Raw genomic sequence first — 72,089 nt, 5'->3', positions numbered from 1 at the left:
TTATAATACAAATGTTATTTTTTAAAACCCTTGTCCCAACTACACGTTAAGTATTGCGCTGAGGAGCTAATTTGCATACGCAGTGAAGAATAAAACTGTGACCTGAAGACCCCGAGACTGATTGAAAGCACCAGGCTCTGCCGAGGGCAGCCAGACTGACAGGCCTGCGTACGAGAAACCAGTTCCCTCAGACAACAAGGCTAGCAATTATCTCCAAACGCAGGCCAATCAGACACACTGCGCCAAGGCAAGAACACCGCAATCAATTTCCAATGCCTGTAATGAGAAACATATTTTTCTCTGCCAGCGAAAAGATAATCGGCAGCTGAAAAGAAGGGTCAACAGGTCCTCCTCACAAGGATGTGGCGAAACAAATACCAGGAAGCACTATCAGCCTCCACAGCTCCATGACTGAACCCTCAAACAAGGTTACCTTCAAACCTGCTAGCTGCGATATCGATCAGCGAGTGTTTTGTGCTTGTGTGGGTGTATGCACAGAAATATTGTAACCTGTAGTACACTTACTTTAAACACTGAGAAAGGAACATCTGCTGTGTGCCTGTTGTGCCCCTACAATGTATCCTAATGTGACTAAGGAAGTGAATTAATGTTACAAAGTGATATTCAAATGTGTTGAAGGGTAGGCTACTAATACATTTTCATCTCATTAAGTACAATAATAAATGGAATGAATGAAATTCTAACAAAATCTCAACATTTTGGTGCAAAAAGCCTAGCTTTTTGGAGAAACCGGGAAACATTTTTGAAATATGATTTGAGAGAATACATTAGAGCCACGCGTTGTTAAAAAAATCTGTATTTTGGTTCACTCATTATTCATTTAAGCCTTTTGAAGTACATATGTGCACTGTCTACATAATTTAATACTGTGGGTCATTATACAGAGGGAATGTACTGTATTGAATACTATCAGACATGGTTGTATATAAATGGGGCCTAAATTAGATACAGTATTACCCTTTAAAACAGGTTTTCTAATATAATCTTACACACAATGCTTTGCAACAAGATACTGCCGTTTTGAAGAAATAGTTTGCCGTTTTAGGAAAATGTACTTCCTTTGATAAGATGAGCAGATGGACACTACTCTCATGTCTGTACGGTCAATATGAAGCTAAAGTTATGCAGCTGGTTAGCTTAGCACAATGACTTGAAATCACCAACTAGCACAACTTCACCAACATAACTGTTCAATTAGTGAGCTTGGTTAAATTGAACACATTGGAGGGGAATGTTCTTGTCTTTGAACCAAGACAGGCTGTTTCTAGTGGCCTACAGTGTTGAAATCAGCTGACCGCTTCACAAATAACATCCTAAAGAATACAGTAAGCCCACTGTACACCTCAGTTATCAGAACAGCAAAGGAAAATCCAGTCTTTTAGCTATGGGCTTAACTAATCGGCTGCTGGCTGTATTTTCTGCACAGCCACGCAGAGCGGTATCTAACTTGATGAGGGTCAACACGCTGTTTCTCATAAAACTTCAAACTATTTCTTGAACACAACAAGTTTATATTTTAATGACAACTGCAGATCTTCAATGGTTTTTGTGTAATTAACCTCCTCAGACACTGAAAAATATGCCCGACACTTGAAATCCTACTGTGATGTTTAATTGATGCAAGCATCTCATGATTTCAGACAAATTGCTTTGTATTCTTTAATATTTGTAATAATTACTTCATTTGTAAGGTTATATCATTCCTGTGGTGTGTCTGCATGTGTGTTATAACGAATGTGTAGGCCTATGTCTGTGTGTGGGTGTGTGCTGACTGGTGGAGATTAATGGAGTTTTTATTTTATTTTGTTGTTTGTGAGATGGAGGTGAAACCAATGTTGGTTAATGGGAATCACTAATTGATATTTATGATGCCACTTAAACTCCTTTCTACCGCTTTTATTTGGCCAATTAAAATGAATAAATGGAGGCTCTAAGTTTTTAAAGTAAAACACATTAAATCTTCTAAACTGAGGCAGAAAAACATGTTAAATAATAAATAAAACAAATCAATGTATTATATTCTTCAGTTTTTTTTTATTGGGGGAATTCAATATCTCATTTATCATACCCTGCTGTGTAGCCTTTTAAGCTTATGTGATTATTATCTTTTTAATTGCTAAATTCTACAGCTTTTCTTTAGTTTTTTTTAACACATACTGAACAGGTTTTCCTTATACACTACCAATTGTTTATTTGTTCAAGGTAAGAAATTCTTGTCTAAAGGAATAGTTCAACATTTTTAATTTGTCGCTTCTGACTTTCTTTTTATATAGAAATGGGCAATGGTTGCTCATCCAGTTTAGCTTACTTCAAGCACTGGTAGTCAAGGGGATCCGGCCAAAATATACACTTTACAACATCTAAAAGCTTCTGTGTGCTTGTTGGGACTTTTTTATTTTCTAGGTTATTTCGCGCTGTATAATTTTACACGTTATGTAATTTTGGGACCAAATACATACCAAAAAGAAACCAGGAAGTGCCTGTGACAGTTGCGTATGTAGACCATTTGATTCTACAATGTCATAACCTGTACAAATATAGAGCGAAACACAACGTGGTAAATATACAAGTCCCAACAAGCACACAGGAGCATTAAGTGATGTTGTAAAGTTGATGTTGTTAGCTTAGCGGTTGCAACCCAGTCTCCAGAGAAAAACGTCCTCAGAGAACTCTTCTGCAAACGACGACCACGCCCTCAGACAACGTTTCAGAGCAAAAATAAGTTTTAAATCAATGTTCCATTGTAAAGAGTGGACACTGTGCCCGCACCACGTGACTTTCAAGTTTTCACTTTCAGCATAGAAGAGAGATGGCGGCAGGCTGTGTAAAATGCTGAATTTTAGGGCCGTTTCTGTATCTTAAGGTTTTTTGATCAGATCATCATCAGAGTTGGGTTTTACACAATAGGGACTCACTGGTTGAGGGTTGTTATACAGCGATTCCACCTACATTGCTAAATGATGATGGGACGCATACAATATCTGAACAAGGTATGTATGTATGAAAAGTTTTAAAATGATTTTAGATCATAAAATATTGTTTGAGATGTACTCCTTATTTCTTTGCTTTGTATTTCATTATAGCACGTCTGTTACCAGTTGCTCGGCCCGGCAACATTTGCAGTTGTGATGCTGCAGACATCACTGTTTGTACTGGGCGAGACATTATCCTGGTCACCATGAACGGTAAGCATACCATCATTGAAGCATCGGGCTATGATTCTGCAACGTCTACACACAGTATATTGAGAGAACCAAATTGAATTGGTGGACATATTATATTACATATTATATTCCCTTGTTTCCACAGGACAATATGATCTGTCCTTGCCTACCTGCAGGTTCTGCTTAACATAATGGACTCCTGGACTGAAAGACCTATAGGCCAGTGGTTACTGGCCTTGTAATGTGGTTTTTCACACATTGTACACTATTGATGTCTTTGAGACATTCGAAGAGCTGAAAGTCACTGCACCAGGTTTATCCTGGTTTATTTGTTAAAATGATTGAGCAACGTTCTAGCACCTTGGGCGTGTAAGTCATATAGCATTTTCTTCAGAGAATGTAGTCACCTACACTGGCTGTGCTATTAATTGTTCACATAATTTAATATGTTGTCTCCTTTTTAATAATAGGCAGGGAGTATTTCTGGTGACAATCGTCGCGATGAGAAAGACAAACTACTCCACAAAAAACATTTCTCATGCCCAGCCTGCGCTGAGGATGTTGCAGCAATCTCTCTTGACGGAAACCGGAAGATGTATCGATTCAATCAATGTAGAAAATTGCGCTTCCAGGTTAAATATGTGCCTGTTAAAACACAAAGCTGAACAGTACTATTTTCAGAGAACCAAAAACATGCTGGATATTTCTCATTTGAGTTCTGTAAATGAGATGTGTTAGAAAGATGTTTAATAGTTAAGCATTATTTTCAAACTTGTTATGTGACATGTTTTCGAAGGTATCTGGAAAAGGTGTCTGTGGGAAGTCACAATGGACAGCTGCACGAGAGACTGCCAAAAAGTCTGGGTCCAAAGTGGATGAAGAGGGTGTGGAGGTGGCTGTCTGTCATCATGGCATTGTTTTTAAAGCCTTGAACATGTTTAGGGGAGAGATATTTACATATCCTCTTTTCCTACAGAAGGAGCTTGCCATGGCCTATAAAATACAGTTCATTTGCACTGACATCACGTGTTGAGCTAAGGCTAAGCTAACCTGGATAAGCAACCTTTGCCCATTTCTATATAAAAAAAATTAACGCACAATTTCAGGAACGGTTTCTGTTGCCTTTTCTTGAGCCAGAGAGTGAGGCAAAAAGCTAAAACAAAATGTTGAACTATTCCTTTAATGTATAGCAATAATTGTTGAGTCTTTTGCTGTGACATTTGCTTCTACCTATACAAGCAAATTGTTTTGGTAGTTACAGCTGTGGACACATAAGGACATTCAGATAACGACAAATACAAAAGGATGGACGGGACGTGTTTCAGGGTGACCTCGGCATTCATTTGACCTCTTGTGACACCCAGTTTATGACCTGTGAAAGGATACAAAGGCTCCTGACCATAGAGGCATAAATCCATATTAGGCACTGTGAAGGGGATAATTGGACCAACCCTATTATTTATTATTGAAGTTTTTTCTTGAGAGGCTATAATTTTCTGCTTGACAGTTGCTACATGTGCAGGACAAATTGCCTTTTGCATTGAAATACGTTAACAGATCTTACAGACCTACAAAACCTATTTCTTTCAATCAGCCCCTCATCATGAGCGATGGGCTCCTATAGATTTAACATGCAGTTTTCTGCCAAAGTTAGATCAGTTTAGATGTTTTGCCCACAAGAGATACCGGATTTTTCGCTGTACACTGGTTTTGAAGTGGGAAGGGTTCAGTTGGAAAAAGTGATGTAACGTACTTTCGTGTACCGACATTCGAGTATGATGACAATTGTAAGTTTTTTTTTACTTGTGGTGGCAGCTCTGTCTGTTAAAAATTATCGAATCAAACTATAATAATAAAATAAAACATGAAGTAAGGATGTTTTTTTCTTCCTAAAACGTGTTATTTGTGATTGTCATGATATACTGTAAACATTAATAGGGAACCTTTTAAGTTTTGATATGATTATTTCAGGAGCTTTAAAACCGGCACAGCATAAAGCAAAATAATCTCTGTAACATATTTCTCGCAGTATAACAGCTCTATAAATACAATTTCATGTCTGTTGGATATGAAGGGATAATATGCACAAGCCACATTACAGTCACTCTTAACACCAATTATCTGTGAATAACAAGCGATGTTGCTGGCCCAAAGCACTTGTTGACAGCCTAAGTTTGGTGCTACAACGCTGGCAGCGTTTCATTTCATGGAGCCTTGTTTTTTCTTTATTGTCCACGCAGTCTGGAGCAGGATAATTGTCATGCATTGGAAGCAAGGGAGCATGACAGGCACAAATAGACAGGGAGACACACCATATACTATATACTGTTCTAGATACTGTCAGAGCTGCGGCCATTTGTCTCAACCGAAGCGGGGCAAGCCAACCCTGTCTTTTGATCAATGTTGCTTTTCATCACTGTGTCTCTCTCACCCTTCACCCCCTCACGTTCTGTCCATCTCCGACCATCTTTCTTTCTCAATGTCTCTCTCATTTTTCCCTTTTTATAGACCCCCTTTTTTTTTAACGACGCCTTTTCTCATATCTCCTGTCTTTTTCTGCATTTCATACCAATATACAGTACTTTTACAGACACGGCAGGATTTATGCTGGCTTTAATATGAACCATAGTGGTCAGAATGTGAAGCATAGAGGTCTGTAAACTACATCTTATACCTTTCTAAATCAGGATTAAATTGGATCTTAGTAAACCTAGCTGTAGATTTTTTTTTTTACTTTGCTTTGCTTTGTTCGTTTCTGCAGCTTGAGTGGCATGGAAAATACTTAGTATTGCAGCTTAAAATAGGTGAGTACCTGCTCCTACTCCGGCTTGCCACATTTTTTGGTAAGATATGGTTGTGTTATATTAATCCAACAGTGACGGGATCACATTACTGCATGTTAAAATCATTATGATGTGGTTGCAGCTCTCATGCCTAGGTTGCAATGACAATGTCAAAGTATTTGACAAAAGGTAATGATAATCGCAGGCTTTCTTTTATTTTTTTCCTGACATCATATGACATGTCATGCCGAGGTTTTTATCAAGCAAATCACATATAAGCGTCCATTCACTGGTTTTTCATGAGAGTCCTATTTTGGGGCCATTCTTCCTCTCCCTCTTTGTATGTGTATGATAGAGCTGTGATAGATTACCGGAAAATGATGAAAGCAATACCTTGATGGATGGTTGCTCTGACGGGTACTAAAAAAGTGCGGGGAAAATTAGAGCTAGTGAAAATAGAGTAATGGTGGGTAAAAGCAGAGAGACCAAAGAAGTGGCCTGTTTAATGCACCTAATATTCTGCCATTAGGACCTATTAGCAAGCTATTACTATGTTTGGCATGATTGGACCTGGACGAGAGCTGTAGAGGTTTTTTTTTTTTTTTTTGTATCTCGCATGCTCTAAAAGCTTTGAGTGGTCTTCTTGGTTGCCACTGCAGCACTTGAAGACACTCGTGGAAGCTCCGAGCGCGGACAAAGCTGAAATTATTATAAAATCCAAACATGGCCTCTCAGGTCAAGCAATACCACGAATAGAATAGACACTCAGGTTTCACTCAGGGACAGGTCTATATGTTCTAATCTAGGCACTAAAACTTCCTATATATTATCTCTTTACTATTGTATTTTGCATGTGGTTTCATACAGATACAAACAAAATACGATGTCTTCCTGTATTTATGTGGAAACATCTGGAGTTAAAGAGGGAGGGATAAGTCAGATCTATGGTTAGAATATTCCTTAAGACACACAAACAAACACATACAGTACATACTTTGCTACGGCTGCACTGTGAAAATGCATAATGTGTCCAAATGTGTTAGCCGCACACTTGAAGGATACCTTTACCCAACTGATCTATAGAGAACACCTATTCAATAAAATACAGTACTACACCACTCATGCTCCAACACACAGTAGGGTTGTATGAAATGGAAAAAAACACAGCAATACATCCAAGAGTGATGGCTAAAGAGAGGTTTGAGTCTGTGGAGAGAGCTATGTAATCAGACCTGTGACCAGGAGCTATTAACCAGCTCTCAGCTTCACTCGTCCTCTGTGAAGACAACCTTAGGGCTTAACTCTAACTTTTCTTGATACTTTTTTTTTTGAAGAAACAGAAGTCCTATCTTCTAAAACACATTACCTGCGTATCCCGTCACAACAACAGATAAAAGAAAGCTACAAAGAAAAAAAGGAATGAATTGAACTCTTGACATTTGACTGAACTTGTGGCATCATGGTTCCACTAAACAAGCGTCCGTCTCATGAGATTAAGCCTCTTAATCATTTTGATCTTTTTGACCGAAGAGGACCCCCACTGGGACAAAGGGTGACCCCTACATGTGCCCTTGTGCTCAGTTCTGATGAATTGACCACTAAAACGTTAACAAAGGAGAAAGTGATCCCTGGTGGCAAGAGAGTCGAACATTTAACTGATAAATCTAAAAAACATTCACCGAACAAATGATCTGATGATGTGTGCCATTAACTCTTGTTTTAACTTAGAGGCTTTGGACTTTTTTTTTTGTATTTTATGAGGCACACCTTAACAATAAGATGACAATTGCAACCAGAGTAAGGAAATTAAGGTATATCACACCAAACCATTTTTTTTCAATGGTTTGGTGTATCTTTTCACCACAGTTCGATATACTTCTCTGATTAGAGTTAGAAAACATAAAGCTTAGCCTATCGACAAATCAGCAAGGCATGCAGATGGATCAGATTTGCCGTAGACCCCAACAGCTTGTTATGCTTGAATTGAGTAAAGCCGACAGATAATAACAGATCAAATAATATGTATGTGTATGTGAAATCATTCACCAGAGACATTTTTGTTAAAAAGGCATGAGTGCAAAGACATCAATACAGTCTTTTAAAAAGTGTCTATTGGAACCAAATACATCAAAACAGAAAAGTCTTATCCATTGTGTTTATGTGTGCGACCTTCCACCACCAAACACAACATCCTGCCAAGGCAACAAAATAAGTTATGGTGCTCCTCAAACATCGTTTGTCAGAAGTGTTTGATTGTTGCTCCTGCGGGTTACTTGTACTCCTGCGACCCCACATTTCAGTCAAGTACAACCAAGCAGAGAACCCTTATTGGTTTTTGTCCGCCATCAAACCACGACACACTGTCCAAACACACTTGACATGGCCTCTTTGTCATGTTCGCGCCGCGGTGAGAGGAGAACTACCAGATCAAATCAGACCAAAATGACTTTGCTTTTTCTGTGGACACAGCAGAAGAGGGGAAAAGTAATGGTACATCCACATGCGCGTCGATTCATCTGTGCAGCTCACACACACACACACACACACACACACACACACACACACACACACACACACACACACACACACACACACACACACACACACACACACACACACACACACACACACACACACACACACACACACACACACACATCATTATAGCATGGCTCCATGAGGCTATTTCAGTGACAGATCTTCACTTAGCGTTGCTCTGTTGTCAGCTCTGTCATATTGCAAGGTTGCTATGACAACCACTGCTTGATGTCAAATCAAGTGAGGGAGGTAAGGTCTCAGTGCTCGGCATCCTACTATTTCTAAATGAGATTGATTTGATTAAAATATGTGGCACTTACTGTACATGCAGGTGTGGCCATGTTAATACCTGAATATGAATCTATATTATTTTTATCATATCTGACAGGCTGATATGTCTTTAACATGCAGTCAAAGGGCTGTAAAATGCTTTTGACAGAATTATGACTTTCACCGTTGGTATGTTACAATAAAACAAACCTGCACTTTGACCTTCTGTGCCTTTTTCCAATCCTGGGTGGCTGTAAAATAAATGGCTTGATATTGGATCATAAACCACTGACAAGGCTGCTGCTGTATAAGAAAAAAAACAAGAGATTTTTATTAAGGTGAAGGGAGAGCTGTAAACATCAGCGCGTAAAGGTTTTTGTAGCTCTATCGTTGTGATAGCCAAAGCCTTAATACCTGGTCAAACCTTACATTTACAATTATTCATAAAAGGCTAAGTAAATGGAATGTTTTGCCAACTGTATTTCCCTTCATCAATTGTTATTTTTATTTGTAAAGTGGTAAAATGCTGAAAATGCAGCAAGTGGACAGAACGGGAGACATAGTGACTATCTTTAGCGGTCAGTTCACCAGCTACAGCTAACTAGCCGTGCGACCATAGCTTTGAGACCAAGCGCACAGTGTGACCATGAAATAACCGGCTTGGGTTCAGGTTTGCCGTAGGTTGGTGAAGGTCAGGGGTCAGGGAACAAATGTAGTCAATAAAAGATCCTCATTCAGCTACAAAATTACATTTGTGTGTCGCCATACCCAGTACTTGTGAAGAGAGGGGTCCTCCGCAATCTCTCATTAGCATTATAAGACTGAGGACATCTGATCCCCCCCTCACATCCCTTTAACCTCTGGGGTCATACCAGGGCTGATGTCAGAGCTTTGTGTGTGTGAACCAAACCGTCTGTCTTCGCTGGCTTCTCTGAACCATATAGCATCATTCTATAATCTATTGAATTACCTGTATGTCAATGCTAAACAGTTGGTTAACAATTTACTTAAAAAAAATAAACACAGACCTTGCTAATTTTCATCCTTCAATAAAACATTTAAAACTATCTATTCATCATTTACAAAATATATTTTACTAGACTATTATTTTTAAATAAATAACTGTATATTGCAGAATGAAATTAAACCATTCAGTTGGACTGGAATGAGTCATCTTTTCCTCATAAAGCCTTTATTCTCTCTGTTGTATGGCCATCGTGGGGACAGTAAATATTTTATTGGTCACTTTGGCGAAAGATTGGGACCAGCAGGGTGCTAAAGTGCACGCCCAGCCGATCAAGCAATCAATCACATTTATTTGTTTGTGGATCATTTTAAGAGACAAAACATTTTTTTTTGTTTTTAAAAAATCTGGCAATATTGTGAGCATTAAAAAGAAAGTGCAGCAACATAAGTAGAGCCAGCAGACACCCTGCGGGGGCTCCGGCAGATGCGACCGAATAACATAAAAATGTGGGATAGATCGGGAAGCCTGCTTAGATTTGTTTGTTTGAGGGTTTCATAACAGTCATCACAAAGCAACAACAACCTGAATTATTTGCATGGCTTTCTTTAAAAAGCTTCATTTAAAAATTATATCATCTTACCTTTTGAAAAAATGCAATTAATTGTACCTTGAGGAGCAACTGCATTAGATACATTACTCATAAAGTAAACATGTTTGTATGTCGGTGTATTCTTTTGCATTCAAAAATATATATTTTTTATGTCTCATTCTCAATGCATTTCACCGTTCACCATTGAAATAAAATATCTATTTAATATTTGCTGGGACACCTATCTTGACTTATGGGTTGTTGTGATGTAGATTAATTGATTTCCCAAGGGTTGAACAGCACACCATTGAGATGAGTAGGAAAAGCTTGACTATTAAGCTCTCAAGCTGTTGCTCACACAGTAGTTTGAGTTTCCATATGGAAGCAATAATCCTGAAAAGCCAGTGAAGCTAAACACGGCCATTCATTGACAGACATAACACATTTGGAGCATTTGGGTACACATAACGACATTGTGACAGAAAGGGAGAGCATAACATATACTTACTAATAATATTGTAACCCTCAGAGAAATAAAGGAAAAGAAAGGCTCCAGTCTTAATGACATTAGGTTGCAAGATTATCATGCTCTTTGCATGGTTAAAATGTGTATAGTCAAATGGGTGTGATGGCAGCTAGAACAATGCACATCATTGGGGATTTGACAACATGCGATTGAAGAACTCAACAAATGATAAAATGGCTTCTTTATAGACATTCATGTCGGTGTAACCGAAATCCCCTGCTGACTCGCTTTATAGATTCACCCAATATATGAATCTGTGTTCCTTGGGATTTGCCAAATTACTGTATGTTCTACACTCTTCCACTTTATTGAGCATATTGACTGTAAGGCCAACCGCTGCCAGTTAGCCAGCCACACCCTAAGCCACAGAGTCCTACCCAAATCAATACTGTGTGCGGATTCACTACATGCGCTAAGGGCCCCTGTTGTCATGGACGCAATGTAGGGCACACAAGGCATTCAAACATGCACTCAAAGTGGGCTCCTCCTGCCATGTAAAGGAATTGACTTCAAACGAATGAAAGCAGAGATTTTGTTTGCCTGTTCATGGCATTTGTCCAGCATCCACGAAAAACATGTTAATATCAAGTACGAAAAAATCTGGACACATCTCTACATGTGCTTTCTTTTCCCCCCAGATGGAGCCTATTGTTCCAAGTCCGTGTGCTGATTCTGCTCTGACCAGACCTCAGGTTGGCACATTGACATACAGTATCTCACAAAAGTGAGTACACCCCTAACATTTCTTCAAATATTTCATTATATCTTTCCATGCGACAACACTGAATAAATGACACTTTGATACAATGTCAAGTAGTCAGTGTACAGCTTGTATAACAGTGTAAATTTACTGTCCCCTCAAAATAACTCGTCACACAGCCATTAATGTCTAAACTGTTGGCAACAAAAGTGAGTACACCCCTAAGAAAAAATGTCCAAATTGGGCCCAAAGTGTCAATATTTTGTTTTGCCATCATTATTTCCTAGCACTGCCTTAACCCTCTTGGGCATGTAGTTCACTAGAGCTTCACAGGTTGCAACTGGAACCCTCTTCTACCCATTCATGACGACATCAAGGAGCTGGTGGATATTAGAGTCCTTGCGCTCCTCCATCTCCCGTTTTAGGATGCCCCAAAGATGCTCAATAGGGTTTAAGACTGGAGACATGCTTGGCCAGTCCATAACCTTTACCCTCAGCTTCTTTAGCAAGCCAGTGGTCGTTCGGAGGGGTGTTTGGGGTCGTTATCATGTTGCAGTACTGCCCTGCGGCCCAGTTTATGAAGGGAGGGGATCATGCTCTGCTTCAGTATGTCACAGTACATGTTAGAATTCAATGAACTGTAGATCCCCAGTGCTGGCAGCACTCATGCAGCCCCAGACCATGACACTCCAACCACCATGCTTGACTCTAGGCAAGACACACTTGTCTTTGTACTCCTCACCTGGTTGCCGCTCCACACTCTTAACACCATCTGAACCAAATAAATGTATTTTGGTCTCATCAGACCACAGGACATGGTTGCAGTAATCCATGTCCGTAGTCTGTTTGTCTTCAGCAAACTTTTTGTGGGGTTTCTTGTGCATCATTCTTTAGAATAGGCTTCCTTCTGGGATGACAGCCATGCAGACCAGTATGATGTAGAGTGCGGCGTATGGTCTGAGCACTGACAGGTTGACCCCCCACCCCTTCAAGCCCTTCAGCAATGCTGGCAGCACTCTTACGTCTATTTTCCAAAGCCAACCTCTGTGTACGACGCTGACCACGTGCATTCAACCTTTGTAAACTGGGCCGCAGGGTGGTATTGCAACATGATAACGACCCCAAACACACCTCCAAGACGACCAGTGGCTTGCTAAAAAAGCTGAGGGTAAAGGTTATGGACTGGCCAAGCCTGTCTCCAGACCTAAACCCTATTGAGCATCTTTGGGGCATCCTCAAACAGAAGGTGGAGGAGCGCAAGGTCTTTAATATCCACCAGCTCTGTGATGCTGTCATAAATGGGTGGAAGAGGGTTCCAGTTGCAACCTGTGAAGCTCTAGTGAACTACATGCCCAAGAGGGTTAAGGCAGTGCTGGAAAATAATGGTGGCCACACAAAATATTTACACTTTGGGCCCAATTTGTAAATTTTTTCTAAGGGGTGTACTCACTTTTGTTGCCAGCAGTTTAGACATTAATAGCTGTGTGTCGAGTTATTTTGAGGGGACAGTAAATTTACACTGTTATACAAGCTGTACACTGACTACTTGACATTGTATCAAAGTGTCATTTATTCAGTGTTGTCCCATGGAAAGATATAAAGAAAAACGTGAAGAAATGTGAGGGGTGTACTCACTTTTGTGAGATACTGTAAGAAGCACCGCATAAGGTAAAACAATGGACACTTCCTTATCTTCCTGGCAGACCTAAATTGTCGTCAGTCAGGATTAGACAGGCAGAAAGGGGTACCAGCAGCTGGAATCAGGAAGTCAGACGGTACGCGACATTGCGGGGCCCCACTTCGGGCTCAGTGGCGTATGGCTAATCCTGTGTCCTCTGACCGAACACGCTCCGTCTCTTACACCCCGCTTTAACACTGCGTGTGGGGGGCCAGATTAGGGTCACATTAATTCACACCGGGGAAGCCCTTTTAAACCCAGTCGCTGCAGTGATAAAAAAAATCGAAAGGGCAATGCTCCACGGAGGGAGGATTTGCAATGGGAAAGATGGAAGAGCAGAGGAGAGGATTCTTTTGCTTTCTAGTCATGAAAATTATTAAAAGTATTAAAACAATTATGGTATATCTTTTTGTTCAACTATTATAGCCTACTTTTGAGACACCCCCAGTGTTCAAGCCTCACAAAACTAGTGAGTGCTAAGGCTGTAAACTCACTGTCTTTTTTTTTAAAGTAAAATACCTTCTGCTGGTTTCATGCAACTTCCTTCAAATGGGACTTCATTATGTGCCACACCTATGCAGTTTGGTGGTGTGATTTGCTTCATCCAACAATGATGATTCAATAATGAAAGAAATGTCAAAGCTTGTGACTCCACCTTACTTTAAAGATGTAAATTGCTGATTATAATAGATATTGCATATGGGTTTATTTTTGTTTATTTCTATTACTTTTGTATCACTGAGCATCCCCATAATACAGTTTCTGCTTGCTTGGCCAAGCATGCCCCCATCCCTTATCCGTAAAGCCGCGGGATGATGTGTCCTTGTGCTTCGCTGCCCGCCTTTGAAGTGTTAGGTTAAGTTGGTGTATGAAAGTGTCTGTGTGTGTGAGTGAGAGTGAGTAAGAGAGAGAGAGAGAGAGGAAGGAAGAGGCTGGCCTTGTGCCCCCCTGTAATCCTGTTAAGCACCTGGACAATGGAGGAACAGCTGGCTTGGCCTTTCGTGCAGTGTCGAGTGGAGGAAAGGATGATGTGCACCGCATTCAAATGTAGACCCAAAAAGAGAGAAAAGATGGACATTGATTGATCTTTTTTTCAATCTTATGATTCTATCCACCCATCTGTTTTATCAATCCTTCCTCCCTCAGGTTGCTGGTGGGGCTCTTTGGTCCTGGTGCTACATCCATCCTCATGGTTAAATACTGGCACAGATGCCAGTGGAAAGATTGAGAGACTCTCTTGTGCCATTAGTCCAGCAGCAGGGCCTGGGAGCAGCAGGGGAAGACTTCTCTAATCAGTTTTATTGGAGCTATGCTATTGGGTTAACACAACAGGCACAGGCCCAGAGCCCTTTGAGCACAGCAACACACCAGTGTAAATGTGTGCATGTGTGTGTGTGTGTGTGTGTGTGTGTGTGTGTGCAGACAGGGGGTATCCGTGTATGTTTACACCCTAAGGCTATACCTCTCTGTCCCTCTTTTATGGACACATACACACACACGTTGGTCGAGGTTGGAACCTGAGACTCAGCTGTGTGGCAGATGAGCTCCAGTTGGTTCAGACGCTTTGATCAAATAACTGCATGGGATCACTCACAATTCAGTCATTTATTTGTGTTGGAATAGATGATAGCCATTCAATGAATGAAAAGCAATGAGGCTGAAGCCACACTTGCAGCTTTCTGTGAGACTGTAGCTTTAGTACATTGGGGCTTTGAGCTAAATGCTGATGGCAACATGCTAAAACTGAACTTGATTATGTCACAAGACTGTAATGACTGGGGGGGGGGGGCTTGGGACACAGGTGCGAACCCAGGGGTGTCTTAAAGTTATCCTCGGAGGGATAACCACTCCCTATAGCGAAGAAGGGGTAGGGGAGAAAACAAAAACACACAGAGCTGTAAAGGGCCACACAGGCTACCTTTAAGATGAAACACTAAACCACAAACTAAACCGCCGCTGCCAAGCAGTTGAACGCATACACAAATAACTCCACAGTTATCTTGGGAACTCTAAACACAGCGAGCACCAGGAGAGAACCTCTCACTATCCCAGAGGGCGAGACAGTGAGCAGCACAGAGCACTGGGGTCTCAGGGCATATATAACCTCTTCACACCTGGGCTCAATTAGCCAATCAGTGCCACACACACCTGATTGTAGTGAGTGAATCATTCGCCATTCTCACGGAGGCGAAAGATTCCGTGTCCTCACAAAGACCAATGATGAAGGTATCACCACAATTCATCTTGCACAGATGTTTGTACCAAATTGCAAGGCAATCCACCCCATAGATTAGGAGACATTGAACAACCCAAAATGTCAACCTTGTGGTAGATGATACGTCAGAGGATGACCCAAGTTGGAAAGATTTATCCTCTGGAGACAATGAATATGTACAAAAATTTTGAGGGAATCCATTAAATAGATGTTGACATTTGATTGAGTAAGGGAATACTTATAACAAAAGTAGAAAGGATTCGTACTCTGGTCACTATGTATATCTCTTCCTAATTTCATGGCATCATCTTTTGGGATAGATGTTGAGATATTTCGGTCTGGTCCTTAGTGGTGGACATTGTCATCCACAGGGCCACAACAAAAAAAACATTTGAAAGTAAGACCATCTTAGTTCAGATTTGATGTGGCCAGTCGTTAATGTCGTTTGTGACACTTCTTGTAAGAGGTAAATGTCGTTGAGAGGAACTCAAAGGCTGATTTTGTATGTATTCAAGCTACTACAACCTGGGTCCCTTTGCCTGAGGACATCTCCATGCTTACATCCTTATGGGCTACTTGACCCCGAATGGCCGACGTGGTGTGGGGTCAGCTGTTCAGACGCCAGTTTGGCTGCTGGCTTATTGAGTGAAGAGGCTGTTGGGTTCTCATATTCCCCCCTAGTCATGCTGCACTGCGGTGGTTAAGTTGCTGTATATATGAATAGTGAGCAAGGTGGGGTTTTACACACTGTAGCCTCTGGGATGTCTGGTCACAATGGTTCAAGAAAGAATCCTGAAACGTTGCCATTTGCTTTTCTAAATAGCCTTGTTCAGTGGAGCGATGAAAGAGAAAGTGTTGGCGACTGATTCAACAGTGATTTGACTTGGTTTTAATGGCCGCCTCGGCTCGTTTGACGCCGAGCTCCGGAGGGTTTCATTATCGCACGCTTTGTCCATTTGGGTATGTGTGTGAATTTGTGTTCACGTGTGTACCTCGCTCTGCCTGACTGCTCAAAGAAGACATAACTAAGATTGGACATTAAAACACACTGTTTCTACCTCAACTCATTAATGAAGGATTTTTTGCCAAACCGGCAGTCTGCAAAGTATGAACAAAGGGTCCCTGTATGTTTTGTTTAATGGATCCCCGTTTACTTCACTTTTGTGTGCTGACTGCCTTTTGTTTCTCTTAGAACTCTGCTCATAATTTGTTAATTAAATGATTTTTTAAAAATGTTACAGAGTCAGTCATTTTGCTCCAACAATTGGGATCAGGAGACAATGGGTGGAGGAGAGATAGTCACTATGAGGATTGGATCTGATTGTTGGCCTCCTGCACAGTGATTAGACAGTAATGAATAGTTACAATGTAATTACGAAGAACAAAAAAAAAACTGAAAAGGACGCTGCTTTTCAATTACTATCACGTACCATAATTTCCCACTCGGCCTTTAGCTCGGTGCTGTAAGTAGCACTCTAATCGTGTTTTTACCTAGATGAATGGTTAAGGGTGTTTAATAATGTATGGGTTATGGCTTTTGAGAGCCGAATGGGTCGCCCTCAGGCTCTTCTCACACCATTGGCTTTGAGACGCCAAGCAGTCTACGATTTCAGAAAATGCTGCCGTTTGGTATTGATCCCAGACACAAATGGCTAAAGTCACTTAAAAGACAAAACTTATATCAATCACCACAGGTGGTTGAGATTTGAATTCATCTTTTGAGAAAAAAAAGCTTAACTGGTAATTGAAGACTGAAATCAGAACCTATTGGCACATTTTCGGTCAAGAAAAAAAAAGTTATGTAAGCATCACAGCCATGTTTGCCACTTCTCTGAATCAACATCTTGTGCTGTTTTTGAACGCTTTATAAATGTCATCCTGAGGGGTCACAACAGACATTGTTTGAAGGACACACTCAGATGTTCATAACAACAAGATCTGTGAGTCCTGGTGGTGTGTTTCAGTCTGCCTGTGCGCGAACACCAAATACACGTCTTTCCGCCTCGTCCGTGTGATACTGCTACACTGATGTGATTCAAGTCAAACTTTAATGAGCGCAAGAGAGAGAGAAAAGTTTCCACCGGTAACTTATTCAACAGCAGTTTTGTTGGTATTCTGCAGGGCAAGCCTTTGAGCACAAACCCAATGCGTGATCACCGTTCCTGATTAGATCAGCTCTCTCTATGCCTGTGACGCGTCGTGCCGTCTGTCGTCAAGGATACTGTGGCCCTTTGAACATCTCGCTGAATGATTTCCGTAGCTTGTAATTACCTGCTATACCTAGAACTCTGAGACTTGTTTTATTTTTTTCAGCCGTTTCCAGTCAAAATTACAACGGAAACGGCTTGGAGCCTACCTGACAAGTTTCTATTTTCAGAGAGGAAACATGCGCATAGAGGCCAATTTTCTTTCAATCACAGACACATACGACTTTATGTTAATGTGGAAATTCTGGGCCTCCTTTGAAGTGCAACTCTTTCCCCCCCTGCAGCAAGCTATTTTTGGTTAACCTTTGACTGACTTATGGACTTTTTTTTTACCATAAAATATGAAATGACCAGTACAGCTGTTTGAACCCACCCCTATAGCCCTTCTCCATCCTAAAGTTAACTACTTGTCTGAGAATTGATTGAACATGCAAACACGTTAAAGGTATGGAACCACTATACTCAGACATCAGAGACCAAGACGCAGCCATTTTGTTTGTGCAATATTCCTCTGATAATTTCTGATCCACCGGGTTCAAGTCTCACGCCCCTTAAAGTTATACGAGTCTCGTCAATTTTATATGAGAACATGAGCCAGACATCTGCCCACTGTCTCACACGCGCGCCGCAGAGGCAATAGAACGCTATGATGAAAGGGAGGAGGGGAGAGGTTGTAGACATGATGAAAAGAGGGTGATATGAACAATAAAAAAAAGGAATGGTGATGGGCCATAAACGACCACAACGATGATGTCATCTTCAGTAGAAAAACGGCACGCGTGTCAGATATACTTTCCCTTTATTTAAATGAAAAGTGGAGGAAAAAGATGGTCCATTTCCCCCTTTTCATTGCCTATTATGTGGCTGAGCCTGTTTGTATTTAGCCCTCTGTATGTGTGGCCGTCAGCAAATCTGAGTTTATATGGATGATCACAGTGGCAGTTAAACCAGAGTCTAGTAATATTGCTAATCTGATGCTCGGACTGCCAACATCAGCACTGGAAAAAACAGAGTTGGCGAGACGGACACAGGAAAAGGAAAATAAGAAAAGGAAAAAAATGAAAGATATAGAAGGACACAGAAGTTCATTAGGTGGTGATTTCACCCCTGAAAATTCACCCTTTAGAGGTCAGCTGGGAAAGCGGTGACCTCATCAGAGAGGGACAGAGAGTGGTCGTCGGACAGAGAAGGGTTAAGTGTTATCTGGGGGGCCGTATCTGGATCTGCTCCGACGCCCTTGACTGAACCACTATGGTCCTTGTACCTGCATGACTGGTGATAAGAAAGGATGACGCATCTGTGCTCTCTGCTCATAGTCTTAGTGGTGACGGCCATTTGTCATGCAGAGACTCTCTCTCTCTCTCTCTCTCTCTCTCTGCCATAACAGATGTTATACTGTTAGTGAGTGCAAGTGTATGCATTGTAAAATAAAGTGTTGCTGCAGTATGAGCAGAACTGACCTCTTGCAAAGAAAGATTCACCCAAACGTATACACTTCAGCACTTTAAGTCAGTTCCTGCAGCTTCCCATTGTCACGCTGCAGGCTGTCCTTGCACACTGCAGAATGAACGACCCTCAGGGCAATACAATATGTTGTTTTGAAACGGTGGTTTCAAATTGGTATACTTTTTTTTTTTCTACTCGACCGGAGACAGAACACAAACAACAAGATATTTATAGGCATGTCCAGGGGGAGCACAGTAAAGGCTACTTTATATTAATTTATACTCTATCAGTGTATTCATATTCAACCCTGTCTCCTAGAAATGAGTTTTTTTAATTCATTAGCATTGCCTTTTACATTTTTAAGGGGAAATTTCTGCCTCGATTTATAATTTCCTGCAGCGTGTTTTTCCAGAAAAGGAAGTGTATAAGCTTTGTTGTAGTGGGCAGCGTACAGGGATACTGGACTTCACTATGTGCTAGGATGTGTGTGTTGAGGTTTAGACCAGAGTAAAGATCCCGGTTAAAGTTTTTTTTTATTTCTCATAGCATACTGTGTTGTTGTTTTTTTTAGCACTTGATAGCCTGTATTAAAACAACATTGACTCAGAGTGGCTTCTAGAATCAGTGCTTATATTTGTCACAGCTACCCACCTCTACGTGTGTGTGTGTGTGTGTGTGTGTGTGTGTGTGTGTGTGTGTGTGTGTGTGTGTGTGTGTGTGTGTGTGTGTGTGTGTGTGTGTGTGTGTGTGTGTGTGTGTGTGTGTGTGTGTGTGTGTGTGTGTGTGTGTGTGTGTGTGTGTATGCGTTTAGTGTTCATTGAAAACTTTTCCTCATTATGTTGATGAGAAATGTAATCGGAGCATCATTACATTCCTGTCAGAACATATTTGCAGTGTTAAATTAGCATAATATCCAGAGTGGCAGGTTTGAAATACCATCCTCTGCTCCCATCTCTCCATCGGCCCTCTCTATGCCCCCCCCCCCTCTGTCCCTCTCACCCCTGTGGCGAGGGGCCAGTTGGGCTGGAAGCTAATTTGAAGCCAATCAATACAAGTCTGTGTTCCTTCCTGTGTGTGTCAGCCCAGTCCGGTGCCCTTGCCTAACTACCGGCAGAGAGAGAGGGAGCATCTGTTTTGGTGACTCTCACTCTCTTGACTGTAAATCTATGGCGGCCACTAAACGCTACTCCTCCAGCCATTGTACTGACTGAATGCAAAGGGCTATCTGATTGAATTCAAATGAGATTGATTTCCATGCCAAATCCAGTTGTCGAATGTGTAGCACAGACAAATAGCCCTCTCAGTAACTTGATTAACTGTAGGCATGACATTTTAACTCCTGTTTGAGTTTCTCTGTATTGATTTGTTTTTGCAGCGAAATGTGCCGATTTTCAGGATTTTGCATGCTGATAACAAGAATAGACGCACCCTTGAGCACAGAAAATCCTGATGCAACCGCTAGCACACACACACACTCTCTCTCTCTCTCTCTCTCTCTCTCTCTCTCTCTCTCTCTCTCTCTCTCTCTCTCTCTCTCTCTCTCTCTCTCTCTCTCTCTCTCTCTCTCTCTCTCTCTCTCCCTCCATGTCTTTCACTTCGCCTGCGAGCAACAACACTGATGCTCAGATGCTGAATCTGCCCAAGATAAGAGCAGTCCCCTCCTTCTATACTCCCAGCCCCTTTTTTTCCTTAAACAGCCAATGAGGAGGACACGTGCTATTCATGAGCCCGGGTAGGAGCAGGCATGTGTAGGCAGCCCTGCCACAGGAGGAGGTGTGTCTCCCTGAACCAAAAGTGTGTGTGCGTACGAGTGAGCGCTCACACTGTGAAGAGGAGGTGGTGGAGTGGAGAGAGTGTATGTATGTAGGCATGTAAGTGAAGATCAGGGGGAAGGAGTAACAGTCAGATGCTTTTTTTTCACTGACACACTCCTCACAAACACACACACACACACACACACACACACACTGGAGGAACTACATCTACAACGTCTACTATAGCAGGGAAGTGAACTAGTGTGTATGTGTGTGTGTGTGTGTGTGTGTTTGTGTGCGCTCCAAGCAACATATGGGGGATCTCTGAGGATACACGGATGAGAAAGAGGTGTGGGGGAGCGCAAAGGAAGAGGAGCCCGAAGTGTGTTTCGCCCCTGGAGGGGGGGGGATAACACACACTTACACACACTCACCACACACACTCCATCGGGGCTCTTGGCACTGTTTCCCTGACAACTAGAATGGGCTGCAATTTGTGCACCTTGCAGAAACGGGAGGAACACTACAAACTGCTGTATGAGATTGCACAGGTAAGTGATCGAGGCTCACAGGATGCTTTGGTGTGGTGTGGTGGATGATGGTGGGAACCACCACTGTGGTAAACTTATAATGACAGCAAGAGGCAGTGATGAGAATGATTGCAAGAATGGTTTGGTGTTTGGTGAGAAGAACTGGATGTGTCTGAGTAAAAAGTAGGACAGGAATAACGAAAAGGAACTGATCAAAACCACATTGGAATAGGACAGCAGCCAGGTTGGAAACTGGGTGAAAAATGGGAAAGGGACAAGAGAGAAATGTGCAAAAAAAATGAGTTACTTCCAAGCAGCCAGGCAGAGAGCCAAAGTGTGTGTGTGTGTGTGTGCGCGTGTGTGTGTGTGTGTGTGTGTGTGTGTGTGTGTGTGCGTGTGTGTGCGTGTGTGTGTGTGTGCGCGTATTCCTCTCTCCATCAAAGTGAGCGCAGCTAGTTATTTCTTTCCTCAGCAGCGTGGAGATGTGAGAACAAGTTCAGCTCTTTTTTTTCCCGCGCTGACTCCAGGGGAATTCATCACACCCCTCCTCTCGCCTGCGACTGTCTAGAAGCAAAGCGGTTCAAAGAACAAGCGGCAAAGAAAATTGTGTTATGCTGGTTTTTTTTACCGTCTTTTGTCTGTCAGCACCGGACATGTTTATATTTTTACATTCTTCTGACCCCGTTTTGACGGATTTTCGCATTGCCACTGCTGCCATGCAAAAAAATACCTATCTAGCTCCCGCGACTTTCGAAGCTATTCCATTTAGAAGTGTATTCACATTACGCGATATGAGTTCATCAACTTTTTGCCTTTTTTCTTCGTAACATCAATATTTAGGCATACATATTAAACATGAGAAATAGGCTACTTACATCCCTAGTAGTCAGACAAAGCCATACACTCTTTACTACCTCCACAAAAGCGATCATATTACCATTATGGGCCGTAAAACACTGACAATGTATAAACTTGTCATCTTGCACTGGGCTCGGCTGGAATGTGTTGATTAGATAGGAAGTGTCAGCGAGTGTGAATCTACCGGGACATGTCTCCGAAAAGCTCTTTTATCTTGTAGAAACAGGAGATAACGATGTGTGTTTTTTTTCTTGTCTCTGATTGGTTCTTGGAAATCTGTCAGCAGTATTTTTTATTTTTTACAGGTTTCATCTGTTAACTTGCACTGTAAATCCAAGTACAGGGCAAGATAAAGATGTGAGGTGAAAGTATATGAAATTTTTTTTTTCAATGGTTGTACGTGTGGGGAGGGAGCAGTATACACGTGCTCTGGGTTGTCACTGTTGTGGAGTTGTACAGTACGGGCGAATACTATAGGCCGGTGGCAGCAGTGAGGCTTCATTCATGATTCATTGTCTTACACTGTTACACAAGAGAAGGGACACTGGATACGGTATAATGACGATGAGCAAGCTCTGTTGAATACGTGTGTGTTTTTAGTCTTCCATATACAGTATACCTTGGTGCACTACCATCCAAAGTGTGCAGTCGAGTCAGGAGAAGTGCCCATACATTTATATCACAGATACAAAATAACCTCTCACAATTACAATTACAGTAGGGTTGTTTTTGGATGTTGATGGTGACAACAATTTATCTCTTGTTTCAGGCTTTGTAAAATGCAATAAGTGCATTATCCCTATACCCTAAAAACACTCCATCGTTGCTTCGCACTTCTTTTATGAAAAGTTTTTCATAGCACCACATGCTCATTACGCCCCCTCTGACTAAATGCCCCCACGCTCTAATGAGATGGTGGATGTCTAGTGTCGTCTGCCTGGGTGTAAAGTGTCAGCAAAATTAGCCATGTCATAAGGAAACATTAGGAGGTGATTGTTATGGTTGGTGCGTTGAATAAGAACAAAGGCTATGTAACGAGTGGAACCACTGAGCAATTCTGCATGGATAAGGTTTTTTTGAAGACACATAAAAAGGCGATGGTTTATTTAAATGTAATGATAAATAATATTGTTTAAAAGGTACAGTTGGGACAGAAAGTTGGATGAGAAGGTTGATACCACTATCATGTCTGTACAGTAAATAGCTCGAGCCAAAACTCGTCTAACTTTTCCTTTTAAGTTTGGAGTCCACCCATATATCTTACTACATGTAGACGGCACACTAGTCTACTAACTGTAGGATTAAGCCAGTGATTATATGCCGTATTAAGCAGACTTCACACATGGTCACCAAAAAAAAGATCTATAGGCTATGCAACAGCTGTAGCTCAGGCAATTTCCATTTGGCATAACGTAGCAGCAGATGTATGATGGTATCATAAAGCCTGGTGTTCGCATGGAGATTAGCTGGAACTCACCATGAAAAGTGACCCTTGTGGTTTCCTCCTATTTCTGCATCGCACTGTAGGTGTCCAGGCACTGTGGCAGGTGTCCAAGAAATTAGTGTGTGTGTGTGTGTGTGTGTGTGTGTGTGTGTGTGTGTGTGTGAACGAGCGTACCCGCTTACTGCCAAGCGCTCTGAGGTGTGTATGTGACAGTCGGCGCGAACACATACAGTTCTCATTACCAGTGAGAAAGAGAGCAAGAAAGAAAAAGAACGTAGGAGAAGGAGAGAAAGAAAGAGCTCAGCAGGCAGTATGTGTGTCAGCGTGACTTTGTCCCGAAACTGCGAGGCTGTGGGGATTCTGCAAATCCACAGAGACGCCTCAACAATCCCTCTTTTTCTCTTTTATCACTCTCATTTCTCATTTCTTCTCCACTTTCCCTTTCCTTCTTTATACTTTCTCCTTCTCTATAACCTTCATTAGTCTCTCTCTCCCCCTCTGTCTTTCTGCCTCTCAGCAATCTGTTTCTCCCCTCTCTCGTTTTACCCTGACACACACACACACACACACACACACACACACACACACACACACACACACACACACACACACACACACACACACACACACACACACACACACACACACACACACACACACACACACACACACACACACACACACAGACACACACTACAAATTCTCAAAGTGTTTTTGTCCTGTTGCACTTCCAGCAGCGCCACACAATAGGACACCACCGGCTCATTATAACAGTGGAAAACCAAAGGATGCTGATACTACTGTAGCCTACCAGAGATATAGAGCAGGTGCACAATGGCACTGGACTGGGGCTCTGAGCTTATCTGTCCCTAGATACTTTGGTGATGTATTTTCTATTGTGTGTATGTGTCTCTCACTGCCTTGTGTCTTGGCCAGTGAGTCTTGACCAATGGGGTTTCTTTGTCCGAGCAGTGCCGATGCTGTTGGCATTCTTTTCACATAAAGCACAAAATGTGGTTCTCTGCTGATCAAGATGAGAAGAAAATCCATTAAAAAAACTCATCCACCATGACAACTGGTTCAGACTTGAGTTTTAATGCTATTTGCAACCTCAGGGAGATGGCGTGCCTGTGTATAAACTTTAGAGCAGCATTATATACATTTTGTTTTATGGCCTGGTCACACTTGCATTGAAAATGGAATAATCAATTGCTCCCAGTGGAATTATTTTCGATTAGACGATTCAGATTCACCACAAGGCTTCTTCGATGTGAAAGTTTGTCCTTTTTAGTTGTGCCGTCCTGTTTTACACCTGCTCTGTCGCAGTATCAACAGCTTCACAGAAGACCATAAGCTTCAGTTGTAAAATGAAAGTTGATAGCAAAGATACCCTTTTTTTTAGTAAACCGTGTAATGTTTTAGCGGCTAGTTTGCCTGCTACAGCATTTCACCATATAGCACTGCCAGTAGTCACTATGTCACCGAGCTTCAAGAAGCGAAATGAATCAATAACAATAAAGACATGCCATTGTGTTCTGTTGTGAACTGGCCAGTTTAGGTGATTTTTCATTTTTAAATTAGTAAAAGCCTTTTGTGGAGGGAACCATGACACTTCTACAAAATGGATTGCAGCTATTTTGGAGTCATGGTAATGATCCCCCCCAAATAGTGTTTGTAAAAGACCTGTTCTGGACTTTTCATTTTGAAAAGGTAACAGAGCATTTCAGAAGCCAATTCCAGGTTCCTGCCTGCAGGCAGTGTCTCCCACACCACCACAGTGGCTATCTCTGTTCGCACAGCTGCACTATTCTGACAGGACTGCTGTATGCCCTGGCCCAGCGGCCACTGAGAGATTTATGGCTCTCGTCAGACCATTTACATTGGACGTTTCATTTGCAATTTCATGTCTGTGGGTCAGTGTGTGTGTGTGTGTGTGTGTGTGTGTGTGTGTGTGTGTGTGTGTGTGTGTGTGTGTGTGTGTGTGTGTGTGTGTGTGTGTGTGTGTGTGTGTGTGTGTATCTCTGTACACTGGCACCGTGGGGCACAATTCTGACTGTTGCAATTGCCATTCCATGTTTATTCTGCTTGTGGCTATATGTTAAATTGTCCCATGGCCTTTGGCCTCCAGAGCCCATGGCATGTCTTGTCCTGTTAGTACTAAAGTCAGCATTATTTTATCACACAACAGCACTGTGCAGCCAAGATGTCCGGTATACAAAAGCCTCTAACTACCCTGGGTGTAATCCTCCACTCCATTTTCCATAAGTGATATTGTTTGTATTCAATGGCTAATTCCTGATTAATTAAACATTAAACCAAACAAAAGGGTGGATTTAGTGAGTGTTGAGAGCAGTTCAGTTGGGTCTTTGTTGAATTTCATCACGTGGCCTGTTAATTAGACCAGCTATTGGATAGTGCTTCAAATATTGCTATCATCTTTAAAGTCATAATCCTTGAGGTATTCATTATATAAAAAATAATTTGCCTATAACTGTTTATGTCAGCATTTATTTTCAGTAATACAATTTGATTTGTTTGTGTTATGCGGTTGTCTTAATTGTTACTGCCAGCCTAACCCACACAGGATTCAATGTGTGAACCCGTGTACAAGGGATTACACATAACTGGCCCTGATGATAAAGTCAAAGGCATTATTAGTATGCAAGTATTTTCATGTAATGCTGAATCCTATAATTAACCATGTGTTCTGCAATATTGTGTCAGATGACCTTTCAAACTGCCCTCTTTAGTCTTTTTAAACAATTACATTCTTACATTAAATACTTATACTGTCATAATTTCTCTGTTGTTTTTACATTCACACGGACTTTGCATTTGATGATACCTTTTTACGTGATATGCACCTTTTTTTCCTCCTTTGTGCATATGTGCGTGTGTACGGGTTGTGTGGGCCAATGTTTGGTGTGGGCCTGTCCTCTTGAGACAGATGCTGTGCCACATGTCCAGCCTGTTAGACAGCATGGAGGGGGCTAGACAGACACCCGTTCATCCCGCCACCGCCTATGGTGTCCACAGAGTGCCACACAGAGCAGGGGAAGCTGTGGTCAAAGCCACACAGCCGTCACCTCCATATGGCTGTGCACCTCAAACCTGGACCACGGCTTCAGCAAGATAGGTACAATGATGTGTACAATATGTAGGCGCTATTGGTAACCTGGGCCTGATATGTTGTAGTCTTTTGTGTGTGTGTTTTTCTCTTTCCTGGAGTGTCGAAAATGAAGTGGAAAATGGAAAAAAGCAACTAACTGCAGTTATCATGAAAGTACAGCAAAATATTACCCTAAACCAAGAGTGGACATGCACAGCGGAAAAAAGTGTGGGGTCCGGGGGAAGGGTGACAAATGCAATCTTCTGCTTCCAGACCCCATCTGTATGATGTGTTTGGGTCGTAAAATAGTGCGACAGATGACCAACGAGGGATGAAGGGAGGCGGTATCGCCTGATTCATCCTCTTGTCCACTTATCAGAGAGTCACAACAATGATCCTGGGCGCCTTGTTTACTGTCTCCTTCCTCCGTCTCTCTGATGGGATTTTTGAGCTTTTTCAAAAACTATTGAATGACGTGACCTTTCCATTTTTTTCAGAAGAACAAGTTGTCTCCCTGTCTGTGCGGGTCGGTAAGTTTGACCTTTCCACCTGTCAGTGTAATTCCACTTGACAAGTCTCTCTCTAGCACACACACACACACACACACACACACACACACACACACACACACACACACACACACACACACACACACACACACACACACACACACACACACACACACACACACAAACACGCACAAGTGTAAAAAGAATAAAACATGTCTGCAGAAAAGAAGAGAAGTTTAACAATTCCACTTTCAAGGCTTAGAGGCACTAACATTTTTTACTTAGGTAATGTCTTTTCGCTCCAAAAATGTTAATCTAGCGTTATGGAAATGAACTCCGCCGCTGAACACGGATAGTCTGGTGTCTTCCATCATGGTTATGGTTGCTCGTTGGAGCACAGCTTGGTGATAATACCACATGATTTAGGGGTGTGCATATGGCCCGTCACTGGCACTGTGGGAAGCATGTCTTCTGGTCGTCGGCCAAAAGTTGAAACAGGAAATGGGTTATTATTCAGCGTCAGGTTAAGGCCAGGTTAGTACGAGGAAGGGCTTCCTGTGGCTGTTGAGTATGTTGGCCATTAAAAATATGGATGCAATACTTTTAATGAGGTATTTTAAAAAAAATCTTCCTTTAAATTTGTCTAGATTTGTCTTTCTGAGTGTCTCCTCACAGTGTGTATTTGGGGTGGGGGTCACAAAGTCAGGGGTGGACTGGGTAAGAGGGGTGGGGGGGACGGCAACAGTCGCCGTTTCGCTCCACCAGCCAACGATCCCCCCCTGCGTTGGCTCTGATAAGCCCAGGATGAAAGCCCTTTCTGTGGGCAGAGGGACACTCCTCACTCCCCCCACCTCCACACAAGGCAAAAAGGATGCACACATGATGCGTGTACACACTCAACTCGTGTGGCAGTGTTACGAGGCAGATATGCCTATTTACACATGCTGTGTGTACATTCAAAATCCATCCATTCATCAGCTTTACGGCGTGTTTTTCCTTCTTTCTGTTGTTTTACGACTGTGTAAAAGTGTCATTCAAGCTCTTAGCGCCCCACAAGAGGACTTATCAGCCGTTATCAGCCCCCCTGGCTGATTACCATACTCGCCGATCGGCCAAGTGGCCTGGCCAAGATGATAGGAGGTAAAGGGAGATGGAGGAGGAGGAGGAATGGAAGAATGGAAAGGTAGAGGAGAAAAAGAAGGTGTGACAAAGAATGAAAATGAAGGGAAGATAGTTCAGTAAGCGTGAGGTGAGAGAACCGGAGCGGGGAAATGAGTCGTGTGCCAACAATAAGTCCTCTAAATCCCCCTCATTCTTAGGATCTTCTGTATCCAAAACAGAAAGTCTCGCCCTCCTCCTCTTCCCATCACTTATCAGTCACCTCACAGTGTTTCAAGTCCGTTCCATTCCACTGCCCCTGTCTGTCTTTCTGCCTGTTTGTCACTCACTGTCTATCCAACTCATTAATACACTTTGGCATGACCCCGCCCTCTGAGGTGCCACAGATTTTTCTTGGCTTTTTAGAAAAACCTTGGGAATAGAATTATAGTGACTGTCTGTCTGTCTGTCTGTCTGTCTATTTGTCTTATGTGTTGGAGGGAGACACACATTTTGTCTAGTCTCAGTGTGTGTGTGTGTGTGCTGTCAGCCAGTGAGTGTTACACAGTTTGAAGCCAACCACACTAACCCAATAATACACCTTATGGCCATATGCTGCTGCAGGCTATGTTTTGTCAGGTGAGACAGATGTTACGTCCAACCATCTGGAGCCGGTATAGATATGTGTTGCGGGCATTTGCTGCAACACGCCGCGAGAAAAATGGAATATGCACGCACACCAAAAAAAATAAAAAATCCTCCTAGATTTTAAGCTGTTGCAGACAAAAAGGAAAAAGAAAATCTATGTTACTGTCATATTAGCATAAAATGTCTCTCAGTCAGATCTTTGGATGAGTCCTTTGGCAGTGAACGTGCAATTCTCATCTGAGACCCAATGCCAGTTAATCTATGAAAAAGGGAAAAGGCTCCACTTTTCCCCCCTGCTATTTTTTCCCCATGCCAAGAATTTCTCCATCAGGCATAATTATTTGGGGAATAAAAGCTGTGTCTGTTGATACTGTTTCCAAAGAACGGTCGACACTTACAGCTGCTTGCTTGTAATGTCAGCAATGATGTTTTTCCACCAAGTTGTCAAAAGCTAAATAATTCTGCATACAGTATATGCAGGCTTAAGGGCTTACAAAATGCAAATGCTCTGTTGTCCTGCCATTGCCAAGTGTATTTTGAACCCACAAGGGTGCAGGATCCTTGGTCCAGGTGGTCCAATGGGAGATTAGGTTACAGTAGGGCGCTGGTGTTGGATTCCCACTTAACCAACTTGGGTTTAGCAGTCATTAGGCTTCACTCAGAGGCTGAATCGAGTCCAGTTACAGATAGAATAACACTAAACCATCTGCATAGTAAGGGGGGGTGGGGGGGATGATTACATTTGGAGCGGAGTGTAACCATAAGCCTTGTGTTGATTTGGGAAATGCCCTCAGGATGGAGAGTGGCCCAGGCAGCACTGTAGATGGGTCTTTGTTGTTGTTGGTGGTTTGAAGAAATGTATCAGAGTCTCTTCCGTGGTACAGTTTCATTAAATAGGTTAGGCTTGGGGAAATGTTGGGATTGACACTGGAAAGGCAGGTAGTGTGAACACACATTAATGCATTCTTGCTCCGAAATAAAAATAATGAGTAATTCCAGTTGTGTGATTGAATTAGTTTTTTTGAGATTTACGAGGCATGTAAAATCAATTAAACTATTACATGCGTCACTGTTTATTGAGAACATCCTACAAGGTCAAGCGGTATCATCTTCTTACCCCCCTGCATGCCAGCACCAGACTTGGGCGGGGTAGGGTGTTTTCTGGAGAAAAAAAATAATGAATTAGCATTTGCTCATTATCATGGAACTGTATATGTTTCAATCTTCCCATGATGCCTTGAGCGTATTCAACATCTCATCTATATTGGCTTAAAAGCTTAGCTGACAATAGAGTGTTGATTTTTTTGTTTTCAGCAACTGTTCCCAAAGTCAGGATAAACTGTCGTACTGGGCTAAAATAAGTTAACAATTTAGGTCATAAAAAACCAAAAGAAATTCCTCTGTAGTTGTGAAATGAAATACTATCCTCCCAATGTCAAAGTCACATATTTTGCCAACCCAACCACCCACCCACCATCAACAGGTGTTGCTGTACTAAAACAATGGCATGCTTCCCACTGCCTTTGAGTCTGATACACAAAAAAGACTGCAGTTTTCATTCTGTTTTATTAACCTTAACTCTAGCCTTCATCTGAGCCCTTTACAACATCTTAACTATCCATTGAACATGTTGGCATTGGATGTCAAATACATTATCATTGAACACAATCCGGGATTTTGCAGAACTGTGTAATATCAACATTCTTGCCTTGGCTCTACGATTGGATATTTCCCTTCAAAAAAATCAGATAAGGGCCCACAGTAAGTTAAAAGTCAGTGCTGAATGTGAACATTGTTATTCGCTGTCAGTACAAACATTCTACACAATCTTGTAACGTGGAGAATCACACAAATTGGGCCTATGACCCATTTTGAGAAACAATGGTTTGATTAAAAGAGTCAATCTGTGGTACAGTCTGGAAATCACCCAAACGTAGTCGCTCATCAACATGTGAGTGATAATACGTCGGTAGCAGATGTGATTAGCCATTCACTCAGTAATATTGTAGACTTACTCCTCAGCTGCCTGAAGCTGCGAATGCGAAGGCAGTCAAAGTCTTGATTGAGGCAGGATTGAATTAGGGGTAAATTGCACCGCAGTGTATCTTTCACTTAACTAACCAACCAGCGCTTTTGGATAACGGTATTTTTCATCGCAGGGAGAGCTCTTTTTTTCACTCCGCTCACAGTTACTGGAGAGTGAAGTCGTTTTTCTTCTCCACCAAAGGGCGGACCTAGAAAGCGTCATGTTATGAATAATGCTAATGGGTTAGGTGCTTCCAGTGAGCATAAACATGCATCACTTTAAAATGGAAAAAAGGCAAAGGTTTGGTGGCTGGGGGGAAAAATGGTAGGTTTCGCACTCCAGGCTTTTTTTTTTAAAGAAAAAAAGAACTTAATTTTATGCAAAAAGCAGCACATAAATCTTTTATTTCTGCTCCCCAGTAAAGTGTTTTCACTTTCCAAGCTTTAGCGTGTTTTGCTAATTATGCCCCTGCTTCCGGAGCTGGCTCTTTTTCGCCTTCAACCAAATCTGTGCTCATGTGAACTACAAAGGCTTATATAGCAGGGCTGGCTTCACCCAATTTCCAACTGAGATGATCATCATTCCACTGATTTATGGGGAAACTACTCTAACTTTAATTCCTTCCTTAAGGATTTTGGTTCCAGTGTCCTACAGTTTTTTTCTTCTAGATTTCAAAATTAAGAAAAAAATATAAACACTTGAATTTTTTCTAATCCAAAAATGCCTAAAGCAATGACAGGCTAGGCTCATTTTGTGCTGATGTATGCAATCAGTGTTTGTTCAGTCTCAGAGTCAACCTTCCATCTCTGTCCATGTCTTCACTGGAATTTGCATGAGGTGTCACTTTCTTGACACTGTTAAACGCATGCTAGCATGTCCGTATCTAGATAGTACTGTGGTTGCTTGGACGCAGAACAAAGAAAAACAAGGGCAGTAGAATCTTGAATAGATAGATCTTGAAAGAGCCATTGATTCATCCAAAGGTCAGCATCAACTACTTTGCTAAATTGAGCAAATATGAACAAAGCCTTCATTTCGTATCCTAAAAACAACTTAAATTTTTTGGTAAGTGCCAATTTCAAAAACACTACACAATCACATTAAGTAATGTTAAAAAAAAAATCTAAAATGTCCCGATTATGTAAGCTTAGCTATCCACCGGACCTTTCTATATAATATGCTTTTAAAAGAACAAGGCTTTAATTATTCTAGGCTATATATATTTTTTGCTTTCTTACAAACCCTTTGAAAAGACTAAAAACCAATTGGTCAATATCCCAGTACTTTCTCTATCCCATCTGTGGTACCAGAAATAATGCCCATTGGTTCCCTACTGCCGAAAATCAATAAACTAGGTCAGAAATATATCTTTTAATATTTCTCAAACACCTCATAATTTGCTAAGGCAGCTGGGAAATGCAGTCATTAGAAAGAAAGTAGTATTTTATTTTGCTGATGGACTAATTTCAGCAGCGAAACAATACACATGTGTTGCACTGGCTTGTACTTATGGCAGCATAATGGTGTTTGTGGAAGGGACTGACTGAAAATAAAACACAGTGCCCAGGTTTTTGGCAATGAAAGAACGACGTGTCATCCATCAGCTCAGTGATGTGTTTTTGACTCTTCTTTTGTACGACAATGGAGGTCCATGGCACAGAATTATAAGCTTTACCAGGTCTGCTTCACATTTGAGTTGGATCGGTTCATTGTCTTTTAATGGGATTTTGTTTTCACCATGTGTCCAAACACAGTACGAGAAACAGAGCCCATGCTCGGATGGAGAATCTATGATGTTCAGCTTTCCCACACATAACCTCTTTGTGAACTCGCTCGTCTGGATGAATGATGTGGGTCTAATCGGTGACCCCAGAGAGCCTAATTCAAACTCATTGCGAGTATGTGTCGAGGGGCCCGCAGGAAGGGCCACTGGGTTGTTCAGCCCTGCCTCACTGCCTGTTGTTTTAATGGCAGATGAGAGATTAATGGCGATGTAATGACTGTGGGGAGGACACCGAGCAACAATAGAGTCCTGCTACGGCGTGGGCCAAGTACATTAGTCAGTCAAGACAAGTATGTGCATGGACGCACACACAAACTAACACACACACACACAGATACAAGCACAAATTTGTAAAAAGGTATGCACAAAAATATTAGGTTAAATCCCCAGACACTTAAACACATTCATATGTACAGAGGCACGCAGAGTGACAATGAAAGAGACTTCTATTGAGTTGTCAGTAAAGAAGTTTTTGCAGTCATCTGCCCCCCCCTGTCTCGTCACGAGCAAAACAAACCAAGCTAATTCTCAACCTGTCAACCCCCCCAGTGTGACAAAAGAAGGCTAATTTATGCATTGGCGACGTGGCGTGCGAGGGAACAAGAGTGTGTGTCTGTCAGCGGGGTTGGATGCTCACTCGCGGTTTGTGCGGTAATTGTGATTTGGTTGCTATGGATGTTGAGGGTAATGAATGTCTTGTTGATGCAGTTTGTCATAACCCGTGCCATCCGTGGCTGCTTGTGGACACCGAGCCTATTAGTTAAACACAGACACATTGGCCACGCCATGATGTATGGGCCCAGCAGGCAGACGGCATTAGTCATTTTATGAGAGAAAATTAAGAAAAGTGCCAGCCAGGGCTACAGTACATGTTGAATAAGATTGTGGATTTAACTATATGTGTGAAGCAAACCTCTCCACTCTTGCCATTGGGTTTTTATTAATTTTTTTCTGGGGTACAAATGAGAGGAAATAATGTTTTTGATTACATCCATAATGATACAGTAGGAGGTTTCCCTTGAAAGCATTGCAGTTGTATTCGTAATAAAAGGAATTACTTGTATTGTTATTCCAAAAAAGCAGCATAGGACAAATCATGCTTCATTCCAAGGTTTTTCTCAATTGGGGGGGAGTATCTGTATTCATGAAGCCTAATTGGAAGAAAGCCCACCATGCATATGGAAGTGGGACAAAGAGCAGGAAATGAGGTGGTTCCTAATGCGTTCGCTGGCAGATGATAACCTTTTGATTTCCCCCCACTTACATCAGCAATGGCTGCTTGGAATGACAGTCACAAGTCAACAGTCTGTGATGTGTGCGTGCGGGTTGCTACCGCTGCTGTTGTTAAGCTGAGGTGAGGGGAAGATAGACATGTGAAGAGCGAGAAAGGTGAAAACCCTTGAGAGAGAGAAACACACACACACACACACACACACACACACACACACACACACACACACACACACACACACACACACACACACACACACACACACACACACACACACACACACACACACACACACACACACACACACACACACACACACACACACACACACACACACACACACACACACACACACACACACACAGGTAGAAATCGAAAGTGACATACTGTCTGTTTTTCAGAGTGCTTTGGCGGCACAGAGCCTTTTTACCCACTGAGTCTAAATTAAATGGACTGACTTGCAGTGACAGATAAAAAATGGGGGAAGAATTGCCCAGACAGCAAGACAAAGAGAAAAAGACTCCACAGACAGGAAGAGTGGGAGGAATAAAAGTAGAAGTTTGGATTAAAACAAATCCATGAGTCATTTGAAGGAAAATGGAGCCATTCACATGCTGCCATGAATGATCAACAGTGAACAAATCAACAACAACGTACATTTTCTTAACCATTAATATTGTTCATCTTCTGTAGCCTACACACCTTGTCTTCCCAGCAGACATCTTGCAAAAAGGGGGGAAACAAAAATGGAGATATTTTCTATTTCTAACTCTAGTGAAGTTTGGGCCAGGGATTTCTGTAAGGAGGTCAAATTGGGCAATTAGTTCTCCACTTAAGGGTGACTGTTGGGAGTGAATATACACAATCATTTTCAAACTGCATCCACAGAGCGCAACATAACATTAATACATACAAGAATATGTATAATGCTAATCATATAACACCTTTTGTTTTTTATGTATATTTAATATATGTACGTATATGTAATATGTAATATTTTCATGTATGGACAACCAGACCAATTTACTATATTTCCCATTAAGTGATGATGACAACATTACTGAGTTGCCTACAATTATTTTTGCATTATTATAATGATTACATTCAAACGAGACATGGATATTCAGTTTTCCACTTATATTGATAATGACAAACTGCTGATGAATCCACTCCGACAATTATAGCAGAAGACATCTTGTTTCATCTAAATTAATGCTTAAACCAGCTCTCAGTCTCCACTTTAGCTGCTGAGCTACTGATAGCTAAATTACAGTTGCACAGATTCAGAGAACAAGCTGCTGCTTAGTCTTGAATGTCTATGTGATGTACTTGATGTAACTGAGGGTATATGACTGTTGTTTACTGCTGGGATAGTGTTCGACTGCTACCTTGCTTGCAGCACTGGAAAATGATGTGCACAGGTAGCTGCTATACCGTTGGACTCTTATGCTCACTTCTAATGATAAAACAAGCAATTCTTAGTAATTTTTTTTTATATATATATATTTCACTCCCTTGAACTTATTTGGCAAAGTGTTCTGATACTGGCTTTCAATGTTTTTTTTTACAAACAAAAAGGAACAATTTAATTTTTTGATTTACAAAATAACTGTTGACAGAGACCTGCCGTATTGATCTTACCCTTGAATTTACAGGGGAAAGGTGGATTTTGCAGGGAGATTGATTATGGGACATTCAAACAATACAACAATTACAAAATAATCTTTTGTTTAAGCCCACATCAGCTGCAGAGAACCAAAGTCAAACTTGGTAAAATACACTCTGGCAGTGCAGATTCCTCATAAAGGGGCTTGGATGCAGGATAAGCAGTTGAAGGAGAGTACACAGCTGTTACTTTTAGCTGATACTATTGAACTGGGACATGTGAGAAGCACTCGTCTCTGCTGTTGCTACGAGACTGTGAAACCCCATTTTAAGCACACTGTTCCTTTGCCTAAAAGTTCATGCATTTTACTGTTACCGCTCTCTCTGAATCTAAGATCTAAAAGCTAAAACATCAAGCCCTGTGAAGAGCGACTCCTAGAGAAAACACTGTCTAATCTACTGCACACAGATACAGTGTGTCGCGGTAGGGATTAACCTGGACAGGCTAGTTAACATCCGTCCAGACAGCATGCTATTTAAATCGCGTTTCATGTTGTCATGTGGTCTTCTTCATGCTGAACTAATTGGTTGTTTTCAGCCTGTTGTGCAGATCCCCATGTCTGTGCAAAGCTGTGAAGGACACTCATTACAACCTGTACACAAGGCGTGGACACATAAGATGCAATCATTGGGTGCAGACGTACACACACAAACACTGGGCAGACGGAGCTGAACTATTTTCGGCGAACAGTGTCCATAATGAGAGCACTACGCGAAATCTCCTTGAACCCATTCCAAAGCTTGTAACAAAAAGCACACACAGACGAACACCCAGAGCCGTCAACACTACAACCATCACACACACACACAGTTCCTGCATCCCCCCGCCCCCCTTCCACACTCTCCATCTGATTTGCATTTTGGTTAACACTCTAATTGCCTCTCATTAAATACCTTGTCACTTTGATTAATTGGCGAGATGCAGAAATGTAAAACAGCACAGCGTTACAATGCATAGTGAGCAGTCGCTGATTGGGAAAGACGATCAAGCCTGGCTAAAAAAATGCCGAACAGAGGTGAAATCTTACCAACTCCTCGTGCAGTTTTCAAGTTGAGTCAGGGTTTTTTGTCCATTCAGGAAGGGATATTTTAAAAATCAGAAGAAAATGTCACCGTTATTTTGACTTTCTCCCAAAGGTTACCATTACAATACATTTCGTTTTAGCGGACGCTTTTATCCAAAGCGACTTACAACTGGAGCACACAGCATTCATACACCGATAGCAGCAGCTACCACGCAGAGTGCTGGCTAACTATCAGGAGACATTTACGGTTCAGTGTCTCGCTCAGGGACACTTGGACATGAGGCGGGGAGACAGGGGATCGAACCACCGACCCTATAGTTGTGGGTCCACCAACCTATCCACTTCGCCACAGCCTCCCCTGAAAGTGAGATTCAAGGCAATCTGCATCAAATTGATATAATGACAGGGAATAATTTAAATCTATTCTAGGCCCTTTTCCTCAAGTTTCGCTGAGGAGGAGGACGTGTCAACGTGCTTTAACTACAATAGCGCTGAATGAGCGGGTTGCTGCTAAGATATGACTCACATGCTCAGAAAATCTTACCATACTACTAAACATATTCTAAAATGAATCAGATCCCAGCATAACAGCTGTCATTTACTCCGGAGAGTCATCATGCTCAGCTTGAAATTGGCCGTACTTGTAGTAAATTATATATTATAGCCTTTCTCAGCCACATCTTGCACTAAGGTCTGGAGTTCTCGATTGCCATTTCCTTTGAAATGACAGATGCTGTAATTGCAAGAGGTAATTTCAGATTTCTTTTTTTCAGAGCTTCTTAGACTTTAAAAATTATAAGTAAGCTAAACTTCTCTGATATCTTCCATTTGAAAAGGTAGCATGTAATCTTATAAAAAGTGACATAGCTACAAAAGCTTTTCAACTTAAAAACAAAACGAAAAGTCAGACTTCCCTAGGCTATATGCTTATCTATGGGAAATGCTTTCAATGGGTTAGATTCTGATGTTGCACTCTACGTTGAGAAAAGTCAGGGAAACTCCAGTGAGACAACGTATCACAGACAGGAAGCAGTGCAGGACTGTAGCTAACTTCATAGGGAACTGCTCACTGGAAAGCTTGCTAACCAAATTAGCTGCCTTAAAGGTGCTGTAAGCGGAATGGTTCTTTTAGCTAACTTCCTGTCAGTTACTGCAGTTAGCAGTCCCCTCGCTCGTCCCTACGTCACCACATTAATGCACTGCGGTCTTCAAGCTGCGAGTTATCTAGCATCATCTCAGATCCATAAGTGTGATAAAACATGATAAAAAACATCAAAACAGACATTGGGAAGGATTTTTACCTGCTCCGCCATCGTAGGCGAATACACATTCACCCATCTGTTGCTCTGCGGGTGCACCGGCAGTGACACGGGTGCCGGTTTGTAGCATTCTTTCTTCTGATTGGATACCACTTTCGAGATCCCCGAACAATTTAATTTGCCGATTACATGCAGAGCGGGTGACTGAGAGATCGCAGGTATGAAACGTGCACACTATATAAGTGATCACTTTATGATTATAGAGCGATTTAATACTTATATTAACCTAAATATATCGCTCACTTCACCTTTAATTTGCATCTAAATCATCAATTGACATGCAAGTTTAGTTTATAGCTATTGTGAATGGTTTAGTTTTAACTGTTGTGGAGTAGACTGTTATGAAAATATACAGTTTGAAAAAAAAACAATGTAAAAAAAATAAAGGGTTTATTTTAACCATGTCCAATCTGTCTTGCTAGCTCATCTTGGGTACTTGTCACGATTGCATCAAAAGCATCAGGGTATTCTCATTCCGCTCAAGGCAAGGGTCAATGTGATTCAGTTGACCGAGCATGGTCCACCAGTTGCACAGCCTGCCACTCAAATGTATGAAACCATCATCTTCTTTGCCTCCGCTGCACTATAGGTGATATCGCGTGTCTGGGACTTTTTATTATTGAAATGAGACATTTATGAGACAGGGAGCCCTTGTCGCAAGACAGTGACCTTCTGAATCATCTCAATACAGCCAAAGGAGGACGAGAAATGAGATTTGGCAGATTATTCGAGTGTGCCAGCTGCGCTATCTCACCCTCACAATATGCCAATTTCAATTTCTTACTTGTATTGAGCCGAGTGTTCACAAAAAAAATCATGATCTGTTTGATTGTGGAAAAGGAAAGCCTGCTGGTGCTTTGTTTCCCTTAAGGGCAGACGAGGTCAGTGTTGAAATGGCAGGGGGGGTCTTTCCTTTGAAACGTATTGTTTCGTGGTCCATTGTAAGCCTATTCAGTCAGAGATACATGGCATTATACAGCCAAACATGGTTAATGCAAACAGCCGCATTGTGGAGCTGTTTTAAAGCTGTCGGTGGCTGATGCGATACTGTGTGTGTGTGTGTGTGTGTGTGTGTGTGTGTGTGTGTGTGTGTGTGTGTGTGTGTGTGTGTGTGTGTGTGTGTGTGTGTGTGTGTGTGTGTGTGTGTGTGTGTGTGTGTGTGTGTGTGTGTGTGTGTGTGTGTGTGTGTGTGTGTGTGTGTGTGTGTGTGTGTGTGTGTGTGTGTGTGTGGCAGTTCCGTGCGTCTACTTCCATTTGCTCACAATGACACCGTATCTGTCAGATTTCACTGTGAGGTTGAGTGGTTTCCATCATGCTCTTATCTCTGCGCAGCAAACACATCCATTCGCATGTCGTCCACACAAATACACACACACGCACACGCACACACACACACACACACACTTACTTATCTCTGGGGCTTTCCTTATCGCTCCTGTTTGTATTCAAAAGTGGAAACAACATTTAGCCGTCCTAGTTGCCAACTGATTACATCCCATGACACATTTAAAAGGTTGACATGAGCCCTCTTTTTGAGCATATTGAAAGCCTCGGGCCTGACACTGATTGGCTTTCATAGCTACTTTCAACCAACGCATGTAACAGCCATTTCCCCGCCACGGTCAGCCACTAGCCACTCATGGTCAACGGTGTGTGTAATTGGTGCATCACAGGCAGCAAAATAGTACTACATGACCAGCTGAATACTGAGACGTGCTATCTGTTTGCCCGACCTTCAGAGCCTGTGTCAGGATGGGGAAATATCAAAGCTTTTTTCAAACCGTCTCCTGGACTTTTTCAGAGCAGCAGAGAGTGAATGATGTGAACTATTGTCGTCAACTACATTATGCTGCACCGCAAAGCCAAAATGAATGTCGAAAAAATGTGTAGCTTCAAAACAAGACTAAAATTCATTCATTCATGTGATTTGACTTAGGTTAAACTATACGCTTAATCATACATTTACATGTATTCAATTGTAGGTTAAGGTTGAGACTGTCCAATGTCCTAAGTATAGATTAAGATATTTGATAAAATCAAGCTATTTGGCTCACTAGCCCAACTGGGTTATCTTTCTTTTCACACAATTTCATCTGCCTCTGTGCTTTTTTGCCTTTGTAGGTCAGTATAGAAAGATAGAAAGGACAAAGAGCATACAACAAGTATCTCAAGAAGTAATAACAAGCATACAGAGTGGACCGATAGAGCAAGCCAATTACATCTTTCAGTAAAGTCTGTGGATCAATGATGAAACACATAAGCTACAGATTCTGTCTTCCAAACTCTAGCACACCACGTTGAACCTCGACCTTTAGGAAGTGCGTTTGGACGGACAAGAAGCGTTGGTTCCAGGGCTATTGGGAACCATTTTATATTGTCAATGGTAACCTTTAACTTGAGAGGTATATGATGGCTGCGCTAGATGGTTAGTTCATTACTGCCGTCCCCGCGGACCGCCGTGAACTCCGGACTATTTTTAGTGTGTTCTCTGAGAGCTTTCACGGGGTTCTATCGGATGATGCAATGAGTTGATATTGTTTTTATCTGTCAGGAGGCACAGTTGAGTAATGACACAGGGAACTTGTAATCAAAATGGAATTACTGTCTGATATTGATGGAACCCGCACACCGACACGTTTTCAGCCGAGGTATCACTCTATTGCACTTATAGCTCCCATGCATTTTTGCCCCCTCACACACATACAGAGCAGAAGATCCCATGCTTTACACAGCAATCCATATGGGAAAACAGTCTTTGGTTGAGTAAACATTAATATAGCAATAGTCGAAAAAATATATACAAAGCAGGAAATGAGTATATTTCAATAAGAAATGGAGCGTGTTTCGTTATGGGTCGCAGCTTTTTACTGAAGCTTCAATGCAGACTATATAAAGATACAATACAATGCAACTTAGAAATATGCAGCCAAAGAGATAATCATTTTAACTGTCTATGGAAGTGAAGGTAACAGATGTGTGAATGATCTTCTTGAATCGTTTTGCCTACTCCACCTCTCAATTGTCTTTGAAACCCTTGTCTAATTTGCCTGCTCCTCTTTTATCTCCTCTTTGGTGCTTTAATCATCCCTGATGCTTTGCAAATTCAGCGTTTACGATGTACAAAACGTGTATTGCACACAAACACACGTACACGAAGATGCGCAAAAAAAAAAGACCTGCACGTTCTGAGCCATTATCCCCGGGTCTTTGTCACATCTGCTGGCTATTAATCAGCTCCCAGTTAGCTCATCACCCGGCCGTTTGAATTGAGGAACAACAGCAGGTAAACACACTGGCAGGTGTGAACGAGCACAATCACTTCCTGCCTTCCGGAGCATTCCCTCTGATTGGAGATTAACGGGTCCATCTGGACCTCATTACAACTTTAGAAGGGCTGTGGAACTTTCTCTGTGCCTTCTTTCTGCGATGCACAGAGGTCCGAACGGGTCGATACAATAAAGTTAATGTGTGTGTGGAGGACTTTTATGTACCCAAAACACAAGACAGGTCACAGGTTGGATGCAGCCGTACGTTAATTGCCATCATAGCTGCAGATGGCAGTGAGATGTCTGACCTTGCAGCACTTTTACAACTCGTTTTACAACAAGAACATTTGTCATGAGTGCTGTCCAACCAACATAATGGTTTATTTGTTTACACAGCCCTTGCAAGGTCTAGCAGGTTTTACTAAGAGAAAGCCAGTTTAATGCTACAAAGCCTTTTTTTACGCCGGGCTAACATGTACAGGATATTGGCTGTTCACATGTCTAAGTTGTTCTCCTAATAATGATGCTGACATATCACATATGGCATATGCTTCCACATGTTAAGCCCTTGAAAAAACAGGCATCTAGAATCAATGCAAACAATCAATTGCAGGATACTGACAATGAACTTGTGCACGGCCTTGGTACACCGAGGTTAAACTAATTGGGTTCAACGTGTCAGAGAGTAAATGCATATAGGTGTGTGTTTTCACATTGACAGCTGTCAGTATGACATCTCTTCTTCGACCATTCCCTTGTGGTGTAACCTTTTCTTATTTTGCAAATTGAGTAAGTGCTGCTTGCCTGAAATGGTGTTCCCAAAGGAGCAAGGGCTGCTTCCCCCCACTTGGCCAAATGCGTATTGTTATTTTTGTACGTCTAATTAACTGTATGGATGCAGTGCAAATGCTTTTGAGTTAGACGAATAATGTTGTGAATATAAAATTTGTTTAATAATGAGTTTTTCTCCTTCAGCAAATGTTGCAAATCCAGGACATTATACAGTCCCTGTACATTTGGCAGTATAGCCTAAAGGTTAGAGTAGCATAATTGCGAATGGCTGGTCAGCATGGTAAAACATATGAACCTGCTGGGAAAGTGTACCATATAGGTGAAAACAAGGGAGAATACGTAATGGGCTCCCTCCATCAAGAATTACCGCCAAAGTGCCCTTTATAAAAGCACTTAACTTGCAGTTGCTTTACCGAAAGCTCTTCGGTGTGGCGCTGTGTAAAGGTAATTTGAGGCTCCCAGGTGTGAATGTGAATCAGGTTGTTGCTGAGAAGAGCAAGAATGTAGGGCTATGTCAGATCAGCCTTGGATATACTGTATGAGGGGAAAAAAGAGAATCTTTAAATGAGCAAGGTATCCTTCCACTTTCTATTGACTACTAAAAAGTGCATGTTGTATATTGTAATCAAGCGGATTCAGATACAGGTGCCGAAAATAATTTGCATTTTTTTTTTACCATACAACATCAAGGATGACATGTTATCCTAACGATTTTGTCTTGTCTACCCCCTCCAGGTAAATGCGCGAGACTTCTCCAAGGTGGACCATGAGGAGGCAGTGGTGGAGGCCATCAGGCGAGACCCCATCGTTGTCCAGGTTCTGCGGAGAACCCCCACCAGAGGCCCGGCCGCTGTCTCGCTCAGCCATGGCGGCGGCGGCGCACCTCAGGATGTGTGCGTGACGGACGTCTGCACGCAAACAGACATCACCTTCGAGCACATCATGGCTCTGGCAAAGCTACGGCCCGCCACTCCGCCCGTCCCCGACATCTGTCCCTTCCTTTTGTCTGACAGGTGAGGGCAAACACTATAGAGGGATAGTTGTAGGCAACTTTTTTTTTTTGCCTTTTGCATTCTGTCTACTGACATGGCAGGTTGATAATTATTTCCCCATATTTTCTTATCTGTAACCAAGAAATAGTTAAATCCACCCCAAATAAAACCTGAAACTTTTCCCCAGGCTCCTTCCGTCGTTCCATTTCATTTCCAGGTAGTTATAAAGCAGTTGTATCACAGTGTGGAAACCCAACCAGCACAGCTAAGTACTTTGCCCATGTGATATCATTATGCGGGAGCCAAAACCCGTTTGCAATAATTGCTTCGGTGTGCTACATCCATTTTCTTTAATGGGAGCTTTTGCTGGGCGATTAAAAGCCAATGGGCTGATAGAGCAGGCATTCTGGCACTACATCCATTCTCTGGCTATTTATAGGGCTTTGCCGGGCAGCAGATTAAATCAATTTGTCCTATAAAACTACAAATCTGCCAGTCTTGGTCAATGATTATGGAGAGGCAGTTTTCATGGTGACAATTTGCAGAGGTCATGTGTTTTTGTGGTGTGAATGGTTGTCTACATTGCTTTTCTTGTTCGCGCTTGAGTTTTGTTGCATACTTGAATAGATAGTACCAAGCTAAATATCTACTATACTTACTTTTTAAGGGGGTATACTGTGTGACATGATAACTATAAGGATACGTTATGTTATTTTTGACTAACATCATTCTGTCACTGCCAAATCCATGCAATTCATTTTCACCTTATTTCAAATTTATACAGGAGTACAATATCATGATCTTAAGCAAAACTGTCTTTTTTTTCTCTCCCTAGTTGTCATTCCATTCACACCATGGAACATGAGTTTTATGAATGTCCAGAGTACCTGTCCAATACCCCAGCAGAGGTGGAGAGGACTGAAGAGTACGAGTATGAGGTACAGTTTTGCATCTTTCTGCTTTGTGAGTACACATAATAACTGAATTGGATATAGCATTACATACTCCCGCCCCCCCACCCTTTTTGCCTGTCAATCGATCCGTCAACAGCTAGAGTCCAAAACAAAATAACATGTTGGGATTGGTTTGAAATGTTGTCTACATTTCCGTAGGCCACAGAAAATTAATATTAATGTACCTGGGGACACCCTAACCTTTACTCCTGCGCTGTCATCAGCTTACCATTTCTAGAAATATCAAAATCTGCAGAAACCTGGCTGCCAAGAGGTTTGGGTGTTCACAGTTCACGTCCTTAGTTCCACCTTGTTCCCCATCACTCTCTCTCTCTCTCTCTCTCTCTCTCTCTCTCTCTCTCTCTCTCTCTCTCTCTCTCTCTCTCTCTCTCTCTCTCTCTCTCTCTCTCTCTCTCTCTCTCTCTCTCTCTCTCTCTCTCTCTCTCTCTCTCTCTCTCTCTCTCTCTCTCTCTCTCTCTCTCTCTCTCTCTTATTTTATAAGTATACTGCTGGCTATCCACTAAAGGCATAAAGCACACCAAATATAATCAAGAAAGAAGTAAACATATAAACATAATGGGCAAGTTAACAGTTTATTTACTCATCACATTTAGCCAGAGGATGATCCTTATTCTATTTTGGACACTTCATTAGCCTTCCTCCGATGCTTTTATATTACCATCTTTTGATGGGTAATGAAAAGGCTGTCTTCAACAGACTGGTAGCTTGACAATGACATTCAGTTTTTTTCTGTTGAAAGAGGAAATGGTGTTAATGCTGTATTACACTCATATGAAGCCCCAGGATGTGCACACAAAAATACTTGCAATAGAAAGGCTCTTTTGGGAAGCTTTTTGTTACTTTGAGAAAATTCACAAAATTAGACAAGCTGTCACTGCATCAATACCAAGTTCAACATATGTGTTCCCTCTTAAAATCAATTCAAATACAATGACAGAATTTTATCTTATAAACCACAAATACCTGGAGGACATTATACAACACCTGAACTCCTCATCTTGCTGCCTTGACATTCTGCCCACAGGCTTCTTTAAAACAGTTTTTAGCTGTATGGCCTCAGATGTTCTACAAATTGTCAACATGTCCCTTCAGACAGGTGTATTCCCACAGGCCCTGAAAACAGCAGTCATCAAGCCACTCCTAAAAAAGAACAATCTAGATACATCACTCATGAAAAATTATAGGCCCATATCTAACCTACCATTTTTAAGTAAAATCATTGAAAAAGCTGTTTATCAACAGCTAAATAACTACTTAGCAAAGAACAACTGCTTTGATGTTTTCCAGTCAGGATTTCGACAACACCACAGTACTGAGACTGCACTGGTTAAGGTCCTCAATGACATCCATTTAAACACAGACAGTGGCAAAAGTTCTGTCTTAGTTTTACTGGATCTCAGTGCCGCTTTTGACACAGTTGACCACAGCATATTACTAGATCGACTAGCAAACTGGGTTGGACTTTCTGGAACTGTACTAAGCTGGTTTGAATCCTACTTAAAGGATAGAGACTACTATGTGTCAATAGGCAATTTCACATCTGAGCGGACAAATATTGAATGCGGAGTCCCCCAAGGTTCCATTCTTGGGCCTCTTCTGTTTAACATCTACATGCTCCCACTAGCTCAGATTATGAATAAGAACAAATTATGCTACCATAATTATGCAGACGACACACAAATTTACATAACCATATCACCAGGAGACTACAGTCCGATACAGGCACTGAGTAAGTGCATTGAACAAATCAATGATTGGATGTGCCAAAATTTCCTTCAATTAAACAACGACAAAACTGAAGTAATTGTCTTTGGTGCCAAAGATGAACAATTAAAAGTCAGCGCACAGCTTACATCCGTTATGTTAGAAACCACACCCCAAGCAAGAAATCTTGGTGTAATCGTAGACTCTGACTTGAATTTCAAGAAACACATTAAATCAATTAATAAATCAGCCTACTACCACCTAAAAAACATATCAAGAATTAAAGGGCTTATGTCTCAGCAAGATTTAGAAAAACTTATCCATGCATTTATCTTTAGTAGACTTGACTACTGTAACAGTGTCCTTGCTGGCCTTCCAAAAAAATCTATCAGACAGCTTCAGCTAATTCAGAACGCTGCTGCTCGAGTCCTCACTAGGACCAAAAAAGTGGATCACATTACCCCAGTTCTGAGGTCTTTACACTGGCTTCCTGTCACTCAAAGAATTGATTTCAAAATACTGATGTTGGTTTATAAAGCACTAAATGGTTTAGGGCCAAAATACATTACTGATATGCTGATAGGTTATGAACCATCCAGAGCCCTTAGGTCGTCTGAGACAGGTCTACTTACAGTACCTAGAGTTAGGACTAAACAAGGAGAAGCAGCTTTTAGTTATTATGCACCAAAAATCAGGAACAAACTCCCAGAAAACTTGAGGTCTGCTACAACTCTCAGTTCTTTTAAATCGAGTCTGAAGACTTTTTTGTTTCCATTTTAACCTGCAATTTTTATTTTATTTGCTTCTTTTATTCGCTTTTAAATGTTTTATAATGTGTTTTATGTATTCTAATCTTGCCCCTGTAAAGCACTTTGAGTGGCCTTGTGCTATATAAATAAACTTGCCTTGCCTTGCCTTGCCTTACTCTAGATTTCCAAGCTATTGTACCTGGATTGAATAGACTTATTTTCTTCCATTGATGTAGTAGGACATGAGGCCACTTCGTTCCCTGGAGATAATCCAAGGCTGAGCTATGATGCGATACAAGAAAAACAGTCTCCCACAATAATACATGAAAATTGGCTACCCCTTGTGAAAGCTGCATCTTGTCTCTAAATTGATCTGTGTATGAAAGCATAAACTGGAAGGCCATTCTTCATAAGGTCATACCAAAATAAAACCTTTTCTCTGAAAAGGCCTCCTTTGAAGTACCTATGTGTTTCATGGACAGGCCATTTCCTTTTTTTATCTAGCACTGTCCTTCAGAAATATTTGTGCCCCTTTTCATACGGGCACTTCAAGCTGAATTGAAATTGCAAGTGTGTTATGAGGTAAAATGCAAGCATTCATTTGTATGAGAAAGGGATTAGGTGGAAGTTCAGGTTATGGTCAATGGGACTCGAACTCATATCACTATTTAAACTAAACATTCTAATTAGTAGGCTTCTACAGCGTATTGTGATTGAAATACTGCTAGTTAAGAACGGAATTATTTGTGCTTCTTTACAACATTTTGAAACTGCATTTCTTAAATTAATAGAACATAGGCCTATGTCCTGGGCCGCTTTTGAGGTTTAATGATTAATACAGGACACATATGTACGGCCTTGCTAGCAGTTCTTATGCACGACTATTCTTTAAGCTAAATGCTAATGAAAGCATGCTCACAATCACAAAACTAGCGTGCTGATGTTCAGCTGGTGTTAACCCTGTTTAACATATTGGTAAAGCATGTAAACAAGCCACAATTGTCTAAATAGCTCTAAACACAGTTTTTAGCTAAAACTAATTTAAGTTTCCAAATTTGTAGGTCCAAAGTATTCTGCTGTGCACATATACAACATACCTCATTAAGAGATTATCAATTGTTTAAGGTATTGTTACTAAAACCTTGCTATCAAAAGAGTTCATTATTTGTGTGTGTTCCATACAGTCAATGGTATGTACCCACAATTGTCTCAATTGTTACAGATGCATCATGCCACTCACAAAGTGGACCTTCAGGGTCATGACAGGTGTCAGTGATGGGTGACGTTTGCTGTACTGTCAGTGGTTCCCCCATGGTTTAATAGGCACTTCCTGGTTGATTGAACTGCATTGTGGGTCATTAGGATTCCTCTGCTGCCAGCTGGGGCCTTACCTTACAACGTCATCTGGATGAAAGAGTCTCCGGTGTGTGAGGGGTGGAGGGTGGAGGGTGCGGTAATAGCAGTAGGCTAGTAACAAGGTCGACTTTACAACACACACACACACACACACACACACACACACACACACACACACACACACACACACACACACACACACACACACACACACACACACACACACACACACACACACACACACAGAGAGACCATTTCAGCCAGCCTCACTACCTCTGTCCACCCATGTGTATCTAACTGAAACATGAATGGCTTTCCTCTTGATGAAACAGAATGGGTCTGCCGTTCCCAGGAACATTACTTCTGACAGGTTTAGCTTCACCTCCACCTGATCGTCCACATGGGTACTCCTGCTGTCATAACACTCCTGCTACTTCTGCCAAATCTACCAAAACTTCCATTTTCCCAAGTGCAAGGGGAGAATTTGTTTCAAAACTAACACTTTTATATGTGAATGCTTTGATTGTTGGGATGAAAAAATTAAGTCCACAGTGGAATAGCAAGCCACTTTAATTGTACTTCTCAGAGTTACTAAAATATTGGAAGTGAATATCTGAGTTATCATGTTCTCAACAGTTGCAGCTCTTCTTGGGTACTAATATATACTTCCCTGGCAAAGCAATGTTGAATAATGGTCGATGTCAACGAATGCTCTGTTTGGTCAACAGGTTATAACACAGTACAGTTAATGAAGGGGCATCAGTCTGCCAGGAGGCAACCACATAGACTAGATGTTTGTCAAATTAGTAAAAATAAACATGTCCTCATTATGGATCATAAACGAGTGCTTTAATGGCAGCCTTTTTTTCGTCCTCCAAAAACAATGTGTACGCAAGGGGTGCTGCAGGAGTAAAGAGTATTATCAAGCTTTGTCAGTGCAAGTATAAAAACAGAGACAATATAGCAGAAACCATCATCAGTTTGTATGGATCAAGCAGTGACAACATCAAAATAAGAAAGTGGTACATAAATGAAAAATGGCCAAAATCAATACACATCAAGCAAGTATATCCAGGGTTTTACTGGTATGAGCCAAACATCAAAAGTGCTGGATCATTCAATTACCATGATGCAAGTCAATACCATGTTTTGCTACATCCTGAAAAAACTCTACTGTAGAGCTTTCAAAATCCACAAACCGCTGTTCACAACACAGGTAATCTGCTAAAAATCAACAGTCTTCAAAACAATACAAGATTATATTTTCACACGTTCATAAAAAGCTAACACCAAATGCTTTGTGTTGGGTTGACAGTGGCCATGATTTCCTGATGTACAACCACAATGGTTTGCATAGATCAATTCAAGTAGCAACATAGCAGATGATACATTTGCAAAAAACAAAAGCAGCATCAATGGGACACTTGTCATTAAAATTCATTCATAAGCTTTCCATTTCTGTTTGATGTTGCTATTAAAAATAGTGTCGGCTGAAAGGATATTATCACCTCAAAGAGCCAATGTACATTAGGCATGGCGGTAATTTTTTTTCAATGAAACACGAAGTAACAGTAAAGTGCACATTGCACTGAAATGTTACTAACAGATGCTTAATGTCCCTCTGAAAGACAGGGCACCACCTATTGTCATATGTTGTTTTCTCATTTGTGGTAAATGTGATCTCTCCCGTTTTTTTTTAAATGGGAAAACCACATACTTTGAATTAAGCAGGCAAATTCCCCTCAACTGCCAAGATGCATTTGTAAGCCATGTGAAATCCTGTGCCAACGTCCACTGCTGTGCCATTACTCAAACTCCACAGTGGCACAGATTAGGATCCAATCATCACTAATCAAGCCTCTCCGCAAGTTTCAGCCCCAACAGGCTCCACTCATCTGGAGACCGTCACACTGCAGTGACTGATCCTGTAAAAAAAAAAATGCAGCCAACCACCCAATGTGCACCGACATTAAGGGCATTAGAGCGGTCTGATCTCACTTTAAGCAGACGTTATTTCACTTGTCAGGGATCTTTACAAATCAGCCAGTGAGTGTACTAAACCCGCGAGGAGTGTGGGTATAGTCAAGACCAACGCACGGTGTTACTATATTATAAACTCCTAACACACCCCAACCTTTGAAGGTCAGGGCTGTCTGCACAGAGGGTTAAATGCCACAGAAATTAATTACTTCCCCTGTCAATCTCTGCTATCGTGGTTTCCCATGACAAAAAAAAGGGTAGGTGCATGGGGCTTAATCCTTGCCCCCTACCCTCGTTCCATTCCCCCCCCCCCCACTCCCCTTTCTCTCACAACTTCACCGTGCTGAAATTAATTTGCCAGTGTTGGTGGTTGATAAAGATTACCCTCTGGATTCATCTTTATTTGATTATGTGTACACACCGCAGGGGTCTAAAGGGGCCAGTAGCCAGTTTGGGGCTTACATTTTAAGACATTTCCTGTGGGAGGGAGAATGCCATTGCAATACCATCGCGGCAGCCATCAAAGTCCAACCCCTGGATGATGACACCATGCTGGTTTCGATTTGATACTGACAGGCTTTTTATTTCATTGATGTGCGGAACACATGCTGGTGCCATGTGTATGTGTCTTTTCTGTATTTAATGTGCATTGCATCATTGTACATTACATTCCAGTCACAGGTCTTTATCTGGGTGGGGTTGGGGCAGATCATGAGTCTATATTATATATGTGAACTAGTACAGGCCAAGAATCCAAGCGACTAAGCCCTTTAGAAACGGAAGGCTCCTCTGACAATTCAACCCAAGCCAGCTGGTGAACATAGTGGGGCACTTAGCATATAAAGGGCTAGATATTTCCCTGTGGAATTGGCGGAGAGCAAAGAAAAGCTCAAAGGAGAGTGTAGTATTTGACTCCAAATGAATGCCAAATTAACTTATAAAGGGGCTAATTTTTCAGTGTTGTGTTCACTGACTGAGCTGCCCCCTAGTGGCCAAAATAAAAACACAGGTCATGCATGGTAAAAGCTTGGACATGGACGAAACAAAGACAATATTAAAAAGTATTATAAAGATAAGAAAATTATGAGAATAGAAAGGCAGGTAAGGGTCAGAGGATTGGGAATATGCTGTGCAACTCATACGTATAGGATCCCAAATAATAATTTATAATTTGAGGTTGTCTGGATATTTTAAATCATTGGAACATTGAAATAGATTATCTCTGCGTGAAAGCAATTTCACTACTTGTGACTGCGGAACAACAAAACAGTCGCAAAGTGATTAGTAACGGTAATGGAGAGCATACAAATCAAGTTGGCCCCCTCATCTCCCTATAGGGTGGCATAATTTCAGCTGCTCTGTGAAACTGATGAAAGAGCTTCATGTTTGAGAAGATATGCTTTTGGAATCCATTTAATTCACTGGGGCAAATAAAGGAAAGAAAAAAAAAGTAAGCTCTAGATAGGTCCACCATGTATAGGTTCAACACATTAACACATTATTGTTTTGTGTGTGTGTGTGTGTGTGTGTGTGTGTGTGTGTGTGTGTGTGTGTGTGTGTGTGTGTGTGTGTGTCAGGAGGTGGAACTGTGTCGGCAAAACAGCCAGGAGAAGCTCGGCCTGACGCTGTGCTACAGGACGGACGATGAGGAGGACACGGGCATCTATGTCAGCCTGGTAGGTAGTGGTACAGGGGTTGCCGTTATTTGGTCCTCCTACACTGACTTTTAATTGACAAATAGTGTTAAGCCTTGTTACTACATTGCTTTCTTTTAAAGGTAATTCACAGTAATAGCATCTTCTTGTCACACAATTCCCTTCTATACCGTTCTGTCAAATGAAGTGCTATGGCCCAGAAAAGCACACTATTGGGAGAATAAACAAACGCTCCCTGATGAGGTCTGATCGAGAAACGGCTGCGTGTTTGTTAAATCAAAACTTAGCGTCTCGCTATCAGTTTCTTTCAGAGCGGGGAAGTTATTTAAAGATGGAAATGAAATCCCATTTGAATTGCCACCTTTACATCTCGAAGCAGAGATCAAGTGGGACTGCAGTGGAAAGGGAAATGTTTGCCAGTCAAATATTAACTACTCCACGCATGGCCAAAGAGGAAGTCGGGTTTGAAATGTGATTCCGGTCCTTTCCACTCTCATTCCTCCTCCTCCTCCTCTAACGTCTTTTAATTGAAGGTTTTAATTAGCTCTGAGCGTCAACCTTCTCCCATTCACCGTACCTCCTTGGAATACTAAATAAACGAAAACAAAAAGGGGACGTGTGGACGAGATTCCTTTTTTAAAATTCAAATGATTTGTAGCTCAGAAGAAAAAAAAGCGTTGATAAGAAAAATGAAAACAAATTCTTAGGCCTTCTGATACAAACCTAAGGGAATTATGGGGGTTCCATGCACTCCAAAACTGAAATGAAAAACATGCGAAGCCTGACTGCAGGTGCATTTTCAATAGCATTATGAACAAAAAACAGTCAAGGGGGTCAAAAGCAAGAGCTGCTATGAGCATATAAATGGCATCAGTACAAAGACCTGCAGAATATTTAGCTCCTTTCAGCCTTCATTAAATGACTTGTGCACAAAACCGTGAACCCTACCAGATATTTCTCTGTTCTTTTTCACCAGTTCCTCTATCTCCAATATTAAATGTGAATGTTAAAACTAAACCACCCACAACATCAGCACCTGCTGAACCTCAACAGATTGTGAGAGCAGTCTCCCGTCAACACAAGCATCTATTTTTACACTGTATGTTTGATAAAAAGGATAAAAATGCAAATTTATCTCATTAAAATGTATTGGAATAATATAATATCGGTACACTGTAGGTTTTTCCTTCCCCCCCCCCCACACACACACAGCCACATGTGGCTCTCTCACTTGATCTTCAATGCAAGAACAGAACAAAGTTTAGGAAATGATTATTGAGGGCTTACAGTGTTGTTGCATATCCGTTGGGATGCATTTGGAAAAATATGAGGCGTTGATTCATTCAACTAACAAAGAACAATGTCTGCGCCATAACAACCCGTGCACCTATGGTTGTTTTTCTTTTTCACTCATGCTTCATTTACAACTCATATGCTATTTTGTATAACGTCTAGGACTCACATGTAAGTCAGTGCCAGTCCCCTCTGGAATAAAGTAGAAGCAATGACTCCTGGGAAAACCCACCTGCATTGTACGACAAATACGAGGTTGTCGGAGATAAAAAGATAAACTTCTTCTCTCTCATTCCTGACAGCAAGGATGAGAGAGCAGTAGGGAGTAAGCACATCAGTGGTGTTTTTCTTTGTGTGTGGAGAACATAGAGATGAGATGTATCAATGAAATGAAATGAGCGGCTATCAGTGTTGACTTGAATGATCTTTTGTGCAGGTGGAGCCAAACAGTATAGCTGCAAGAGACGGACGTATCAAGGAAGGAGATCGTATTCTACAGGTGTGTACTATCATCTCAGTGACCTAAGAACATTTACGACCGGTTATAATTTGAAATCCCATCACACAACTAGGGTTTTCGTCTTTATTTTTTTTTTTACCTTAGTTGAGGAAACACGTAAAGGTAGATCCACCAGGAGGGCTGCAAAACACTAACTACTTGGAAAATATCCAAGAAGCCAGTGTCCCCAGTTCGGGGAAGCTATGTATATTTAATCGCCCTGTATTACCGGGGAAATTAAAGTCCCCGGTCGTAGTTTCACCCTGCACTAAATCATCTGTAGCACTGTTGTCTCAGTGTTACTCAGTCCCCTTACCCTCCCCCTTAAGGGGGTCAGTGATTGTGGCTATTCCCCGCTAAACTCATACACACATACATACCTACAACAAAGATGTTGCAACCTTTTATACACTGTTTGAAAATAAAATTAATAAAATCTTCTTTGGATTGTATCTGTAATTCCAGTGGCAGTTACAGGAATACAGGAATACAATACAGGATTTCTAAAGTGTGAAGGTGTGCACTCTTGACTCCAGGCTTAAGTGGCAGCAGGTGTGTGTAGCCCCGGTGAACAGCACCTCGTTTAAGGCTGTAACATACTCCGCGAGAAGAAAGAACAAAGTTCTCGGTGACAGAGCTGCGAGAAGAAAATGACGTCATTTTCTTCTCTCAGCTCTTGTTTAGCTGTTCTCGCAGCTTGTTCTCGACACATCACCCGGGCCGAACTTTCTTCTCGCAGCTTGTCCGAGAACTACTGTGTGATTGGTCAGTTTGAAGTCAATGAGGAAAGCGAAGTGAAATCAGCTGGCGCTACTGAGTCAAATTTCCATGGTAACAATGCGCCGCGGTGAGGAATTCGGCAGTTGAGTTCTCATGAAGTATGTAATGTCAGACCAGAAAGAACTTCTCGCAGCTCTGTCACCGAGAACTTTCTTCTTTCTTCTCGCGGAGTATGTAACGGCCTTAACACTTAACGAGAAGTTGTCTGTTTCTTATTCCTTACAAAATTCCAGTCATGTACGAGAATAGGTTGATAAATACTAGAATATAGTTCAATGTAGCCTCTCAGTACCCAGCATATTAACTTGCTTTTAAATAACAACAGTGTACCCAACATAACCTCTCCTCCATATTTATTGTATATACTGTAGCACCCTGAGGACCTTCATTCTATCGCTATAGTGTTTCTATGTCCCAGTGGTGTGAATGATTGTGGGGAGCAGGGCCTGTCGTACTCCTGGCCCTATTATCTTCTCCTGACAGCCCCATTACTCTAGTGAGGAAAAGATGAACGCCACCTGTCAAAGAACAGTTAATTGTGTGTCTGGATGTGTGGTGGGGTCGGACTACGCACTCGCCTTACCGAGCGCGCAGCATGCCCGTGTCTCTCTCTGCTTGGGATTGCGTGGAGCTGATAGGAAGTGAAGGCAGAAAGGAGTATAGACAGACAGGCAGGTCCAAGACAGAAGAAAGTGTGAAAGAGACAAATGGAAGGAGGCAAATGAGGCAGAGTGAGAGGGAACAGAAAGTGTCGGCATGTAATTACTCAAGGTGTGTCTTGCAAAAATGGGAATTACACTCATCTTTTCATTCATGTCAGTTAAATGGATGATGATGGTGATACAATTACAGACTCTCCTTTCTTGGGATATGTGCTGGGGAGTTTTTACGAGTTTGTTCTTAACGCGACCATCTACACTTGTCTTTGATGTCCAGATAAATGGCTGTGAAGTGCAAGACAGAGAGAAAGCCGTTGCCTTGCTGTCAAGTGAAGAAGCCAGGAGCATCGTACTACTGGTCACAAGACCAGAAATTCAGGTAAACACTCACACTCCTGCACAGGATTCCTCGCCCTATCTTGACAACCTATGTCATGTCAAATAACAACAGATGCCTGCTAAGTGCTTTTTTCTTCCCTTCGGACTGTCAACGTGATTGTCTGGAGTTTCTACACAAACACATACACAGAGAGAGAGACAGGTTTTTTTTGACAAGACTTTGTGATTTCAGCTGGAGGAGGAGGTGTGGCTGGATGACGAGCAACAGGAGCTTGTGGAGGAGCTGAAGATGGAGATCCTGGAGCAGAGGAGGAGGCAAAGGGAACATAACTTTGACAGGGGTGATGAGGTGAGAGCTAAGGGGAACACATCAAAACAAGACACGAAAAAATATCCAATAAGAGGCAAAAGGTAAAGCAGGCAGTTAGGTAACAGGGTTGGGAAAAGCCCGATGTTAAGGTTGTGGAAAGATCATATGGTAAACAAAAGGAAAAGAGTTATCTGTAGGTCTATTATTCCTTCCAAACTGGTCTCCATCATGGAGGTCAGATGCGGCAGGTGCTACACGCCCATTTTAGCCCATCTACATAAAGGGTGCACCACTTCCTACATTACCACTGAGCGGAAGCATTATGCAAAGCATAAGCTGAGTAATTGTACACTATGCACGTAATTCCTAGAGATATCTTGCTTATCATTATCCCTTCACATTGGTATGTGTAAAACATCATGAACTGCCACATACATATGAAGTTCTTGCAAGTGAATAGAATTGCCCTTGAGCAGGACTAACTGTCTGATCTTTCTTCCTACACCAGCATCAAGCTGAGGAAGAGATGACAACAGACACCGCTACCTATTCCTCCAACAATCAAGACAAAGATAGCGGGTTTGGACACAGTACAGACAGCCCAGAGCACCAACCCCTGCTGGCTAAACTTAACAGGAGCCCAGCCCATTGCCTGAGGGACAGATGGCGGCAAGAGCATCCTCACACAAGACGAGGGAATGTAGGGCCACAGGACACCGACAATCCAAGAACGTTGTCGAAAGTCCAAGGCCGTGAAGGGGTACTCAGTATTCGCAATGGTGGAGGCGGTGTCCTGGGTTTGGAGAATCGATTTCAGCAACTCCTAGAGCTCAAATGTCAAATCCGGAATGGAGGCGAGTGTGGAGTGTACTCCATTCGACACAGTATAGAGTGTAGCGTCACTGAGCAAGGAAGAGGAGATTGCGATGACGTAGATGTAGATGGTGTAGTAGAAGGGACAGGAATGGAGCAGGAGTTAAGGATGCTTAATGAGGAGCTGCGCAGCATCGAGCTTGAGTGTCAAAGCATCATGCAGGCTCATCAGCTCCGCCAGGCCCACCAGCTGGAACACTCACAACCCACGCCATGCTCACCCGGATGGAGCCCAAAAGACAAGCGGCGCGGCAGGTTGGCCGACATCCACGAATACCCAGAGAGGTCGGACAGCGATAAGATCCGAGAGAAGGACAGCTCCAGTGCCTACAACACAGCGGAGAGTGCACGGTCGACACCCCTAGGTATGGAGCGATCTCCCGATCATTCTCTGCAGAGACACATCAGCATCACCAACCAGAAAAACCTCAGACTGGCTTCATCTGCACCTACCAGCCCCATCCCCATCCCCAAGGCGAAGGGTACACCTGGTGGTAGCAGACCAGCAGACCCAGGCCCTGTTATCTCCAGCAGCCCAGACCAGAGTAACCCTTCCCGGTCTGAGTCAGACCCTGCCCTGCCAGCAGATGATGAGAGGTGTGAGAAGAAAGGGAGGAACAGAGATTCCAGGAGGAGGCTTCCCTTTGGTTCTTCATATCAGACAACCCCCTATCAAGGCCAGGGAGGATCCAGACAACTCCAGGTAGGTCTAAACAAAAAAACATGGATCAAATTAAATGTATTTTTCCCTTACATGGTATCGGCTCTATTGTATTCTACCCTACTCGGATTTTTTGGTTTGCCACGAAAAAGTACCTTGAACCTACTTTTTGGTACCTTCTCCCTCGAGGTTCCAGGGACCAGGTACTAAATGATGACATGAAACACTGCAAACCACTGATTGGTAAAGGACTGAACATTAATTCATCCAAAAACAATATGGCGGTACTATCATTGGTACTACATCAACAAACTACCACCAGAAAAGTGCCTGATACGAAAGGCGAATATAGTATAGCTGGTACCATGTAATGGAAAAGTGCCCTAAGGCTGATATGCCTTTGAAGACATTGCTGTCCTAACAATATTCTCTGTATTGCAGAGCTACATGCACCTCCTACAACAGCACTCATCCCTGGAGTACTCGCAGAGCCAGCTGAGTCTGCTCAGTGTCTGTCGAGATCCTGTGCATCGCAGCGGACGCCCTGGGGAACCCCGTCTGGAGTGGAAGGTCAAAGTGCGGGCTGATGGCACACGCTACGTGGCCCGGAGGCCCGCTCGTGACCGCATCCTTAGGGAGCGGGCGCTGAGGATCCGCGAGGAAAGGAGCGGAGGCATGACCACGGATGACGACGCCATGAGTGAGATGAAGATGGGCCGCTACTGGAGCAAAGAGGAAAGGAAGCAGCACTTGGCACGAGCCAGGGAGCAAAGGAAGAGGAGGGAGTTCATGCAAAAGAGCCGCCTCGAATGTCTAAGGGAGGGGCCAGGCAGTGGAGCTGAGGGCAGGAAGGAGATCAATATCTTGGAGCTCAGTCACAAAAAGATGATGAAGAAACGAAATAAAAAGATCCTGGATAACTGGATGACCATCCAGGAGTTGATGACCCATGGGGCTAGAGTCCCAGAGGGCGCTAAAGTACATAACGCCTTCCTATCTGTCACAACTGTCTAACGGACACATGCAGTACTGCAGATTTTTAGGTACTGAACAAATTTCTGGAACTTCTGGTTTAATAAAAAAAAAGTGTCAGTTTAAATTGAATTGTCAGTCTGCTGAGGACTTCTGTAGCATCCCTAAGGCAACTGTGTAACTTTTTAAGAATGTTTGAACAGGTCTTTAACTCATTACAAGACCTCAGCTATTCAAAACATGACTTTTCGCCTATTTCCACTTTTTGGTAATGCACTTGTTTCTGATAGCAGTTGATTTTGGTAACAAACAAATTCACACAAAATAAGTGAAGAACCAGCACGTTCACTTCATGTTTATGTATCCATATTCTCCACTCTTCTGTTTCATTGCATATGGAGCGACTTCACTTGCCTCGTTCCAGGTGGCATTTTTTTATAATGGGAAAAATACAATATTTTTCACACTTTGTAAACTCAGTAACTTTTTGTAAGGGAATTTTTTCACTGAATGTCAATGAACTGTAAACATGTTATTGTTATTACTTATTTATGTTTTTATCACCAAACCATCAAGGTCAGAGTTGACACTATTTGATTGTACTGTAGCCTGCATTGTACGCCAGACCAACACAAAGACAAATGAGAAAATCTGCATATTTCCTTAGGGACAATTCCTCATCTCAAAAATAAGGGCACTCAATTTAAAGCACTAGAAATATGATTATGCTTTGTCTTAAGCTCATATTATTAGTGAGCTGGGATGGCTTCTCCGAAACTCTTTTACCACAGCTTACAGTCAAAACTCTGATCTATTACGTGGTTAATTTAGACATTAACTTAACACTTGAGGCAACCCTGAACGCTTACCCATTAATGTGGGAATTATGTTTAAAATGTGAAATAGATTCATATTTATATTGTTTACTGTTATTTCTATTTATTATAAATTAATTTTTATGGTCCGTCTGATGTTTCACATACCCTTGAAAGGCCAATACCAGGCGCTGTCAAGGAAATGTATCATATTGCAGCCTTTAACTCAAACCTGCTGCTTTTCACTGTAGTTCATTGAAGAGGCCTTGAGTTCAGTACTTGTTGTTGGTGATATTTGTAATAAAAAAAGAATCATAATAAAAACAACGATTAAGAAAGATTTATCTTCTAGTCAGTGATTACCTTCGGAACATTTTAATAAGTTATGAAGTTTCATTTGTTCAACCACTTTTGTCCTGTGCTACAATATCTCTTCCAATATTGGCTGGATTGCCTTGCAACCTGGTATACATACATGGTCTCCAGAAGATGCATCCAATCGAAACTACTGATCCTCTGACTTTTCTAGTAACTCCACCATGAGGTTGATACCTATGGTTTTGAATGAAATGTCCCAACAACTATTGGATGGATTGCTGTGGAGATAGGTACCTACTTAGTCAACGTTGATGTCCCCATCAGTGAATCTCCAAGGACTCCTGAATTTTTTTCAGAGCTCTTACATTAGGTCAAACAGGCGAAATTGGTCCCACATTTCCTGTGGCTGCTGAACTTCTAGTTACCTAGTTCCAGTGGACATGCCAAATCATGTTTCACATGGAGAGCTCCAAAGTTGTTAGTGATTCAGTTAGCAGTGAGAGACATCTTTCTTCTTACAAACCAATGTATTATGCATGCTGGGGCCGGCAGTTAACATGTTTGGATTTGAGAGGCATCAGAGCTACACTCGCATCTCCCCGCTCTTAAATAAAAAAGGCAGTATTTGGGAAGAAAATGTATTGTTTTCCCGCAGAGAGCAAGACATTTGATCCTGTGTGCTTGGGTTTTGTGTCAGGGGAGGAGTAGCCTACATTAAAGGAGGCTGCCAAGTTCTTTCTCTAAGATACATATTTCTGGCAAATCCTTATGCCACTGATACAATACTGTGCAATCAGCTAATGTACACTCTATTAACACAGTCTATTTGTGTGTGATTATGAAGAAAATGATTGCCAATTGGACACATGGAAAAATCTAATTGGAACTGTAATGATGGCTGCACCTGGGAAAGTACCACACTTGCCTCCAGGCTGTACCAAACGAAGCCACCCGATCTCCATATTCACACTCACAGGGAGTCATAAAGCATTTTGATGTTTTGTGGCTTGATAGCACACAGAGTAATTTACCCTGTCGCTACAGTTTACAGTATTCATGTATTCACATGGGGATGACTGACTGACAGCGCGCGTGTGTGTGTGTGTGTGTGTGGGGGGGGGGGGGGGGGGGGGGTTGGGATACGGGTGCACAGGCACTCTGTGTGTGTGTGTGGGAGGGGGGGTATCCATTTAGTGATAGGAAGGAGGCATCAAAGCTAAACTATACTCCCATTTTCAAAGCATTAAGGAAGACACCAGTGAAGTCTCCTCATCCCCTGTCAATCTGCTGGGTCTGTCCACAGCCCACTGAACTGAAGAATTAATGAGAGGCATCAGACTGGCATCTCCATCGCCAGAGCTTTTATGCATAATATTAAATCAGGTGAGCGCTGCATCCACTTTTCTCACAGCTAACCAACTCCCTGTATGACATCCAAGCCACTTATATACGTATGTGTCACATAAGTGGCACAGGAACTGAGGAATAATTCGTTGCAGTCAACCTAGAATTATAAATGATTAATCCCAATGTGCATATAGCAAAGATAATTGAATGTATTTGAATGTTACAGTGGTGTCATGCGGTGGCTTTCACTGAAATTAGGCTTGAATTTCCATACATGTATGAGGCACATTGGCATGACCAAAATACATGGCTTAATTCTACGGCTTCGAGGCTTAAAGATCAGCCATTAAGACATGATATAAAAAGAGACTACCACCATAAGTTCATAAAATGATACGCTTGTTGCTCATGGTTCAGTGAATTTAACTATGAAGTTAAAGTTATATTCCGTAACATTACCATCTAGTTTATTGTCTGTTTAGTTCCTATCCATCAAATAGTGAGTTAAAACAAAGGTGGTTGAGTTAAGTTTCTTTATTTGCCAATTTCATCATCATCTTCAACCGCTTATCCGTAGTCGGGTCGCGGGGGCAGCAGCTTGAGCAGGGAACCCCAAACTTCTCTTTCCCAGGCCACATCAACCAGCTCTGACTGGGGGATCCCGAGGCGTTCCCAGGCCAGTGTGGAGATATAATCTCTCCACCTAGTCCTGGGTCTTCCCCGAGGCCTCCTTCCAGCTGGACGCTCCTGGAACACCTCCCTAGGGAGGCGCCCTGGGGGCATCTTTACCAAGTGCCCAAACCACCTCAACTGGCTCCTTTCGACGCAAAGGAGTAGCGGCTCTGCCCCAAGTTCCTCATGAATGACTGAGCTTCTCACCCTATCTCTAAGGGAGATGCCAGCCACCCTTTTAAATGTGTCAATCTACACAAGGTATATCGAAATTCATTCTTCGCATATCCCCTCTCAAGTTACCACACTTTGGAGGGGTCAGCCATTACGGGGCCCCTGGAGCAGTTTGTGGCTTGCTCAAGGACACAATGGAGATTGTGGGCACCGTAGATGTAATACCAGCCACCACTAGTTTTTCAAATAACACCCTCCTGTCCGGTGCCGGGGATCGATCAGCAACCTTGTGGTTATTAGTCGGCCCCCTTTTCCTTTAGTCCATTGTACCACCCGGTGATGAAGGCTTTTGTATTTGCTGCTTTGCCCAGTAATACAATTGTAGTAGCTATTTTGTATTTCCCACGCTGAAACGGTGCGTTCCATTGTACTTGGGACACTGAAGTTCCGACCTGTGTGCATTCCAGTACAACTGTTTCTTAATTTAATTGTATCTTTTATATAACGTCTATGGTTTTTATAAGACAGGTTTATAGGTCCCACATTTTTTAAATTGATGAAAAGGTCATCCTGCACACTGTGTGTGCTGCCCTATCTGAATTTCCCGATTTCCCATGCACAATCGAACGCAGCCGGCCTGCCTGGGCGAGGGTCAATCTGCGAAGGCTAGCGAAACAGACTCTCTGTCTGCCCTTCTCGTAACTTCTGGGTCACAATGTTGGAACAGAACACATAGAGAAAGCATTCTGCAGGTAAGAACTGCCGATCTACTGACTTCAGGCAGTCAATAATGTTCAGTTTTGAAAGAAACTCTGGTCCATAAGCACCTGCAGTTACATTTACGGCCACTAGAAACAACAACGTAACTCAAATGTCGCAGATTAAAGTTTTAAAAAGGAAAATCGTGTCTTATCTGGGACTGCATGTAGGAGAAAAAAAATTATAAAAAAAAAAAAATTTTAAAGTATACATTTTAGATGTAGAGGTGCATATTAAATTCAAATGCTTTACTAATACATGCTGGATGGATGCACTCGCTGCTTTTAGTTGCCTGGTTATCTGAGTAAAAACAAATGGTCTGTGCAAAGGAACATCATACACAGATTCAGATAATTAAGTTTAAAACTCTTATTAAGTATACACTTAAAGGGGTCTTTTCACATTTTTTGAAAGTTGCTGTCTTGCCAAGAGCGAGATGGGAAGATTTAATGATATATTGTTATAATCCTTTAAAAATAAAGGTACAGCTAACAGCAGTTTAGTTTAGAATAAAGAGTGGTTGCATCACAATTTCCCAGCAAGACTACACTGCTTGAGACCACTAATTTACATCCGATATATCATATTATTTTCTTTTAAATCAAAACGAAAACTGAAGTGTAAAGGTAATATTCAGTCCTTTGTATTTAATGGACAGATAAGAGATGGTCGCCTCCTCACCCAACTCTCGTCAAGAGAATAATTGATGGTATTTTCCAAAATGTCAAACTATTTCTGGAATGGAGGTGACATTCACAGACATTTCTGAAGAAACAGGAAAAGTGAGAGGAAAATCACATAAGCGCCCTTAACACAAGAACAAACAAAACTAACACAGAGGAAATCAGGGGTTCAATCCAGGTAACATCCATTGATTTTCCTTATAAAAAAATTTAAAAAACATAGTGCCAAGGAAGACACCTGTGGCATTTAGTTTATTCAGTAATTAGTGTTTGTGGAGGAGAGAGTTCGGGTTATACTCTCAAATCTTCACAGCAAACACACAAACAGGAAACGTATACAGACTCTTTCGTCAACCATTCTTCTCATCTAGATCCGTCTCATTCAAATTCCAACAGCTGAGCAGCCTAGTGCTGCACCGTAGCACAGATGAACAAAAAAAAAGCATGGCTCTCTTTAATCTAACGATGCCTTTGAAGCTGCTGCGGATGTGCGGGACTAGAACAAAGTCAGGTGTTCTTTCCTGAGATGCCGGGTTAAGACGACGTGACGGGATGCGGGTGACATTTTGTCTGGATGCTGTTTGTGTATGCGCTCCTTCAGTGTGATTATACAGAGTGTGGGGAATTATAGAAAGAAAACAACTTGGGAGATCCTCAGCTGATGCTCCATTACAAGAGGAATATAAGAACATTTGATGATATTTTTAAACATGATCCAACTTGAGAAACTTTCTTTTTTACTCTTTCCGGATTATTTATAGTCTATTGGTCAAAGATGAGACATTAACACGTAATCGTTATTCACAGTTTACAGTGATAACAGATGTAGATTTGCCTCACACTAGGGCCGCTGTTCCGTGCCCGAGCTCATTTGCATAATAAAGTCTAGAACGTTTGGCTAGTGTGACCACGCCATCCGTATTTCAGCACGGAACACTCCCTTGGCCACGGCACACTTGGGAGAGGTGTGCCGTGGCCAAAGTGAGATGCTAATGAGATGACACGCGCGGATACGCAACGTGAGCTGGATGACGTAGTCCATGCGCGACCCTTCTTTCTTTATAGGTCCATGTCCTTCTTCCCCACAATCTTTTTAAACAATGGCGGCAAGCGGTTCACGAGTGGGTTTACGTTGGTGCGATAGTGAAGTCGAGTGTTTACTTGAAATTTGGGCCGACGACAGCATTCAGTCGCAGCTGGACACCACACACAAGAATTCGGAGGTGTTTGGTGCAATACGTGACTATTTAGAACATTGTGGACACCACCAAACTATGGTACAGTGTCGGGACAAAGTCAAAAAGCTGAGGTTCAGGTCAGGCTCCTCTTCTAATTAAAAGGACAAGTTTCGGTGGTACGACGCTGTCGACCAGAAAATTGGCGATAAACCCAGCAGCAAGCCGAGAGTTTTGGAGTCGAGTCCGGTGTTCTCCAGGTTGGAATGCCCGACGGAGGACAGACCTGAAACTCCATTGAACTGTGAGTAACGTTAGACTATGTTAACTTTAGCTTCTATGGCAGTAACACAAAAACGGTCCCTCTTTTACAACACAGGTAGGCCTACCATGTAAAATGTGCCTAATGGCTGCATACTTTAAATACATTATTTATTTGCTATATTTCTGATATTTCCATTTAACCTTTTTTAGCCAATACTTTGAGTAGCCAACTGCTTGCTGGATTGCAAAAAGAAAGTCTTTAACATTTGCCTAACACACACAATAGATCCAGGGCCTATAGTGGACTTAGTTGTCAAGGTAAGAAATCCAATAGCTTGATAGACATGCCGTGCCTACTTATTGTGCTAAGCTTTAGATATATGGGGCTATGACTTTTGCAGACTAGAAATATGAGATGATCAATCAATGAAATGTTTTTGTGACACACAATCTTCAAATGTTGCTTTAGGTGACCTAGAAATAAGGATGTGGGTGGGATACTTTCCAACTAATCAGGTTGCATGTAGCCTAAAGCCTGACTGTGTTGAAATTTGCGCATTTGAATCCTACACCTTGTGGGAAAACCCCCATGCTGAATGAGTAATGGTCCCTCCTACCTCAGCAGCTACCATTCATGGGCCCTTGAGCATGGCAATTAACCCCCAATTGCTCCATTGCAGATAGTAAGTGGTAAACAGTACAAGGCAGTTGTTATACTGGGTTGCTCCCAGGTATGAAAGTGTCTCACTTTATTTGTTAGGAGTGGCAATGCAGAAAAAATGCACACAAGCTAGCTGAGCAAACTGTGGGTGAAATGTGTATTGTTGTACGAACAACCTGCAAATGTAGACTTGACCAATCAGTGTTGTTTGTTGTGCCGTCTGACTGATGATTTACCAGTCATTAAACCTTTATTCATGGACTAAATTATGCACTAATGGTTCACTTCGACTTCTAATTAAAAAACATTGACATTGTTTACGGCTGTAGTTGTTTGTTTTTTTTTACTCATGAAGGACAACGAACTCCTGAGGATCTTTAGTCAGTTTCACAGAAATTTCACCACTTCCTTTCACCTCAATTACTCTTCTCCCTGCATTCGTTACTGTCATGTTGCTTTCAAGCCTTCGCAAAAAATCCCTGCACATTCTGAATATCTCTTCCTTCGCATAGCACAAATCCACCTCTTGTATTTTTCTTTTTTTTTGCACACCCCTTCTTTGAATGTGAATCTGTATGCTTAATGAGCAAAATGAAATATTCAGTGGAGTAGTCCCTGTGCACATTTAACACTTGAGATGATTGGAACTGAATACCTACAGAAGAGGTGGGGTGCTGGGAAACACAGAGGCTGTTAATAAGTGTCCCTCTGTGAGGTGGCAGAGGGGGGGTAAGAAGAGGATACATGAGTTAGAGGACTTTTTAAGTGAGGCCTGGCAGGTGAGTGATTTGGAGAATATTGCAGGACTCACGATTGCAATTTGGTTATGTTTATTCATCACCTGAAGTATGCAGGCCCATGAATATGAAAATCAAAATAAAACACATGACAAAAACGATAAAAAAAGTGATTATAATAAGATGCTTTTTCATAAATCTTGAACATAAAATAACATTCTGAAAGATGTTCTTCGGTCTATCATTCTTCAGCCAAATTGTTCTTTACGTGTCAAGACATTTCTTACCAATGTTCAAAGATGTGAGAAAAATAAAGAGATGCTCCTTCAAAATGAGCATGGATTGAACTTCTAATATGTTCGTGGAACCATCTTACATATTACAAGACAGATAGGTTAGTAAGCATAATGCTTTGAAACAAGCTATTTTCAAAAAGCCTTTTTTTTCAGTCTCACGTGTGGCAATTGCAGTCAGTTGCAGCTGGTTTCGTAATCCAGTTGATCTGAAACCCGGTTTATCCTGAAAGACAAACATATTCCATTTCAATCTCTCCTGTGGGGTGAGGGCCTTCGATTAGCCAGTGATGTGCTCAGCTATTGATCTGGCTGACTGCTCCTTGTCTTTCCCCTTTATTACTGCTTTTCTGCAGGCGTCCTGGTGGGGCTCAGTGGGTTCGAGTGTGTTGTGCTGAGAATACCATCTCTGCTCTTCTCAGAGGTGTTTCGAGGCCCCCCCTTGAGCAGCAAGAACCAATCTTTTTCCACAGACTTGTTTTGATGATGTATTTCCCGCAGACTTTTCCATTGCATTTTCTTTCAGTTCTCGTTTGTCACCGAAAATAACTGAACATTGTGAATTAATTAAAAGTCAGAAATACTTCAGTACACATGCTGTTTAACACAATAATACATTGTCTTACCATGCTGTTTTTAATTGATCTGGTGAAGCAATGGGAGCTTGCGCCTTCTAGGAGGTAAGGAACAAACATGAATAGTTATGGAGTTCTCGATCCACACACACACTTGGTGAGGTTGGCAGCAACAAGCTTCAGGACAAGTCCTAAAAATTAATCAAATAAATATGCTACTTAAGTAAAAGGTTGATCATTTCCACCTTAAACACAGGCATACAATTGGTGAGTGCACTTCCTTTGATCCTTTCAGCTAAGTCTATTGACCATATGGATCATTGGATAGTGTTTTCACAAAGTTACTTCATCCTCAATGAATAGCTCCCTCAATGGCCTACTTTGAAATGGGAGCCCTAACCAAGTGTTATTAGGCCTGATGAAAGCAAATTGATTTCAGTGGTAAGAGGATTTCCAAGTGCCTCCATGAGATTATGTATAAACACGAAAGGGACTTGTTTTCTTTTTCTATTTTGGTTGGGGCAACGTTGCACAGATGGTGACCCTCTTATTCTACAGTCCCTGTGAAGCTGTGAAATTGGTACAGGAAATGAGACAAACATCAGGTGCCACTCGGAATAATTGATTTGGCTTTATGAGAAGGCACACTGGGGCTGTGTCTTGATTCAGGGGTTGCGGTCTTGGAACCGGCCTCGTAGGCTGCATTTGAAGACCGATTGCGTCATAGCGGCGCGCAAAGGCTGTCCCATTTGCAAGGCTCCTTGCAAGGCTCCTCATATGCGGTCGTGAAATGCAGCCTTCGTTTCACGGTTTTGAAGCAGTTTTGAAGGCTGCATCAGATGTATCCTTCGTGGCCCAACATATCCCAAGATTCATTGCGTTTTTTTCAGAGATTGCATAAAATAAAATAAAAAATAACAAAACAGCAACGTGTTGCTCCATCTTCTTAACTTTTATCTTCCTTTCTTTTTTTCTTGTACTTTTTTTTCTTTTCGTCTGGTAGACAACTTATTTTTCTTTTTTCCTCCGCTGACAGGGCTGTCTCCGTTGGCAGCAATCAGGGTTGCTAGGCAGCACAGGAGCGGCGAGTCGTCACGCAAGGTAACGGCTTGTTACGTAAACCGGAAATGCTCGTAAACGGAGACCTGCGGAGACCGTCTCGTTTAACAAGGCTCGTTGGCCTTAAAACCGGCCTTAAAATCGGCCTTCATAGGCTATAGCCTTCATAGACCGCGAGACTGCGTCCTACCAAGTGCGTGGTCTCTGAATCAAGACACAGCCACAGATGGTGTAGGTATTTCACTGGGGCCTCTGGGCCAATCATGCTGAGAAAAATTGGGTGAAAGGCTGCTTGAAGCTGCATCATACAGGTGTGGTTAATTAATAGAACAGAAATAAAAGCTGTTCAATATGTTGTGCTCTTACATTTGAGACAAAATCACATTTTAGATGAAGAAACATACATACTTCCTCATACACCATTGCACAACCAAATGCAAAAACATGCTCACAATGGCAATGCTAACAAACTGTTGTGTAGCTGCTATAATTCATTCACTATCTTAGTTAAGCACATTAGCATGCTAATATTAACTAATTGGAACCAAACAGAGCTGAGGCTGATGAGAATGTCATTGGTTTTCCAGGTATTTGGTAATGAACCAAACTCATTTTGAACTAGAGGTGGCACCAGATGAAAAGTAAAGGGGTCATCAAAGTAATGACTATTTATCCTGATGGGGACATACATATCTGTACCAGATTTCATGACAGTCAATGAACACTTTCCACTCGCCAACATGACAGTGTTAAAACAATGTGATGATATGAAAGGGATTGCTCGCATTGCAGAACCTGCAGAGAATTCTCGCTTGAATCCGCCTTCAGTTCATTGTTTATCTGTCAATTTCAGCAAAAACCTGCAAGTTCTCTCTTGTTTGTTTGATTGATCCATTCAATCATTAATCTATGAAGTAATCCAATTAGATAACTGAAAACCTTTTCCATCTCTCTCTTTTCTCAAACTGGCTTAAGGCAATCTCAAACTTCCATGAAAAACTACGGATAAATTCCACCAAATGTGTGCTATATCCTGACAATGAGGCAACATTTTGTCTCCATCTTGAGTGTACATGACTTATTGGGCCATGACGGTTGAAACGGGTCTCAACTTTTCAAAAGTGCACCTAGACTTTCCAGAGCAAAGGGAAAGACGGGTAGGTTGAAGGTTGAAATCAATAAAAGATCCATCTGGGCAAGGGTAGTAAGAGCGAAAAAAGACAAACAAAACACAAGAAACATCTTCAGACCAAAGTGGCTTATTTGACAGCATGACAGAGAAGTGTATGCTTCGGCGATCGAATACGCTAATGAACTGTTTCACACAGCCGAGCTCTGTAAATATCAACTCAACAGCCGGTCAATAAAGACAAACTCTGGACGTTCCAAGTGTTGCATTTGTCTCCTCCACTGACTTTAACAAACGTACATCTGCTTCATGCGCTGATCGATGGAGTCACTATTACGAGGTTATTTGTCAGGTAACTCATTACCCATCGACTGCCTGGTCAGATTTCAGTTATTGCTGGAGCAGACCCTCTCTGGAACAAGTTGGTCTCGTGGGATTGTGTTGACTAAAGGCTAAAGACTCACATACTACAACTATGTCCAATTGCTTTACTCAAGAAAGTCCAGATAATAATGTTCACTACAACGTTATATAGTGGGTATACGCACAATAACCTAGCTATCGTCCATTGTTTTATGTGTTGTGAAGATATCATTAGGATAAGACTTGACTCATTGCTGAGATATGAGGATCTGGTGACACTGGAGAACATTTGTTTTTTTCTGTCCACGGCTGACGTAGAGACCATTATTCATGCCTTTTTTTTCATCCAGACTCAATTATTTTTTTAAATATGCTGTCTAGTCTACTTCCTGCATACACTCAAAGTCTTCAAATGGTTTAAATTGCAGCAGCTAGGATATATTAACTAAAACCAGAAAATTTGACCGCATTACACCAATTTTAGCTTCCCCATTATTGGCTGATGTTCTGTCATATCAGACTTAAAAGGTGCTTCTCATGGCTTGTAAAATTGTAGATGTCCCATTATACCAGTTTGATGTCCCATCCCCTGCACTACACTCAGAATACAGGGCTCCTGTCTATTCACGTTTAAAAATAAGTCTCTCTGTTCATGCCCCTTTCCATCTCCCTGTTGACAACAGAATATCTGATTATGTTAAAGAGGACCTATTATACTACTTTTCTGGTCTTAATTTCTTGTTTTACACTGCTATAGAGCAACCTGACACGAATCACATCACAACAAACTATGTAGATTTTCGGGAAGCTCTTTCTCTTATTTTGGCGATCCAGCATGCCCTGTAAACACTTTGCTTTTGACATTTCCGCCCCCTCCCCTCCCTTCCTGAAAACCCAACTTCGTTGTGATTGGTTACCTTCCTTCCGGAACACTTTCAGTGGCGGGAGGTGCGAGCATGGACCTATAAGGGCGCGAGGCAGATGCGAGTAGGAAAGTGGCAGCATTACCATACATGGAAACATCCGCGTGGTGACGACACCAAGTTACATGCGACGTCACAAAGTTACAAAGCGTCAAGCCGCTTTGAACACGTGACTTCTCGACTGGCTAGAATAGTGTCTCGTGCTCTGCACAGACACCCCAGACGGTAAGCAGGGAATACGTCGAAATGCATGTACGTCATTATTTGATAATCTAGTATGGTTAAACATGACTATAAATCATCATAACAACGTTTATAGGTCATAAAAGTCAAAAAGTATCATAGGTCCGCTTTAACATATTTCAATCTCAACTTAAAACTCACAATTTTGCCTTACATTTCAATGAGTGTGTATTTTTCTATACCTCAGCCTTGTACCTGTTACCCTTGTCATTCTGGAGCGTTGGTCTCAGTCTCAAAGAGCCCTAATAACTGCGTGTATGTCTTTCCTGAAAGAGAGGTCCCTCATCTGTTGCTCTTCCTGGTGTGTTTTTTCCAAGCTCTGAAAAACTGACAACAACAACAAACAGCAGACAGGAAATGTGAGCAGCCATCTGGTGAACATAGGGGGAGCATTTAGCCAAATGTTTGCCACAGTTGGCGGCAAGCAAAGATACCAAGCCAAAATAATAGTTTTGGGCCTCGTAACACGTCTCCAAATGAATGCCAGTGTTGCTCCGAGGCTGCTAGATGTGTAAATAGTAAAATATAAAAATAAATAAATAAATGAAATAATTCTGGTTCAAAGTCTGTTTTGCTTGTTTACAATCAGGCCTATGTCCTGTTTCAAAACGTCGCTTCACTGTATCACAGCAGGTGTTAAGCTGCTGGGTAAAATGCTATCATAACCATTAAAGCCCAAACTAGGAAAACACAATTTTCTTTTATCCGTCTTAATACAGTCTCAATGCCTACGGTACAGTGCCAGGACTACCACATTACAGCACAGTGCCACTGACATCTACAATATAATACGAATACATGCCCACAGACCAATTTCAGGTGTCTCTTATCCTTCCATCTCTGCTTTACTGTATTTTCATGTTTTGTCTTTCTCCCCAGCCGGCTGCCTCTGCTAACATCCAGGCCTCCCCGCAGGGCTCTTTATAATCGCGATATCTATCCATTCACTACATGGAACCTCCTTAAATCCCCCTTATATTTACCTCCATGTTCTCCTCGGGGTGTCGAGGCCAACTAATAAGCAATGAGCTACAGTGGAGCTAAAGCTATGAATCCTCCAATCCTTCATCTCTGATCACGGGGGAAAAGACCAGAGGAAAGCCGTGGGGGAAAGAGATAGACATGCATGCTATTAACACTGGACCACCTCAACTGTGTGTACGTACACAACATCCACAAACACACACACAAGCACACACACACACAAACATACTAACGGGCCTGCATAGACAACTTATATCGCCCGGGCCCTCTGTCTCTCTCTCCCATATGTCTGAATCACGGGGGCCACATGTCTGTATATTGTGTGTCAACACACAATCTAAATGCAAATGGTTATTCGTCTTCTCCTGTAGCCCACAGCCTCAGAGGAATCGACACGCACACATACCCAACAGACATTCATGCCATTATTAGGTTAGTCGGGAAGCGATTACAGGTACGATCAAATAATTAAACCTGCATTTTTCAAAACCTTCTATCGCATTGCCTTGCCTCTGAATGGCCTTAGGGACTGCATGTCTGTTTAAGCATCAGGTCCAGCAAGGGATGCTATTGACTAAAAAGCCACACATACTGGCGTCTAAGGATAACAGTATTATTATACAGAAAGAGATGTAAACCATTAAAAAATATATATCTATACAATATATATTTGGAAAGGTATGAATGTATTTTGTACATGTATTACATATTTGTGTTTCTCCCTTCTTTGCATGCCGGGAGAAAAAAAAAAGCTTAATTACATTTTAATGCCGGCGTGGGCATTTAACCTTCTCTGACACCGATACATTAGCTACTCTCCTCGTTCAATGTGAGCACAAGGGAATAGATCCTCAGAGCCAGACCAATTATAGGTGGGTAGTTAAAGTCTGCACTCCCTCCCACATAGTAGGAAGAGCAGAGTAGGATCCACATACGGTCAAGAGACGAGCGGGTCAAA

General features: G+C 41.9%; 1 protein-coding gene across 1 annotated transcript; it reads left to right on the top strand.

The window, feature by feature from the left end:
* Positions 1–21,340: 21,340 nt before the first annotated feature.
* pdzrn4 (PDZ domain containing ring finger 4) lies at positions 21,341–57,999 on the top strand (the record flags this gene model as incomplete). Its single annotated transcript, XM_080051433.1, has 9 exons — positions 21,341–21,409; positions 42,897–43,174; positions 43,989–44,091; positions 51,494–51,592; positions 53,301–53,363; positions 55,080–55,181; positions 55,374–55,490; positions 55,960–57,027; positions 57,427–57,999. 9 exons carry the CDS (start codon positions 21,341–21,343, stop codon positions 57,997–57,999), a joined length of 2,472 nt encoding a protein of 823 aa, XP_079907559.1.
* Positions 58,000–72,089: the final 14,090 nt, after the last annotated feature.

The sequence above is a fragment of the Ammodytes marinus genome, assembly GCF_949987685.1.
Source record: "Ammodytes marinus genome assembly, chromosome: 22".
NCBI lineage: Eukaryota > Metazoa > Chordata > Actinopteri > Uranoscopiformes > Ammodytidae > Ammodytes > Ammodytes marinus.
Note: the sequence above shows the minus strand (reverse complement) of the source record. Positions and strands in the feature narration are given on the sequence as shown.